This window comes from Carcharhinus amblyrhynchos, chromosome 25 (assembly GCF_965287045.1).
Source record: "Carcharhinus amblyrhynchos chromosome 25, sCarAmb.v2.hapA, whole genome shotgun sequence".
In the NCBI taxonomy this organism is placed as follows: domain Eukaryota; kingdom Metazoa; phylum Chordata; class Chondrichthyes; order Carcharhiniformes; family Carcharhinidae; genus Carcharhinus; species Carcharhinus amblyrhynchos.
In genome coordinates this window covers 24,221,696-24,293,784 of record NC_137348.1, presented here as the reverse complement: position 1 = coordinate 24,293,784, position 72,089 = coordinate 24,221,696, and positions in this window count along the sequence as shown.

Sequence of the window (72,089 nt, the reverse complement as noted above, 5' to 3'; positions counted from 1 at the left end):
CATCATTGCAGTGTTTAAGTAAGCCTATTTGCAACATTAATAAATAAACTTTATGTTTAAGTAGGTCAATGAAACTACCTCAAAAATACTCCATTTAGTCTATTAGTCAATACAAAGTCAATCATATACAAGCACACTGGCCCATAATGTCAATTACATAAATTGTTTCTTTGATGGTTTCTCAGAGGTAATTATAATACATGATTATTCTAACCCTCTGTCTTTCTGCAAAGCAGCTGCAGGGCAAGGTTTCTGAACCACAGCGTTTAAATTCATGTTTAATATTGTGTATCTTGTGTTATCTGCTCTTTTACTCTGTGTTGTACAGCCTTGGTTCAATCATGGGCACACAAGATGAATTCTAGAGGCGAGGCAAGAGTGACTGCCCTTGGCATCAAGGCAGCGTTTGACACTGGCAAAACTGGCACCAAAGAGACCTTGCAAAACCGGAGTCAATGGGAATCAGAGGGAAAACCATCTGCTGATTGGGGTCGTTCTTGGCTCAAAGGAAAATGGTTGGAAGTCAACCATTTTAGTTTCAGGACATCACTGTAGGAGTTCCTCGGGGCAGTGCCCTAAGGCATGAATTTCATCAATGACCTTCCTTCCATTATAAGGTCAGACATAGGGATAGTCGCTGATGATTGCACAATGTTCAGCACCTTCACAACTCCTCAGACCCTGAAGCAGTCAATGTCCAATTACAGCAAGACCAAGCTAATGTCTAGATTTGGGTTGACAAGCGGCGAATAACATTCACACCACACAAGTGAGAGGCAATGGTTACCTCCAACAAGAGAAAATCTATCCCTTGACATTCAATGGCATCAACACCCCTGAACTCCCACCGTCAACATCCTGGCTTTTACCATTGATCAGAAACTGAACAGGATCAGCCATATAAATACCGTGGCTACAAGAGCAAGTCAGAGGCTAGGATTTTTGTAGCAAGTAACTCCCCTCCTGACTCCCCAAAGCCTGTCCAACATCTCCAAGGTATGAGTCAGGAGTGTGATGGAATGTTCCCCACTTGCCTGTTTGAGTGCAGATCCAACAACACCCAGAAACCTCAACACCATACAGGACAAAGCAGCCCACTTGATTGGTACCCCTTCACCTCCTCCACCAGCAAAGAACAGTGGCAGCAGTGTGCACATTCTACAAGATGTACTGCAGGAATTCGCCAAGACTCCTTAAGGCAGCACCTTCCAAACTCACAACTACTACCATCTAGAAGATCAAGGGCAGCTGATACCTGGGAACACCAGCATCTGGAACTTCCCCTCCAATTCACTCACCATTCTGACTTGGAAGTATATCACCGTCCCTTCGCCACCGCAGGGTCTAAATCCTGGAACGCTGTCCCTAACAGCATTGTGGGTATACCTACACCTCAGAAGTTGTAGAGATTCAAAAAGGCAGCTCACTACCATTTTCTGAGGGGCAACAGGGGATGAGCAATAAAGGCTGGCCCAGCCAGTAATGCCCACATCCTGTAACTTAATTTTAAAAATTACATCCTATGATAAATTAAATGACAATTTTAGTCCTGAACAATATAATGAAACAAATCTTTCAGCAGATTTCAGGAGTTTCGGCGAGTAGGCCATATAAAACTTCTGACAGAAACATTCATTGCTTGTTCTGCCACGTGCTATCTAATGTAAGGGATGGCACAATGGTTGGCACTGTTCCTTTATACAGCCTGCTCGATTTTCCTTTAATGCCAGGTTCACTCAGGCAACAGCAAGAAGTTCGTAGTTGAGTTAAAAGGGGCTACACAGAGTTTCTCTTGAATTAGCTGTGTAAGTGAATGCATTGACAATGCCTCTCAACTCCTGACCACGAACATCATTGTGTAACTTTTATATCAAAGTGTATTAGAGAAAAAGAACCACTACTATCACAAAGCAAGTCCACCAATGCCTCTACTACCTCAGGAGGCCAAGGAAATTTGGCATGTCCACTATGACTGTCACCAGTTTTTACAGATGCCCATAGAAAGCATCCTTTCTGGATGTATCACAGCTTGGTATGGCTCCTGTTCTGATCAAGGCCACAAGAAACTGCAAAGGGTTGTGAACATAGCCCAGTCCATCATGTAAACCAGTCTCCTATCCATTGACTCTGTCTGCATTTCCTGCTGCCTCGGCAAAGCAGCCAGCACCCCGGACATTCTGTCTTCTATCTTCTTCTGTTGGGAAAAAGATACAAAAGTCTTGTACCAACCGACTTAAGAACAGCTTCCTCCCTGCTGCCATCAGACTTTTGAAAGGACTTTACCTCACTTTACCTCAGGGAAGGCAGTGACCTAGTGGTATTGTCACTGGACTAATAATCCAGAGACCCAGGGTAATGTTCTGGGGACCCAGATTCAAATCCCACCACAGCAGATGGTGAAATTTGAATCCAATAAAATCTGGAATTAAAAGTTGAATCATGACCATGAAACCATTGTTGATTTTTGTAAAAACCCATCTGATTCACTAATGCCCTTTAGGGAAGGAAATCCGCCATCCTTACCCAGTCTGGCCTACACGTGATTCCAAAGCCACAGAAATGTGGTTGACTCTCAAAATGCCCTCAAAAATGAGAGCAGTTAGGGATGGGCAGTAAATGTGGCCTAGCCAGCAGTGCTCACATCCCATGAAAGAATAAAAAAATTAAGTTGATCTTTCTCTATACCCTGTGACTGCAACACTACATTCTGCACCTTCTCCTTTCCTTCCCCCTATGCACTCTATGAATGAATGAATGTTTCTTGCGCATGTTAGAGACAATGCATTTCACTGTATCCCACTACATGTGACAATAATAAGTTAAATTAAATCAAGATATTGTAGACCTTGAGGAGGTCCCAGAGATTGGGGGAAGGCAGTACAGAGAATTAAAAAATTGAGGCATAACCTCTGGAAGAGTCACAGCAGGGAGACTTTCCAAATGATTACCCTTAATAAACAGGCACAGAACGGATTTAGATCATTGGATCTGTGATTGGACAGAGATTGGCTATCCCAGGCCTCTATCAATTTGGCACCCTGCTTCAATCTCTGGAATGTCTGCCACACTCCCAGTTACAGTGTTTAACTGATGCTGGTACTTAGATATGTACACAGCCTAGGTAATAATAAACATGCTGGTATGAGGTAGGTATAAAAAGGTAGCTCAGGCTATGTTGCATGTACACATGCATTTGAAGAGAACTGAGAACATATATTGCTGTCATTGTAGACTCTTTCCAGTTTTATTCATTGCATAGATTTGCTTTTTCATTTGAAGTGTTACTTTTCACCTACTGCATTTAATTTTCCAGGAGTATTTGAAACAAATGTCTTGACATGGCTTTCATTTTAGAAAATGAAGCAACATTGGTACAATGAGCTACCTGGTGGAAATTGAGATATATTTGGGATTGTTGTTTCACTGTCACTTTAACAGTCTAGTCATGTGTATTGTTCATGACATTAGTTGCTTTGCAGGCTTTTGCCTTCTCTTGACTAGGCCTTTGTAGAGTTAACTACTATTCAATAAACTTACATCGTTGTTTGCATCCAACTCCACATGCTATTACTTCATGTCCTCCTTTCCTCAGTGCAGCATTTAACCGGAAGCCACTGGTCAAGCTGGAAGATCCTATCCTTGGCTCAATGTGTAACAACTTCCTCATCTGAGTACTAAATGGCCTGCATCTTATTCTGAAATCAGGTTCCCTGGTTCTAGGCACCCACTCACTCCCTCCTGGTTCCCAAACCAGGGAAAACATCCTTCCTGCATCTAGCCTGTCGAGTCCTGCAAGAATTTTGTACACTTCAACGAGATCACCTCATTCTTCTAAACTCTAGAAAATACAGGTACAGTCTCCTCAATCTTTCCTCAGAGGACAATCTTACCATCTCAGTGTTCAGTCTGGTGAACACTTGGACAGAATTCCAAGTGTTCACTTGGGATTCAATGGCAATCAGGATAGCAAGAATGCGGCAGAGTCGTCCAAAAAGTCAGTTTCACATTCACGTTAAATCTTCTATTCTTGCCTGCCAGGGCAGGTTGCAATTCCCACTAGAGGTCAGTGTGTGAAACCAACTTGCATTCTGTTAGTGGGATGCAGGTGAAGGCCCAACCAGAATTCCAGCCAGCCCCATCCCCCTGGATCTTCCATGACACTAGTGGAAAATGACACTGGTCAAGAACATATCTGGATAAATAGTGTGTAAAAAGAGTTTCTTTATCACACATAGGCTTACATTCACACTGCAATGAAGCAGCACTCCAGCACCTGCTTGGGTACACTGAGGGGGAATTTAGTATGACTAATACACCTAACCAGCATGTCTTTGTACTGTGGAAGGAGGCCTGAGCACCCAGAGGAAACCCACAGACAAAACATAGAACATAACAGCACAGTACAGACCCTTTGGCTCTCAATGTTACACTGACTAGCAGAACCAACTTAATGACCCACTAACCTAAACTATTCCAATATTATCCATATGTCTTTCCAATGACCATTTGAACACCCTTAAAGTTGGCAAGTCCACTACTACTGCAGGCTGGGCATTCCACATCCTTACTACCCTCTGAGTAAAGACATGGGAGAATGTGTAAACTCCACACAGATAGTGGCCCCAGCCAAGTCACTGATGCTGTGAGGCAGCAATGCCAATCACTGTGCTGCCACAGTAAGTCAGGACTTACCCGAAAAAACCTAGGCCTCTAGGTGACTGAATCCTGGACCACTGCATGCAGCACTGGATGGATGGAGCATCAACCACAGATCTTTTCTGCACAGGAGCAGCTAAGAAATTATTGTTCTTGACCCCAAGGACTGTGGAGGCTTAATCATGGAGTGTGTTTGAAGCAGAGTTTGATGGATTTCTAAATAGCGATTACATTAAGGGATTATAAAGTGGGAAGATGGAGTTGAGGAAGATGATGAGCCATGATCTAGTTAAATGGTGGACTAAGCTCAAGGGGCTGAATGGCCTACTCCTGTTCCTATGGTCAGTAGGACATGAAGTATCACTGAGCTTTGAATCTTGCTATCTTTGGGCATTGACTTTGAACAGGATTTTCCAGTCCCACCTTTCCTGTCCTTGATTTGCCAATTCATACCAAACACCATGTTTCTGAGCCAGCTTTTGTTACTAAACAAATTTAAAGAAAAAGGAGTCTGTAATATATTTACAACTGAATGTTATGACACCCTTCCTAGGTCAGCTCCTCTTTCTTATGTCCACCTTTATAATGGAACTGCCTGCCTAAATATGTAACACTGTATTCACACCTCCTCACTAGTAACACCACCCAGCTCCTCCTGCTCCAACCAACTCTACTCCTCTGCACCTAAACCCCTGCACATTCTTTTCCTATTTAATAAGCTATCACATAAAAATGAGGTACTTAAGTGTTTTATTTTGAAATCAATTATCATTGTCAATGCATCCCCTGCCCACTAATTCCATTTCAGAGAATCATAGAATCCCTATAGTGTAGAAAGAGGCCATTCAGTCCATCAAGTTAACATCAACAACAATCCCACCTAGGCCCTATCCCCATAACCCCACATATTTACCTTGCTAATCCCCCAACACTAAGGGACAATTTAACATGGCCCATCAGCCTAACCTGCACATCTTTGGACTGAGGGTAGAAACCAGAGCACACAGGGGAGAACATGCAAACTCCACACAAACAGTGACCCAAGGCCAGAATTGAACCCAGGTCTCTTAGCATTATGAAGCAGCAGTGCTAACTGTTTCCTCAGAAGGAACTCTTTAAAATTGCAGATACTAAAATACAACAAAACTTACTTCAACTGATAAATCAAAGAAAAGGTTTAATAAAGAGACATCATCACTCCACACTTAGACCTCACCCCCAGTCCATTCCAAGCTCTCCACAATGCTTCACAGGCCCCTATTTATAGTTAATCAGCTGGTCAGCTGACTATTACATCACTCTGTAATTGGTTCTGTGATTTATTGTGTCAGCTGACCCTTACATCTTGTTCCCATTGGTCATATTACATCCAATACAAAGTTGTCACTGGTTACATAATAACTAACTACTTTGCGACCGCACACCCAAATACCTTTGTTCATTTCTCTGCTGTTTGTGAGAACTTGAAGGGGAGGAATTATTATTCCCACAAAACTCATCTCCAAACTCCATGGCCTAGGCCTCAGCACTTCCCTCTGCAACTGTATCCCAAACTTCCTAACTCATAGACCACAATCAGTAAGGATAGGCAACAACACTTCATCCATGATCATCCTCAACACCGGTGTCCCACAAGGCTGTGTTCTCAGCCCCCTACTAAACTCCTTGTACACCTATGACTGTGTGGCCAAATTCCCCTTCAATTTGATTTTCAAGTTTGCTCAACACCACCGTAGTGGGTCAGATTTCAAACAATGATGAGACATAGTGTAGGAATGAGAGAGAATCTGGTGAACTGGTGCAGCAACAATAATCTCTCCCTCAATATCAACAAAGCAAAGGAGATTGTCATCGACTTCAGGAAGCATAAAGGAGAACAAATCCCTGTCTACATCAATGGGGATGAAGTAGAAAGGGTCGAGAGCTTCACGTTTTTAGGTGTCCAGATCACCAATAACCTGTCCTGGTCCCTTCATGCCAACACTATAGTTAAGAAAGCCCATCAACGCCTCTACTTTCTCAGAAGACTAAGGAAATTTGATATGTCAGCTATGACACTCACCAACCTTTACAGATGCACCATAGAAAGTATTCTTTTTGGTTGTACCACAGCTTGGTATGGCTCTTGATCTGCCCAGGACTGCAAAAAACTACAAAAGGTCATGAGCATAGCCCAATCCATCATGCAAACAAGCCTCCCACCCATTGACTCTGTCTACACTTCCCGCTGCCTCGCAAAGCAGCCAGCATAATTAAGGATCCCACACACCCCCAACATTCTCTCTTCCACCTTCTTCCTTCGGGAAAAAATACAAAAATCTGAGGTCATGTACCAACCGACTCAAGAACAGCTTCTTCCCTGCTGCTGTCAGACTTTTGAATGGACTTACCTTGCATTAAGTTGATCTTTCTCTGCACCCTAGCTATGACTGTGGCACTACATTCTCCACTCTCTTGTTTCCTTCTCTGTGAACAGTATGCTTTGTCTGTATAGTGCTCAAGAAACAATTCTTTTCACTGTATGTTAATACATGTGACAATAATAAATCAAATCAAATCAAACCAAATTTTGGCTGCTCTGCTTCCTGCATTATAACATCATTGTCTTTAAAGTGCTTTGGGAACTTTCGCAGATGTGAAATGTCTGAAAAGTGAAGTCACAGGTGGACAGAGTAATGAAGAAGACATTCAACGTGCTTGGTTTCATCAGTCAGAACATTGAATACAGGAGTTGGGACACATTGTTGAAGTTGCACAAGACATTGGTAAGGCCACACTTGGAATACTGTGTGCAATTCTGGTCACCCCGTTATAGAAAAGATATTATTAAACTAGAAAGAATGCAGAAAAGATTTACTAGGATGCTGCTGGGGTTTGATGGATTGAGTTATAAGGAGGGGCTGAAAAGGCTGGGACTTTTTTCTCTGGAGCGCAGGAGGCTGAGGAATGATCTTATAGAGGTCTATAAAATAATGAGGGGCACAGATCAGCTAGATAGTCAATATCTTTTCCCAAAGGTAGGGGAATCTAAAACTAGAGGGCATAGGTTTAAAGTGAGAAGGGATACAAAAGGGTTCAGAGGGGCAATTTTTTCACACAGAGGGTGGTGAGTGTCTGGAACAAGCTGCCAGAGATAGTAGTAGAGGTGGGTACAATTTTATCTTTTAAAAAGCATTTAGATAGTTACATGGGTAACATGGGTATAGAGGGATATGGGCCAAATGCAGGTAATCAGGATTAGCTTAGGGGTTTTAAAAAAAAATAAGGGCAGCATGGACAAGCTGGGCCGAAGGGCCTGTTTCCATGCTGTAAATCTCTATGACTCTATGATTTCCTCCTCCTTAATGTTAAAGCTGGATAACATCACTCTCCTCTGTGTAAGATTAGAATAAGCAAAATACTGCAGATACTGGAATCTGAAACATAAACAAAGGATGCTGGGAAAACTCGGCAGGTTTGGACTGCCATCATCTGTATGGAGAGAGAAAGGAGAGTTAATATTTCGAGTCCTCCTGGCTCTTCCTCACGACTGAAGTGGGGGAGAACGTCCTGGATCTTAAAGTGTAGCTGTGAGAGATTGCAACAAGACGTAGCAACTTTAAGGACAAAATACAGGTGGCCTAGCTGGGCCCTCAGGACTCCATGTTGAGTTTGGCAGCTCGTGAACTTTCTTCTCCATTTTAAATCCCTTTTTAAGATATCTCATACACATCTCATTACAACCACAAACGCCCCGCCCCTCCTCCCCACCCGCAACAGGCCATTTGCTTTTTGTTCTGTCGTCCATCTATCCTCCTCTACGTATTTGGGGAATTCTTCAATCTTCTTGTCCTTTACAATGTTCTGTTAGGAAATTGCGGTAGAATGAAAAAGTAAGCAATCCAATTATTGGGAATGTGTTCTGGTGGTTGTATTTGTAAAATATCTATTTTATTACAGAAATTTTGGAAAAGACAGATTGGCTGGGGTGATGGAACATGCGTTTGCTATGCTGGTTAGCTCAGTAAATTGGTAACAATGAGAGACAGAGTATCAATGACAGGATTTGTGCATGAGTAATATCAACCTGTAATTTCATCAGTAGACCAAATCTGTACTGAACTATTTAACAAGGGCTGGAATACTCCGCCCGTTCACGCTAGTGGGATTCTCTGGTCCTGCGCATCCCAGCCCGTGGATTTCCCACCGGTATGGGATGATTATGATCTGGAGGAGGGAACCGAGTGTATGGTGTCAAAATTTGCTGATGACACCAAGATTGGTGGAACGGCAAATTGTGCGGAGGGTGTGGAGAGTCTGCAGAAGGATCTAGATAGGCTGGGCGAATGGGCCAGGAACTGGCAAATGGAATTTAATGTTGGCAAGTGCGAGGTGGTCCACTTTGGTAGGAATAATGGTAGGAAGGATTATTACTTACGTGGTGAAAAACTGCAGCAGGCGACGGTGCAGAGGGACCTCGGGGTCCTTGTGCATGAGTCGCAAAAACCCAGCTTGCAGGTGCAGCAGGTGGTCAGGAAGGCGAATGGGATGCTGGCCTTCATAGCGAGGGGGATTGAATATAAAAGTAGGGAGGTCTTGCTGCAGCTATATAGGGCATTGGTGAGGCCGCAGCTGGAGTACTGTGTGCAGTTTTGGGCGCCATACTTACGCAAGGATATTTTGGCCTTGGAGGGAGTACAGAGGAGGTTTACTAGGCTGATGCTGGAGTTGAGGGGGTTGAGCTATGAGGAGAGGCTGAATAAACTAGGCTTGTACTCGTTAGAGTTTAGAAGAATGAAGGGAGATCTCATTGAGACATATAAGATGATGAATGGGATGGATAGGATAGAGGTGGAGAGACTCTTCCCGCTCAGAAAGGACAGTAGGACTAGGGGGCACAGCCTCAAGATAAAGGGGGGGCGGTTTAGAACGGAGTTGAGGAAGAACTTCTTCACTCAAAGGGTGGTGAATCTCTGGAATTCTCTGCCCGTTGAAGTGGTGGAGGCTGCCTCGCTAAATATTTTTAAGACGCGGGTTGATGGGTTTTTGATAAGAGAGGGGATTAAGGGTTATGGGGAGAGGGCGGAATGTGGAACTGAGCCACGACAGATCAGCCATGATCTTATTGAATGGCGGGGCAGGCTCAAAGGGCTAGATGGCCTACTCCTGCTCCTATTTCTTATGTTCTTATGTTATGTCAATGGGAATTCTGATGGACAGCAATGGGACCAGAGAATCCCACTGCTAGCAAACAATGGGCTACTCCAGCCAGCAGGGAACATGCAGCTGGGGGTCCAGAGAATCTTCCCCAAGGACTTTTAAAAGACACTGACCAAAGATGGCTGCCACAAGTCACCAGATATGGGTTGACCACTTTTCTGGAACACTTCCCCTATGGATTGCACTGCAAACATGCCCTGGTATGTTGCTCCGGGAACCTCACACCTGAGCATGTCAAGAGCCAGATCAAAAAGGAACAATTGAAAGGAATGGGATATCACATATGCATCTTTATAAGACTATTTTTCTAGTAGAAATCAAAAGGACAATAGCTATTTGGAAGGAATCATCAAAATGGTTAACGAGGTCTTCAAAAGCTAATGACTGGGACATTATAAGCTCTAGAACAAAATCCAGATTCAGACATAAGATAAACAAACTCTTTTTGAAATAATTGTGGGGAAAGAAGGTCCTGTGACTCATAACCATTTTTGACATCTCTTTAAACAGCTAAACTCAGATACAAGACTAATCTGGAGAAACAGTCAATGGAACAGTAAAGGAGTTCCCTTCTCTCTTATCCTTCAAGTTGTAGTCTTATCTTTTACAGTTTAAGAATTCAGCACAGTGATAATGGTTTTCTGTCAAAAGGCTTTTTAAATGCAACCCATCAATTTCTAGTGAATATGGATTATGGATTAAAAAGGAAATTGTCTCTGGCAATTACAATTACTCAACCCCTGGAATTTAAAGCAAAGAGTTTATAAGTTGTGAACTCCCTTTTTCCCTTTTCAGCATCAAATATTTACTTTGGCTGAGAAAGTCACTACTTCCAGTAGAGTCTGTATATTTTGCATCTATCTGCGAGTGTGAACATGGGTTGTAAAAGTTTGAGACGCCCGGACATTTGGGCAGGCTCACTCCAGTTCTCAGGTGACATTGTTCACTCTATGAAACCAGCACTAATTTCTGTGCCTTGATAAATGAGGCAGTATTTTGGTTTTGTATTATTCTCTTGAGGTATTGCTTATGTTCAGATTGACATACTTGACTGTCTACGTAGTGAATGCTCAGATTTGGGCAATCTATGAAATGATTGTCCAATCTGGACAAGTTGTTGGTTGTAGATGCAGATATAGAGGTGGGTGTGTGGAGAGAAGGAAAGGTTTAGAATCGTAGAACCCTACAGTGTAGAAACAGGCCCTTCGGCCTATTGAGTCTGCACCAAACACAATCCCACCCAAGCCCTACCCCCGTATCCCTACATATTATACCCACTAATCCCTCTAACCTCCACTACTCTGGACACTAAGGGGCAATTTCTTAGCATGGCTAATCAACCTAATTCGCACATCTTTGGACTGTGGGAGGAAACCAGAGTACCTGGAGGAAACCCACGCAGACACAAGGAGAATGTGCAAACTCCACACAGACAGTGACCTGAGCCGAGAATCGAACCCAGGACCCCGGATCTGTGAAGCAGCAGTGCTAACCACTATGCTACCGTGCCACCCATTCCTCACAGCACTTGAATCAAGGAACAATTTTAGAAGCTTACAAATAAACTTTATGGATTTGCCTGATTCAGGGTGATGTGGCAGAATCATAGAATCCTAACAATGCAGAAGGAGGCCATTTGGCCCGTCGAGTCTACACCGACCACAATCCTGCCCATGCCCTATCCCTGTGACCCCACATATCTACCCTGCTAATCCCCTGATACTAGGGTCAATTTAGCGTGGCCAGTCAACATAACCTGCACATCTTTAGACTGTGGGAGGAAACCGGAGCACCTGGAGGAAACCCATATAGTCAAGGGGAGAATGTGCAAACTCCACACAGACAGCGACCCGAGGCCGGAATCGAATCCGGGTCCCTGGCACTGTGAGGCAGCAGTGCTAATCACTGTTCCATGGCGCCACCCATAGTGCAAGGATCTGAAGAGTAAACTACAATGTAATAAAACGGAGGAAACAGAAAGCATTTTTAAAGCATACCCTTCATTGCTGTTGGCAACACTATGCCTTCTGAAAGCTGAAGAAGTATTCTTAAAGTTAATGATCAAAAAGAAATAGCTTGCTGCTGAGCATTCAATGGAACTGGTGCTTCACTGGGCAACGAGCACTGAACAAAAGCTCATACAGAGGAGTGAGTGCAATGCTTGAAAACCGTAGGAAAGTTTTCAGGTGATCATGCGTTCTTGACAATGAGTGTCTGATGAATTCATTCCTAGCCCTGCCATGCTGGCCACCCCTTCAAGTTCATTTTGTTTTCATTCATCCATGGGACATGGGCATCACTGGCTGGCCAGCATTTATTGTCCATCCCTAGTTGCCCTTGGAGGGCGGTTGACAGTCAACCACAATGCTGTGGCTCTAGAGCCACATGTAGACCAGACCAGGTAAGGACAGCAGATTTCCCTCCATAAAGGACATTAGTGAACCAGATGGGTTTTTCTAATAATGGTTTCGTGGTCATCAGCAGATTCTTAATTCCAGATACTTTTTATTGACTTCAAATTCTACCATCTGCTGTGGTGGGATTCAAACCTGGGTCCCTAGAGCATTAGCTGAGCTTCTGGATTAATAGTCTAGTGATAATACCACGAGGCCATCTCCTGCCCTTGAAACACAGCAGAGCTTTTTAAATGCAACTCAACAACTTTTCATGTTAGATTTTGAGTTGAAGCTTAAAGGAATTAGATAGTTTTGATTCAGTGTCCAATGCTTTCATCTAACCATGGATTGTTTAATTTCATGCTGGTCGATTTCCTAATTTTGTAAAGTGTCCTGCAAGATGTTAACGCCTCTTTTACCCATTATCCTTGCAATTTTCATCAACATGTTCATTCATTTTTAATCCATTTATTTCAATCCATCTCACTTTGTTCTCTTTTTGGTTACAGGATTGTTTTGCCTCTTGTTTCTTTTTTCTGGCATTGAACAGCAGCCACTACTGTTCTTAGGGATTGCATGATAAAATTCCTTCATTCTGTTACCTGGATGCTGAAAGGAATATGTGTGAAGATTGCAGTGTTCGGTCATTGGATATTTATCAGAATTTATAGGTGGCATTAACTATATTAGCACAGTGATTAGCACTACTGCCTCACAGTGCCAGGAACCCGGGTTCAATTCCAACCTTGGGTGACTGTGTGGACTTTGCACATTTTTTCCGTGTCTGCATGGGTTTCCCCCAGGTGCTTCGGATTCCTCTCACAGTCATAAGAACATAAGAAATAGGAGCAGGAGTAGGCCATCTAGCCCTTTGAGCCTGCCCCACCATTCAATAAGATCATGGCTGATATGAAGTGGATCAGTTCCACTTGCCCACCTGTTCCCCATAACCCTTAATTCTCTTATCGATCAGAATTTCCCTTATCGATCAGAGGTTCCCTTATCGATCAGAGGATCAGTCCAAAGATGTGTGGATTAGGTTCAATGGCCATGCTAAATTGTCCCTTACTATCAGTAGGCTTAGCAGGGTAAATATAAGGAGAGGGCCTGATTGGGATTGTAGTTGGTGCAAGCTCAATCGTAGAATAGCCTCTTTCTGCCCTGTGGGGATTCTGTCTATCCCAGAAGCTAACCTCTTAAGTATTTTGATATCTTTACCTGAGTGGGTTTTTAACTCAGTAAAAACGAATTCCTTTTGTTGGAAAAAGGAACCTTCAAGAAAGCTTGTCAGACTCTTGACTTTGCAAAGAGTACATAAGTGGTTAAACACAACCATTGAGAAAATTCCTTTATCCTGCTAAATTCACAAACAACCCTGCTATAGCCGGATCTGGAATGGTAAATCAGGGCAGTCTATTTTTACCCCTCCTCACCTGGTTTTTAATTTATTAAATCAAACTTATTAATTTATCTTTTTCTTTAAATAAAACCTCTGATTTAGAAGAGCCTTGTCTTACCTTGCAGGCTTAAAATCTTGTTGTACAAGAGATAAAACAAGTTACCGGTGAGTTGAATTAATTCCAATTGGAATCCATCCACAAATTCCTACATTCATCCACTCTACCTTCTCACTACTTGACATCGCTATTAAACATTTAACAATGTATCAGTTCCTTAAGTCCAACCACTGATATCTCATAAAAGCAAAATATTGCAGATGTTGGAATATGAAACAGAAAATGCTGGAAAGCATCTGTGGAGAGGGAGAACAGAGCCAACGTTTCAAGTCTGGATGACCTTTCGTTCGTAGAATCCCTACAGTGCAGAAGGAGGCCGTTCGGCCCATCAAGTCAGCACTGACAACAATCCTGCCCAGGCTGAATCCCCGTAATCCCACATATTTACTCTGCCAATCCCCTTGACGCTGAGGGTCATTTTAGCATGGACCAATCAACCTAACCCGCACACCTTTGGAGGAAACTGGAGAACCCAGAGGGAACCCGCACAGACACAGGGAGGACGCACAAACTCCATACAGACTGTGACCCAAGGCCAGAATTGAACACAGTCCCTGGTGCTCTGAGGCAGCAGTGCTAACCACTGCACCATTCCTGTTCTGGGTACCCAGGTTTGTATTATCATATTACATTAATGAGATTATCACATTGCTGTTTATTATGCTAACATTGCTGCTCTTTTGCCCATTTAACATGAGCACACAGCAAGGAAATCTCATTGCTGTGCATTGCTTTGGCACATCCGATGGTCACTAAACCTTCCATATTAATTGCAATCTTTCCCCCCATTGATGGGCTTTTGAGCCCATCTGTCAACCATTCCACACACATTAAAATTTGAACCCTTGCAACTTGTGGTCATGATTCAACACAGAGACGGTTAAAAGTCCAAACAAAACAAAAGACTTTATCCTACTACCATGCATATAAGAGATACAGTTCGAGAGAGGGAGAGACTGTTCAAGGTTGCTTTACATATCCATACATTTTACAGTTGTGCTTGTTACTCAGGTATCCAGTTTGTCACATAACCACAAACAGTACGAGACAAATACACTATCAATACCTCATTGGAAGGTGAGACCTGTCTCCAGTTGAAACCAATGCTTCCTTTGTAAAGCCAGCCAAGTTCCTGCAGTTCCCACGTTTCAGTCACCACATATCCTGTAAACACAAATAGGTTCTCACTCGCAGCAATTACCTCTCGGTAATACGAAATAAGTTTCTACTTATATACATTTTTTATATACTAGAGTGTCAGGTCACTTTATCAGCCAAGATAAAAGGATGAAAAGGTTGCCACTGAGCGAGTTATTCCACCAGCTCCTGGAGCTTTATTAGATAGATTACTGGGCTATTATTAGACTAGGTTACTGCAGATGCTGGAATCTCTAACAAAAATAGAAAATGCTGGAAAATCTCAACAATTATAGAAACCCTACAGTGCAGAAAGAGGTCATCTGGCCCATTGCGTCTGCACCAATCACAATCCCACCCAGGCCCTACCCCATATCCTGACACATTTACCTGCTAATCCCTCTAACCTACACATCTCAGAACACTAAGGGGCAATTTTAGCATGGCCAATCAACATAACCTGCCCATCTTTGGACTGTGGGAGGAAACTGGAGCACCTGGAGGAAACCCACACAGACATGAGGAGAATGTGCAAACTCCACGCAGACGGTGACTCAAGCCGGGGATCAAATCCAGGTTGCTGGAGCTGTGAAGCCGCAGTGCTAACTACTGTGCTACCGTACCGCCACTAAGTCTGACAAGCAAATCTGACAGCATCTGTGGAGAGAGAATAGAGCCAACATTTTGAATCTGGATGACCCTTTGTCTAAAAGTTTGAAGTTTAAAGTTTAAAGTTTATTTATTAGTCACAAGTAAGGCTGACATTAATGCTGCAATGAAATTACTGTGAAAATCCTTCAGTCACCACCCTCTGACAGCTGTTTGGGTCAATGCACCTAACCAGCAGGTCTTTCAGAATGTAGGAGGAAACTGGAGCGCCCGGAGGAAAGCCACACAGACACGGGGAGGACGTGCAAACTCCACACAGACTGTGACCCAAGGCTGGTGAAGGATCATCTAGCTTTGACAAAGGGTCACCCAGACTCGAAATGTTGTCTCTATCCTCTCTCCACAGATGCTGTCAGACCTGTTGAGATTTTCCAGCATCTTCTGTTTTTGTTTATTAGGTCGATGTTGCTGATCTGCCCTCCAACCATAAGAGAGGGAACATTTCCCAGATGTCTCTGATGTTATCACCATGTAATCATGTGACACAGTACAGAGAGATACATCGGTTTACAATACATAACATCCCTCCCCCTTTACTCCAATAGTACATTGTTAATTGTAACTCTTATTTACTATGAACAATAAGTATTTTATCAAGTATTATTATATACAGTTTATCAGTACGTGAGTCTTTTAGGTAGACATTGGTTCTGCTTCGGTGGAGTCCATTGTTCAGGAATCTTTGCCTTCATGCTCTTGGGAGTCTGTTCACCACTTGGCTCAGGCATATCATCTGATCATTTTGCACAGCACTTTCACAGGGGATTTTAACAATAACTTCATTGCAGCCTACTTGTGACACCAATAAATAAAGTTTAACCTTAACTGATAAAGTCAGTTCTTCTTCAGTTTCTCCAGGTGCTGTTGGTTCAAATGGTCCTGAATCTGAATTCAACTCAACTGTGATTATAGATACAGGGATTTCCACTCCTCCGGTATCTAAAGTCGACCTTTCAGTTACTGACTCCGCAACTTCCATTTTTGAAGCAAGGATTTGATCTGTGTGCCTCCTCCAAACTGTTTTGTCTTTGAGAGCATTGTGGCAGGAACCCACTTCACACTTGAGGAATAGCTTCTAGCTGTTTCTCCTTGATCAAAACTCCATGGTTTCAACGTCTGTCCACAGCAAGCAACTGGGCTTGGTTCTCGTTGCTTTATAACATTAAAGTGTCAGGTGATAAGAGCAAGTCAAATTTTGTTCTCAACTTCCTCTTTAGAATGTTGACTGAGACCCTCGCTTCAACCGATAGATAGACACACCGCTATTTTTGAATCAAATCCCTTCTTTATTAAACAACATATAAAATCCCAATGTTTATAAGAGTTTAAAACACTTAGAATTTTACCTTACATTGCTACCACTACAAATATCTCAGCATTAGGGTGAAACAAACATTATTTATCCAATAACTTCCAGTGAAGCTATGGAGAAGTCATGACCTAATTGTTACTGGCCGGATACGAACTGGGATAGAACTCCATCTTCAATGTTTGAAGATTGTTTGAGTCTTCCTTCCACGATAGTTTTTCCAATAGATTATCACTGATTTGGCTAAGCCTGTGACAACATTTGTATCTTCCTTGGGATGGTGTGTCCGCTTGCATTTCTTTGTTCTTTCAGATTACTACAGATGCCCATGTTAATGGCTTCCCATCCATCACAGCCACTACCTCTTTCTTCCCATGTGATGGGTGATTGTTTACAACCATTTGTTCATTTCACATCTCTGGCTTTCCAAGCAGATCACTGTTCAAGCCCAGACCTCCTGCTGTTTTGTATCCAGTGGTAGGTTCCTTGATTCCTTATAATGTCTTCTGTAACTTAACCACATTTCCCATCAGCTTTTAAAACAAAAAACAAAGAACAGTACAGTGCAGGAATAGGACCTTCTGCTCATCAAAGTCTGTGCCGACACAGATGCCTCCCTAGTCTATTATCTTCTTGCTTCTATGTGGTCCATATCCCTCTATTCCCTGCCTTTTCATGTATCTATCTGCCTCTTGAACATTGTTATTGAATTTGCTTCCACCACCTCCTCTGGCAGCATGTTCCAGGCATTCACCACCCTGTGTGAAAAACTTGCCCCTTAAATCTCTTTTTTAAACTTTCCCCCTCTCACTTTCAACCTATGCCTCTGAGTAATTGGCCCTATGACGCTGGGAAAAAGACTCTGACTTGTATTGATGCCAATGCTGCCAATCAAAGGACTGAGTAACACGATGGAATTAGCACCATATCTTAAACCTCTTTCATCTATGTTTAAACGCAGGAGAAACTGATTGAAATAGAGGGTACTGTGTGGCAGCACGGTGGCACAGTGGGTTAGCACTTACGCTTCACAGCTCCAGGGACCCAGGTTCGATTCCAGCCTTGGGTGACTTGTTTGTGCAAAGTTTGCATGTTCCCCCCATGTCTGCGTGGGTTTGTCTGGGTGCTCCACCCACAGTCCAAAGATGTGCAGGTTAGGTGGATTGCCCATGCGAAATTGCCCTTTAGTGTCCCAAGATGTGCAGGTTTGGGGGATTAGTGGGATAAATAAGTAAGGTGACAGGGCTGGGGTCTGGGTCCGATATTCTATTGGACAGTTGGTGCAGGCTCAATGGGCTGAATCTCCTCCTTCTATATGGTGGGGATTCTATGAAGATCTCCACTTTGTTGATCAGTAATATGTAAAACAAAATTTCGTTCTAGCTTTTAGTAATGAGAGACTTGACCAAAACACAAAGTTGGTTCTAATTTGGAGTGAAGCAGTATTGCAGAATAGGGTGACTGATGCAATATTTATTATAGAATTGTAGAATTTCTACCATGCAGAAGGAGGCCATTCGGCCCATCAAGTCTGCACTGACAAGAGTCCCACCCAGGCCCTATCCCCGTAACCCTACATATTTACCCTGCTAATCTCCCTGACACAAGGATTAATTTAGCATGGCTAATCAATCAAATGCAGTAAAGATGTAAAAGAAGGGTTCTTTGATTCAGAAGGAGATTGCTCTTCTAAGGTTGAACCAGAGCATGAAGGTTTAGCTCTGGGCTGGATTATACGTGCAGCCAGCCGATGTTATCTTTGGCTGTTAGAACAGAGATGCCTTCAACTATGCTATTTGACTTTGATAAACACAGGAGGTAAAGGCAACTTTCAAAATATCTTTCATATCAAACTCAAAACATGAACTCTGTTTCTCTCTCCATTCATGTTGCCAGGCAAGCTGTGATTTTCCAGCACTTTCTGTTTTTATTTCAAAATATTGCTCAACACGATGTGAGAATAGGTAATAATTTATTGCTTTTCATTAAACTCCTCGTAAATAGTGAACATCCTTGCGCCCAACTGACATAAAACAAATTTATAATCATACACACAGGGGGCGGCACAGTGGTTAGCACTGCTGCCTCCCAGCAACAGGGATCCAGGTTCGATTCCCAGCTTGGGTCACTGTATGTGCAGAGTCTGTACGTTCTCCCCATGTCTGCGTTGGTTTCCTCCCACAGTCCGAAAGACGTGCTGGTTAGGTGCATTGGCCATGTGAAATTCTCCCTCAGTGTACCTGAACAGGTGCTGGAATGTGGTGACCAGGAGATTTTCATAGTAACTTCTTTGCACTGTTAATGTAAGCCTACTTGTGACACTAATAAATAAACTTTAAAACCTTTGCAATTCAGGGGCCAGAATCTTACCCCCATTCACATCGGCAAGATTTTCCCATCCCGCTGCAGTGAACGGAGATTTGGCTGGGCGCCAAATTCCCCGACCTCGCTGCAGCGGGCGCGTGGTGTGAACGGTTGGTAAGATTACACCCAGTGAGTCTGACAGGTTTACACTGATCTTTGACCTTGCTCTGACGATTCAACCGGTTTTATATGCCATCACGCTGCACCGCAATGACATTTTATCACAAGTTCAGATAACCCTTAAACTTTTCATTCCTCTGTTAATCTTCAGAACTCATACCGAGCCTGGAATATTACAGCCATTCATGCTCGGTGGGAGTTTCCAGTCCCGCTGCAGTGAAGGAAGATTTGGCTGAATGCCAAATTCCCCGACCTCGCCTCAGCGGAGAACATGGTGTGAATGGCCGGTAAGATCACACCCAGAGTGTTTAACACTGGCAGTTCACTTTGTAACTATTCTGAAATGTCAACGCTCAGTTTAGGCAGAAAACATTCCCAAATAGTGCTGGCAATGAACCACTGGGTTAACAAGGAACACGACCCATATTCATGTAGAGGATTGGATAAGGAGGAAAAGGAAGGCTTATGACAGAAAGAAGCAGCTGAAAACAATGGAAGTGCTGGATGGGAATCATATAATCCCTACAGTGCAGAAGGAGGCCATTCAGGCCATTGAGTCTGCACCAACCACAGTCCCATCCAGGCCCGATTCCCATTACCCAATGTATTTACCTTGCTAATCCCTCTAAGTCTAGGGTCAATTTAGCATGGCCAATCCACCTGACATGCACATTTTTGGACTGTGGGAGGAAACCGGAGCACCCGGAGGAAACCCAAGTAGACACGGGGAAAATGTGCATCACAGACAGTGCACCGAGGCCAGAATTGAACCCAGGTACCTGGCACTGTGTGGCAGCTGTGCTAACCACTATAGAAAGTGCAAGAGGGTATTTAAAAAAGAAATAAGGAGATCAAAGAGGGGGCACGAAAAAACATCGGCGGTCAAAATAAAGGGAAATCCCAAAGTGTTTTGTAAGCATATTAAAAGGGTAACCAGAGAAAGAGTTTTTTTCATCAGTGTTAAATATGAGGAAGAATGATGTCAGTGCAGAAATCAGGGAGGGAGCTGTGATATAATCGGATAAATTAGCATTGAGAGGGAGGAGGTGTTAGCAGTTTTAGTGGGCTTAGAACTGAATAAATCCCCTAGGCCCAGATGAAATGTACCCCAGGCTGCTGTGGGAGGTAAGGAAGGGGGTTACAGAGGCTTGGACACTAATTTTCAATTCCTCTCTGGTCACAGGAGAGGTGCCAGAGGACTAGAGGACAGTTAATGTGATGCCATTATTCAAGAAGGGAAGTAGAAATAAATCAGTTAATTACAGGTCATCAGTGGTAGGGAAATCGTTGGAAAAAATTCTGAGGGACAGAATTAACCTTTACTTGTAGAGACTAAAGATTAATCAAGGATAGACGCTTTGTTAGAGGAGGCCAAGTCTCACAAATTTAGTTGGATTTTTTGAAGACTGAGTTTGTAGATGAAGGCAGTGCAGTTGATGTAGTCTACATGGACTTCAGAAAGACATTTAACAAGATCTCACACTGGAGACTAATCAAGAAGGGAAGGGCCCATGGGATCCAGGAAAATTTTTTCATAGAATTTTATAGAAACCCTACAATGCAGAAAGAGGCCATTTGGTCCATCGAGTCTTCACTGACCACAATCCCACCCAAGCCCTATCCCCATATCCCTTCATATTTACCCACTAATCCCTCTAACCTACACATCTCAGGACACTAAGGGGCAATTTTAGCATGGCCAATCAACCTAACCCACACATTTTTGGAACCAATTAGGCAAATTAGGTCCAAAAGTGGCTTCGTGATAGAAGGCAGAGGGTGAAGTCTGAAGTATGACTGGAAGCCTGTGTCTGGTGGTGTACCATATGAATCCGCGCTGGATCACTTGCTGCTTTGTAGTGTACGTTATGACCCAAAATGAAATTTGGAGGTATGATCAGTAAGTTTGCAGATGACACAAAAATTGGTGTTGTGGTAAATAGTGAAGGGGAAGGTTTTGGATTACAGGGTGACATAGGCGGGCTGGTCAGATGGGCAGAACAGTGGCAAATGGAATTTAACCCTGAAAAGTGTGAGGCGATGCATTTTGTGAGGATTAACAAGGCAAGGGAATGAATGGTAGGAAGCTCGGAAATACAGAGGACCAGAGGGATCATGGTGTGAATATCCATAGATCCCTGAAGGCAGCAGGACAGGTGGTTCAAAAGACATATGGGATACATGCCGTTATTAGCTAGGGCACAGAATGGAAGAGCAGGGAGGTTATGATGGAACTGTTTAAAATGCTCGTTAGGTCGCAGCTAGAGTACGGTCTGGCTGCCACACTGCAGGAAGGAGGTGATTGCACTAGGGAAAGGTGCAGAGGCGATTCGCCAGTATTTTCCTGGGCTGGAACGTTCCAGCTATGAAGGGAGGCTGATTAGACTGGAGTTGTTCTCCTTAGAGCAGAGGGGAGACCCGATTAAAATTCTGAGGGACATGGAAAGAGTGGTTAGGAGGGAATTTTTCCCCTTGGTAGAGAGGTCAATAATCCAGGGGGCAAAGGTTGAAGGTAAGGGAGAGGCGTGGGGTGACATCAGTGGGAATTCCCATCGACAGTAGCAGGATCAGAGTATCCCGCCACTAGCAAACAATGCGCTACCTCTTGCCACTGGCAAACATGGTGCTGGGAGAATCTTGCCCTCTGACTCTATTACGCTGACAGCTGTGACAGGGCCCTATCCCAAATCATGCTGGAAAAATTCAGCAAGTTTGGAGAGAGAAACAGTGTGAATATTTCGGGTGGGATTTTCCAGCCGCCGTCTCCCCAATGCTGGAAATTCCCACCAACAGACTCTTTGCACTGTCCACCCCCGCCCACTATGATTCCTGTGGTGGGCAAGATGGCAAACATCTGCCTTTTGGGTCCATCACAGACTTGAAACATTAGCTCTATTGCTCTTTGCAGTTGTTGCCTTACCTGCTGAGTATTTCCAACATTTTCAACCTTAACTCCTGCATCTGTTTTTGCTTTGTTAGCTAACACTTTGGTGCCACCAGGAGGAGATTGAGCAAACTGCTGGTGTTACCTGTCACACACAGTTAGAAGTCTCACAACACCAAGTTAAAGTCCAACAGGTTTATTTGGTAGCAAAAGCCACTGGCTTTCAGAGCGCTGCTCCTTTGTTAGGCAAGTGACTCACCTGACAAAGGGGCAGCGCTCCAAAAGCTAGTGGCTTTTGCTTTCAAATAAACCTGTTGGACTTTAAGCTGGTGTTGTGAGATTTCTTACTGCGGTTACCCCAGTCTAATGCCGGCATCGCCACACACTGTAGCACACACAGGGGCTCGACCAGAGTGTTTGGCCAGTCAAAGCATTTCTCTGCTGTACAGTGAAATAACACAGGCTAATTAGCATTGGCCTCAGCAAAGCTTTGTCCAGAACTGACACTTGGGACACAAAACACCAACTAAATTAGACACATCGCTTTGTATTAAACCAATCGAGACTGCTTTCAAACACCTGATTATAAGATAAAATAGGATGATTTTTCTTCTTGCTTTAATCACTGGTGTAAAGTTTGCATGTTTCATGTCAAATAGATTACTACCACTGAAATATTTGGGTTATGTGAAGTTTAAAATAAATAATATTTTCAGTTATTTTGCAACCACGTTAAAATATCCCTAGACACGCTATTAAATGATTGGAATAGAGTAACAGGTTTAATGCGCACAACAACCTTTGTTTGAACAGAGGGGAGTACGGAAGGATGAGAGAAGAATTGGCGAATGTGGACTGGGGGAGCGCGTTGGAAGGTAGGTCTGCTGAGGAGCAGTGGAGGATCTTTAAGGAGATCTTTCTTGGTGCTCAGCAGAAATTTATTCCGTTGGTTAAAAAGGACCGTAGGAGGAGAGATAATAAGCCGTGGATAACGAAGGAGGTGAAGGAAAGTGTTAAATTAAAAGCGGAGGCGTTTACAGTAGCTAAGATAGTGGGCGAGAAGAGGATTGGGAGAGGTTTAAATGTCAACAAAGATTGACAAAGAAGTTGATAAAGAAGGGCAGGAGAAACTATGAAGCTGGGCTAGCGCTTAATATAAAAAAGGATAGCAAGAGTTTTTATAAATATATAAAAAGGAAGAGGCTGGCTAGGGTGAACGTTGGACCCTTAGAGGATGAGAAGGGGGACTTAGTGGTAGGGGATGGGGAAATGGCTGAGGTCTTGAATAACTTTTTTGTTTCGGTCTTCACGGAGGAGGACGTGAATAATTTGCCGGGTGTTAGCGATGGAAAGGTGGTAGGACTGGAGGGTCTCGATGACATTACTGTTACTAGAGAGGCAGTGCTCGACAGACTGGAGGGACTGATTGTGGACAAGTCCCCAGGACCGGATGGAATGCACCCGAGGGTTCTGAAAGAAATGGCGGAGGTGATAGTGGATGCCTTGATGGTTATTTTCCAAACGTCGCTGGATTCCGGGGAAGTGCCGGAAGATTGGAAAACGGCTAATGTTACACCGTTGTTTAAGAAGGGTGGCAGGCAAAAGACAGGGAATTATAGGCCGGTTAGTTTAACGTCTGTTGTAAGTAAAATGTTAGAATCCGTCATCAAGGAGGAAATAGCGAGGCATCTTGAGGGGAATTGCTTGATAGAGCAGACACAGCACGGTTTCGTTAAGGGGAAGTCGTGTCTGACAAATTTATTGGAGTTCTATGAGGATGTGTCTAGGGCGGTGGATAGAGGAGAGCCGGTGGATGTGGTCTTTCTTGATTTTCAGAAGGCGTTTGACAAGGTACCTCACAAGAGGTTATTGCAGAAGGTAAGGGGGCATGGAGTTGGGGGTAGGGTGTTAGCGTGGATAGAGGATTGGTTGTCAAATAGGAGGCAGAGAGTGGGGGTTAATGGGTGCTATTCGGATTGGCGGTTGGTGACTAGTGGAGTGCCCCAGGGGTCAGTGCTGGGGCCTCAGCTATTTACCATTTATATAGATGATCTGGAGGAGGGAACCAAGTGTATGGTGTCGAAATTTGCTGATGACACCAAGATTGGTGGAACGGCAAATTGCGCGGAGGGTGTGGAGAGTCTGCAGAAAGATCTAGATAGGCTGGGCGAATGGGCCAGGAACTGGCAAATAAGTGTGAGGTGGTCCACTTTGGTAGGAATAATGGTAGGAAGGACTATTACTTACGTGGCGAAAAACTGCAGCAGGCGACGGCGCAGAGGGACCTCGGGGTCCTTGTGCATGAGTCGCAAAAACCCAGCCTGCAGGTGCAGCAGGTGGTCAGGAAGGCAAATGGGATGCTGGCCTTCATAGCGAGGGGGATTGAATATAAAAGTAGGGAGGTCTTGCTGCAGCTGTATAGGGCATTGGTGAGGCCGCAGCTGGAGTACTGTGTGCAGTTTTGGGCGCCGCACTTACGCAAGGATATTTTGGCCTTGGAGGGAGTGCAGAGGAGGTTTACTAGGCTGATACCGGAGTTGAGGGGGTTGAGCTATGAGGAGAGGCTGAATAAACTAGGCTTGTACTCGTTAGAGTTTAGAAGAATGAGGGAAGATCTCATTGAGACGTATAAGATGATGAATGGGATGGATAGGATAGAGGTGGAGAGACTCTTCCCGCTCAGAAAGGATAGTAGGACTAGGGGGCACAGCCTCAAGATAAAGGGGGGGACAGTTTAGAACGGAGTTGAGGAGGAACTTCTTCACTCAAAGGGTGGTAAATCTCTGGAATTCTCTGCCCGTTGAAGTGGTGGAGGCTGCCTCGCTAAATATTTTTAAGACGCGGGTTGATGGGTTTTTGATAAGCGAAGGGATTAAGGGTTATGGGGAGAGGGCGGGAATGTGGAACTGAGCCACGACAGATCAGCCGTGATCTTATTGAATGGTGGGTCAGGCTCGAAGGGCTAGATGGCCTACTCCTGCTCCTATTTCTTATGTTCTTATGTTGTGTTAAATAAGACCTCTACATCTCTCACAGATGTTAGAATCAAATCCATCATACTTGACGGCACAAATCTGGATCTTTCCCCAGAGGAAGACGTGAAAGTTTCTCAAAGGGAGATTTATGGAAGAAACCATGGCCGGAATTCTCCGCGTCCTTCCTGCTGGTGGGATTTTCTGCTCCTGCCGACAGTGACGCCAGCGGCGGGACTGGGAGTCACGCAAACTGCCATAGACGTCGGAAGGACTGGAATATCCCACCAGTGGCCAATGAGCCACCTCTGCTGCTGGAAAACACATCACAGGGCGGGGTGGGGGAGGGAGCGGGGAGGGAGCAGTGAGGGTGGGGGTAGATTTTACGATTCTCTCCAAAGTCAATTGATGTCTGAACGGCTTGCCACATTTTATGGCCCCACCCCACCCGGGACTGGACTATAACGTTCCTCCCATTGGATGTATTACTTGTTGAATTGTGGGCAGGATTCCTGCATTCTTGGTTTAAACTGAACCCTCAACTCCAAGCAGACACCGCCCCCCCGGTGATACTTAACCTACTTATCAGGGTATTTAACCTGTCGATGAGTTGTATGCGGACAGGGGAGGAATCAGATTCAGAGCTGGCAAAATTCAGACCCGAAAATCTAATCTCACATTGGCAGTCACCGAGCTTCCTCAGAACGTGAGTTTACCCTCCCTAAAATACAAATAAAACACGACAGGCTTCTTAGTTTCTTAGTCCATCCGTAAAGTTACAAAACCAATGCTCAGAATGGGCCAAACAAACCCAAACTCATTCCCTGCTTACCCCAAAAACCAAATTCAAAATCTAATTCATGGCCCCCACACAAGAGACAAACAAGACCCAAGCTGACAAGATGAGGGATCACACCCCACCTCAGGCTTGATCTGATGCTTAATCTTAGCCAAAAGTCCGAGAAGCAATTTTATAAGCCATCTTTCATAGAATCCCTACTGTGCAGAAGGAGGCCATTCGGCCCATCGAGTCTGCACCAACCACAGTCCCACCCAAGCCCTATTCCCGTAACCCCACATATTTACTCCGCTTATCCCCTGATACTAGGGTCAATTTAGCATGGCCAATCAACCTAACCCACACAACTTCCAGACCCCCAGGGAGCCCCCAAAGAGTTTGACCAACATTTAAGTAACTTTGAAGTGCAGCTTCTTTTGTAAAGTAGGAACTGTGAGAGTCAGTTTTGACAGTAAGCTCCCACAACCAGCAATGTAATCACAGTGTTAATGTGATCAGATCAACAGGCACTCACCTTCACATCAATCAGGGTCTCAGGAGCGATCCTGTCTTTGACATTAACTGCTCCACAACACCAGGAGACATACTACACACAACTCGAGTACAGAGAGTTTATCTCACAGCCAGAAGGTCATCAGGATTTGCACCCTCCCAGCCCCTTTGAAATGGAATATGAAGTAGAATCAAAGAATCACCACCGTGCAGGAGGAGACCATTTGGTCCATCGAGTCTCCACCCTACTAATCCCTCTGACACTAAGGGACAGTTTAGCATGGCCAATCCACCTAACCCATGCATTTTTGGAGTGTGGGAGGGAACCAGAGCACGAGGAGCAAACCCACACAGACACGGGGAGGACGTGCAAACTCCACACAGTCAATGGAGGTCAGAATTGAGCCCGACTCCATGGCACTGTGAGGCAGCAGTGCTAACCAGTGTGCCACCACGCTGCAGTTATAAACCTCTATTCCCTGGCTGGGGGCTGAACCCAGACCACGATGGTGAGATTGACGAATCCTAATCACTGGACCACCAAGCAATAGGAACCCTTGCAGCATTCACTGATGAGTCTGCTTACACCAGACCTCCTCTCAAATCATCTTCTCTCACCGGCTCCTTGTTCCTTTGTTTGCATTCTCTGGCTCCCGTCAAATTTCTCACCCACCTTCTGTTAAACCTCACACTGGTTCCCCCTCATTTCAGGTGAGAGAACTCTGTGAGAATCTCTAGGAGCTGGACTGTTTGCACACACTATCAATTGGTGAAAAAGTAAAGTTTATTTATTAGTCAAAAGTAAGGCTTACATTAGCACTGCAATGGAGTTACTGTGAAATTTCTCTAGTTGTCACAGTCTGGCACCTGTTCAGGACAATGCACCTAACCAGCGTGTCTTTCAGAGAAGGGGAGGAAACTGGAGCACCCAGAGGGAATCCAGACACAAGGAGAATGTACCATTCCTACTCAGACAGTGACCCAAGCTGGGAATTGAACCCAGGTCCTATGGTGCTACGTGAGGCAGCAGTGCTAACCACTGTGCTATTTCAGGAGAATAGCATTCAAGCTTCCCCAAAGTTAGCTGCTGTGAGTTTGCGTTCATTACCGGCACTTGCTGAGCCCTTCATAATTATATATCTTTTAAAAATCTAGCAGTTCTTTTCATCTTGTTAACAAATGTGAAACGCAGCAAAATTAATGGTGTAGCTAGGGCAGTGAAAGTACAATTCCGATATAATCTTTCACAATGAAAATATTGAGGTTTCACAACATTTAAAACACACTATACTTGTAAAAGTAACACTGTGGATATGCATTTTTATGGAGATTGTCATCTTCAACTTGCGTATTTGTTACAAAGCTATTGGTGAAACAGCAAATTTGTAAATTTACATTTTAGACAGACCCACAGTAATCCAACATACTGTTCATACCAGGCATGCAGTTGGAATCCGAAATGCTTACTTCCCATAAAGTGAGTTTTAGTAAAGTCCAGGAGCTCCTCACACTTGTTGGAGATGAGGATGAAGGAGACACTGGAGAGGGGTTTTAGGAAGGTAGCTCTCAGTGGAAGAATACTGTGAGTGGCAAGGTGGCACAGTGCCAGGCACACAGGTTCAATTCCAGCCTCATGTTACTGCCTGTGTGGAGTCTGCATGTTCCTCTCTTATCTGCATGGGTTTCCTTCAGGTGCTTCAGTTTCCTCCCACAGTCCAAAGATGTGTGGGTTAGGTGGATTGGCCATGCTAAATTGGCCCTAGTGTGAAGGTGATCAGTAGGGTAAATACGTGGTGTTATGGGAATAGGGCCTGGGTGGGATTGTGGTTGGTACAGATTCAATGGGTCGAATGGCCCTCTTTTGCACTGTAGGGAATCTATGAAAGAAACTGAGGATTATTTTTCCATTTCAGGATAACGTTGGAAAAATGAACAGTTTTTTCCAAATGAGAGAACTTTTCTGTGATCCAGCCGAGTCTGGCAGGGATTTGATTTGATTTATTATTGTCACATGTATTAGTATACAATGAAAAGTATTATTTCTTGTGTGCCATGCAGGCAAAGCACACTGTACATAAAGAAGGAAAGGAGAGAATGCAGAATGTGGTGTTACAGTCCACCAGATCCATTCAAATCTGTATCCTTTGGACATGGAGTTGTGATGAGAGCTATACTAGGGGAATAGCCAGGACGAGAATGAGAACAGTGTCTTTGCTGGGGACTGGGATATTGAAGGTGGAGGTGAGGACATGTTCCAGCAGATCAGTGGCTACAGGAATAGTGCGTTAAAGACTTGATCAGTGGAATACTGAGCGTGCAATTGTAAGTGAACTGGGGGAAAGTCTTTTCCAGGGATGTATTCAAAAGGAAGTAAATTTGGGAAGAGAAAGGAGGTAAAGAACAAGGGATGAGGAAGTGTTCTGTGATGGCCTTATCTGTGATACAATGGGAATAGCGAGGTAAGGTAAGATGGTGAATTCAAGGAGATGGCGATGAATTGAAGTTGAGGAGTTTACATGGAGGGGAGATTAAGAGAGGAAGAGAGGGCAGTTCTCTCCATGGACTGAGAGGACAGAATTTTCCCAAATACCGGCGAAGGCTTTCTCCACTATGTTGTCCCAGATTTAGTGTGCAAAATGGCAAGTGGCAGGCCCTCTGACATCACTCTGATTGGATCCGACCCCGCCTTTGAAGGTCAGGGTGCCAATTGTAAAGGTCGCCTCAGTGCACAAAGGTTAACCAGAAACCCCAGGATCATACAGATACTGGAGAGAGACAGAGACAGAAACACATTGCCTTCTTCAGTAGCCTCTAGCAGCCACTCACAGACAGCAGAGTTTTTACTCCAGAGAGAGAGAGACAAGAATTTTCTGTCTCAAATCCAAACAGCCTCTGATTCAAAGTGAAACTAATACCATGGAATTTTCCTCTGGGAGCAAAAAACTTTCCAAAGCCAGCACCTGACCTGTCAATCATGCTCCACCTAACAATTCCAAAAGTGTCATAAAACTCCAGGACACTGCACTAGGCCAGATCAAAAACAAACAAGATGTCCATTATATTGCTTCAGCAACAATTAGAGGACACCGGTTCAGATATTACAGCAACAATTATGACACGATCTCTTTGGAAAATAACTGCAGAGAAACGTGATTAAAATACGTTCCTTAAAGGCACAGTATCATCACAACTGTTTAGTACTGAGATGAGGAGGAATTTCTTTACTCAGAGGATGGTGAATCTATGAAATTCTCGTCCGCAGAGGACTGTGGAAACTCAGTCATCCATGTTTATAATAAGCCCTTGGAAGTGGAATTCCTTTATTTACAAACCCAACAACACTGTACAGAGTGCTCTTAGTGTGCAGTCTACATCTGGAGTGCCAGAGGAACTGACACTCCTGTTTAGGTACAGAGCATGGAGTTCTCTGACTGGACCATCAATTTGGCCCTTACTCAGGGACTTCATTTACAAGCGGGTCCACCTCAAGTGCCTGATTAAAATCATTACAATGTTCAAAACAGAGGTCGATAGATTTCTAGATATTAATCATATCAAGGGATATGGGAATAGTGAGTGAAATGCCATTGAAATAGAAGGTCAGCCATGATCTAGTTGAATGGCAGAGCAACTCAAGGGGCTGAATGGCCTCCTCTATGGTTCAATTTACTTCACTTTGAATTAAAGCATGGGAGTGGGGTGAAGAAGGAGGAAATTTAACCTCATGTGGAGCAAAGAACGGCTGTCAGGATGTTCCTCATTGGCAGGTGAAATGGCTTCCTGGTTAGTAGTTTAATATTGCCCAGGTCTAGATGTGGACTAGCCCAGGCTGCTGCCATTATCAGAGGAGTAGTGGATGAATCAGAGATACAAAAGTCTGTTTGAGAAACAGCTCAATGGAGGGATGGTAGGTATTCCTGCATTTGGATCAAGTCCTTCCATCCTTTTACTTGTCCTGCGAACTGCAGAGGCCTCAACACCCCTGCAGAACTTCTGTGATCAGATACGGTCACAACAGCTGAGTTCTTGCAGTTGGATATTGACAACACAGTGGCGCAATGGTTAGCACAGCTGCCTCACAGAGCCAGGGACCTGGGTTCAATTCTGGTCTCGGGTCACTGTCTGTGTGAAGGTTGCACATTCTCCCCATGTCTGCGTGGGTTTCCTCCAGTTGCTCTGGTTTCCTCCCACATTTCAAAGATGTGCGGGTTAGGCTGATTGGCCATGCTAAATTGCTCCTTAGTGTTAGGGGGATTAGCAGGATAATTACCAGGATGGGATTGTTGTTGGTGCAGGCTTGATGGGCTGAATGGCCTCTTCTCTTCAGTAGGGATTCTATGAATTGACACAACTGTGAGGAATTAAAGGGTTAAGTATGATGGTTGTTGCAACAATGCTTCTTTTGTAACCACAATGGTTTCCATGCCCCTGTCTTAACCAAAAGGGATTTTGTGACCTCTTAAAAAAAAGTGCATACCTATGACACCTGCTGTACTTACTCTTGTTGGAAATGCTGTGTATCCCAGAGTGGATAATGGGTCAATAAGCGGCAGCAAATGGTGACAGACAAAGTAGTGAAAACAGCCGAGCTTATCACAACAGGCAATCAGAGACTGTATGGGCAGAGACCTGCAGAGACAGTGATCAGTACAATGGTTCACAGAGACAGGCAGCACAGGCAGGCCCTGTTATCATGTCTGTGGACCACAAGAATTTGAGAGTTATTAGAGCTCGTGCGAAAGCAGGGATTATGTCATCCTGTGTGGAAGAGGGTGGTGGGTGAGCAGAGCGGCGTAAACATTCTTTGCAGCTTTTCACAGACAATCGATCAAATTTTTTTCAGCAAAATGAATGTTATTTTAACAATACTTTCTTAAAAATGAGCCCAGCTATTAGATATCAATCCCATAAAAGCAAATTACTGCGGATGCTGGAATCTGAAACCGAAAGAGAGAACGCTGGAAAATCTCAGCAGGTCTGGCAGCATCTGTAAGGAGAGAAAAGAGCTGACATTTCGAGTCCAGATGAGCCTTTGTCAAAGCTTTGTCAGAGGGTCGTCTGGACTCGAAACATTAGCTATTTCCTCTCCTTACAGATGCTGCCAGACCTGCTGAGATTTTCCAGCATTTTCTTTTTTGGATATAAATCCCAAATTGACTCTATTTTAATCATCCCAGCATCATAGACTTCCCTATCACTGATGTTTTGTCTTTTGATTTATTATTATCACATGTATTGGGATACAGTGAAAAGTATTGTTTCTTCCACGCTATACAAACAAAACATATGGAAAGGTGCATTACAGCCACGGTCATTTATTTATACATTTTACAATGAACTTGCCAGAATCATGGATTATAATTCCCAAACGCCTGGAAAGAATCCCAGAATCAGATGTAGACATTCACCTCCTGACCTCAATGCATCAACAAGAGCGCTGCCAACACTCACCAGGTGGAGCCTTGATAAGAATTTTTTTTTTGCCAGTTTCCATAGTGAAATCCAATGAGAAAGACACCTCGCCAGAACTCAGACAATTCCCATTTCTGTTGCATGATGATTCTTGTGAGTTTGGCTTCATCTACTACTCCTCATGCCAGTCGAATGGTAGCACAGTGGTTAGCACTGCAGTCTCACTGCGCCAGGGACCCGGGTTCCATTCCTGGCTTGGGTTACTGGCTGTGCAGAGTCTGTAAGTTCTCCCTGTGTCTGTGTGGGTTTCCTCCGGGTGCTCTGGTTTCCTCTGGGTGCTGGTTAGGTGGATTGGCCACGCTAAATTCTCCCTCAGAACAGGCACCGGAGTCTGGCGACTCGGGGATTTTCACAGTAACTTCATTGCTGTGTTAATGACACTAATGAACAAACTTAAAGAAAAACGAAAGGGATATCCAGTGCCCCTGAACAACAAATTCACTAACAGCATCCAGTTCTCCACAATGCATGAGGGTCACCCGAGAGTCACCACTGACAAAGAAACTTAACTGGATCCACCACATTGACATTGAGGCTAGAACCTCAATAGCAATGTGGTGGACAAATTTGAATGCGGATTACTGGGTCAACGGCAGGGTTCTGAGGAATGTGGAGGAACAGAGAGATCTTGGGGTTTGTACCCACGGATCTCTGAAGGTTGCCACTCAAGTGGGTAGAGCCGTGAAGAAGGCCTATAGTGTGTCAGCGTTTATTAACAGGGGGTTTGAGTTTAAGAGCCGTGGGGTTTTGCTGCAACTGTACAGGACCTTGGTGAGACCACATTTGGAATATTGTGTGCAGTTCTGGTCATCTCACTATAAGAAGGATGTGGAAGCATTGGAGAGAGTGCAGAGGAGATTTACCAGGATGCTGCCTGGTTTGGAGGGTAGGTCTTATGAGGAAAGGTTGAGGGAGCTGGGGCTTTTCTCTTTAGAACAGAGGAGGATGAGAGGTGACTTAATAGAGGTTTATAAGATAATAAGAGAGATATGTAGAGTGGATGTTCAGAGATTATTTCCTTGGGTGGATGTAGCTGTTACTAGGGGACATAACTATAAGGTTCATGGTGGGAGATATAGGAGGGATGTCCGAGGTAGGTTCTTTACTCAGAGAGTGGTTGGGGTGTGGAATGCATTGCCTGCTGTGATAGTGGAGTTGGACACTTTAGGAACTTTCAAGCGGTTATTGGATAGGCACATGGAGCACTCCAGAATGATAGGGAATGGGATAGCTTGATCTTGGGTTTGGACATAGCTCGGCACAACATTGAGGGCCGAAGGGCCTGTACTGTGTTGTACTGTTCTATGTAACAGTAGGGCAGAGGGTAAATACTCTTAAACGAGTGTCTCACAATTGGCCCCTTAAAGCTTCCCAATATTTCCAACAATGCTTTTATTATCCAGTTATATGGTGTGAGCATCATGGGCACAGGCCAGGACTTGTTGTCCTTGAGAAGGTCACCTAGGTTAGTTTGATTGATCAGTATGCACTCCCTCCAGCACCCGCAGACTGTGGTTACAGAATGTATCACCAGCAGGATGCACTGCAGCATCTGACCAGGGCAACTTCAACAGCGACTCCCAGCCCTGTGGTCTCTAACTCCATGGGCTTCTCCCTGATGCTCTAGTTTCCTCTCACAGTTAGATAGATTGGCCATGGCTAAATTGACCCTAGCTTTGGGGGGATTAGCTAGGTAGATATATGGGGATAGAGTGGGATTGTTTTCTGTGCAGCTGCGATGGGCTGAATGGCCTCCTTTTACACTATAGGGATCCTTAGATCAGACTATTTTAAGCATTAGCAGGATATAGTCAACACTACAAGGGCTGGAGTGTCAAAAGCAATGCCCCAACTTCCCTCCAGATGCCTGATGTGGCCATTTTGCAACATCCCTTCATTGTCACTGGATCAAAATCCTGAAATATCCGACCTGGGATAGCACCAGCACTGCCTTGATTCTAAAAGACCTACTCACCATCTCGGGAAAGTAGCGATGAGATGCAAATATGGTCCTTGTAGCGTTGACTGTATCCTGCTAATGCTTAAAATAATCTGATCCCTATAGTGTAAAAGGAGGCCATTCAGCCCATCAAGGGCACACAGACAACAATCCCACCTGATCACCATATATCTACCTTGCTAATCCCCCTGAAGCTAGGGTCAATTTAGCCATGGCCAATGTACCTAACTGTGGAAGGAAACTAGAGCATCAGGGAGAAACCCATAGAGACATGGGGAGAACGTGCAAACTCTGCACAGAGAGTGACCCAAGCCAGAAATTGAACCCAGGTCCCTAGCACTGTGAGGTAGCAGTGCTAACCACTGTGCCACCTTGCTCCTATGCATCCTAGCCTCCCCTTTGGGAAAGAATTTCTCTGGACACTACGCACATCAACTTTGTCTATTTACATTTCTATGCGCGTTGCATTCAGCGCAGTTCATGCAGTTTTTTATCGTCTGAATTTCAGGAGCTAAAACTGGAAATACCGGAGTTAATTTTCCTGATGTCTGTATATAATGTGGTGAGTAAATTGATTCACCTGTGGGGTGGGGGGGAGACTGTACCAATTGTTTAGTATACAAGTAAAATAAGATGTGGTTAACATGGGAGATAGCTAACTTGATAAAGCTAAAAACAAAAGAGAAAAATAGTTTATTTCTGATAAGGTTGTAATATTCTAAATGGCCAGGAGAGGGAGACAGACACCATTTGGTGTTTTGCTAAAGGTTAATTTCTCACTACAGTTCAGTTACATTTCTGCGATTCTAGTAACACTGGCTTATGGATTTTTTCATTTGGAATCAAATCCCTGGGTGCAAAGAATGGGAAGATTATTGATGATTGCACTGGTATCTTGCACCTTTCCTGTTTCCCAGTTGCAGTTGAGGGTGCTTTACAATGAAGACTAAAACAAGGGCGACACAGTGTTTAGCACGGGTGCCTCACATTGCCAGGGACCCGGGTTCAATTCCAATCTTGGGTCACTGTCTCTGTGGAGCTTGCACTTTCTTTCCCCCATGTCTGTGTGGGTTTCCTCGGAGTGCTCTGGTTTCCTCCCACAGTCCAAAGATGTATGGGTTAGGTTGATTGGCCATGCTAAATTGCCCTTTAGTGTCAGGGGGATTAGCAGGGTAAATATGTGGGGTGATGGGATTGTGATTGGTGCAGACTCGAAGGGCCGAATGGCCTCCTTCTGCACTGTAGGGATTCTAAGTGGGAAGAGCAAAGGAAATGGAGGGATCATCACAGGTACAGCCAAAGGGGTTTCCCCAGTCTGGGGTTGGTGGTAAGGTAGAGGGAAATGTATTGAGAGATTCAGCTGGGAAGCAGTGTGGCAGAGCGGTGCAGGGAAGTGAGGGCTGAGAGGAAGTCCACGAGCTGTGGGTTTACCCACAATGCCATAAGGAAGGGAATTCTAGGATTTTGGCCCAGTGACTGCAAAGGAACGGTGATATATTTCCAAGTCAGGATGGTGAGTGGCTTGGAGGGGAACTTGCAGGTGCTGGTGTTCTCAGAGCTGCTGTCTTTTCAGTAGGATGTTAAACTGAGGCACAACCTGATTTCTCAATCGGATGTTAGAAATCCCTTAGGATCTGTATGAAGGAAGCACAGGGGAGTTATCCCCAACATTCTGGATAATACTTATCTCTGAATCAGTAACACTTAAACAAATGATCTGGCATTTATTGCTGTGCTTTGGGTGCTTTGCTGTTCATTGGCTATGGGTTGCTGTGAAGGGTGCTATAGAAATGCAAGTTTTTCTTCACATTCGCCCTTGGCCTGCTGCAATGTTCCGGTGAAGCCCGGTGCAAACTGGAGGGGCTTCCTATTACAGCCCTCAGGACCCAACATTGAGTTTGCCAGCTTCAGATTCTGATCTTTCTCCTCCATCTTACCCATCCCCCCAACCCCCGCTCCCCCCACACCAGGGCCGGAATTTTGCCGGCATGCTCGCCCCAATTCCGGGGGCAGGCGAGGCTCGGAGAACGGCATTCTCCGTTGCCTGGGGCGGGATCGTACGAACCTCGGGCTGGACACGCGAGTAAAATTCCGCCCCAGGTCTTTTGTTCTTAAAGTTGCTATATTTTCTTGCAATCTCTCAGAGCTACAGTTTAGAACCGAACACATTCTCCCTCCCTTCAGTTCCGATGAAGAGTCAAAAGGACCCGAAACATTAACCCTGCTTCTCTCTTCTTACAGGTGCTGTCAAGCATGCGGGCAGAAATTTCCCAGGAATCATAATAGGCGGGGGCGGATCCTGCAAATGTCCATTGACCTCAGATGGGATTTTCCAGCCTTGGGATGAGCGTGGCTGGAAAATCCTGTCCGTGGAGTTTTTCCAGCATCCCCTGTTCTGGTTATAGACAATCCCAGGCCCGATCCCACCACTCATCCATGTGCACACACCATGCAGCAGGATCGGGGTACAGTGAAAGGGGAAGGTAATACTTTATCCTCCCAGGTACCGCAATCTCTCCCTGGATCCAGTTAACTCAACACCAACTCTACATGCCTCATTAGTATGGTCCTTTTTTTTTTACACGGTACCATTCGGTCCAATTTTAACCAGTAGAATTCAGCTTTCCCACTGTGAGGTCTAGGAGATTTTAACCTCCAGGCCTCACTGTAGTCCAAGTCTGACACTCGGTGAGAATGGACGCAAGGTGGGTAAGGGGGATGGGGCATGAGGCAGTTTATAGAACTTCTGGCCCCCAGTGAAACCCTTAAGAAATCTCCCCACTTGTCCAGCCCTTTGCTGGGCCTGTTGTCCCCGCAACACCCTGTGTTACTAGTGAGGCTGGCACAAGGTGCCCAAAGCTAGATGGCATGAGAAATAAACCATCACATGTCTGAGGAGCATCACCACTTCTGAATTCCAATCAGCTGCCTGGGTGAAGACCTCACAAAATGGCCAAAGTGTGCCTGTTAAAATGGCAGCAGTATGATGTCACTGGGAAGCTGGGGGGATGGGAACTGCCGCCAACTTAATTCCATCCCATTATAGAATCCCTACAGTGCAGAGGAGGCATTTGGCCCATCGAGCCTGATAACAAACACACTCCGTAACATAGAAACATGGAAACATAGAAGATCGGAACAGAAGGAGGCCATTTGGCCCTTCGAGCCTGTCCCGCCATTCATTACGATCATGGCTGATCATCCAACTCATTAGCCTAATATCCTGCTTTCCCCCCACAACCTTTGACCCCATTTGCCCCTCATGCTATATCCAGCTGCCTCTTGAATACAGTCAATGTTTTGGCATCAACTATTTCCTGTGGTAATGAATTCCACGGACTCACCGCTTTTTGGGTGAAAAAATATCTCCTCATCTCCATCCTAAATATTCTACCGTGAATCCTCAGACTGTGACCCCTGGTTTTGGACTCCCCACCATTGGAAACATCCTCCCTGCATCTACCCTGTCTAGTCCTGTTAGAATTTTATAAGTCTTTATGAGATCCTCCCATATTTGTCTGAACTCCAGCAAAAACAATCCTAATTTAGTCACTCTCTCCTCATGCGTCAGTCCCACCATCCTTGGAATCAGCCTGGTAAACCCTTGCTACACTCTCTTGAGAGAAAGAATATCCTTCCTCAGAAATAGAGACCAAAACTGCACACAATACCCTAGGTGTGGTCTCACCAAGGCCCTGTATAATTGTAACAACACATCCCTGCTTCTGTACTGGAAATCTCTTGCAATGAAGGCCAACATACCACTTGTAACCTTACGTACTTAACGTGCAAATCTCCCTGACACAAAGGGGCAATGAATGTTTCTGCCCAGCTTTGACCTTTTGCATGTTAGGCGAACATGATAACCACTACATCACAGAAACTGCTTAAATCTTGAATTCCATCATCTTCCATGACAGGATCTGAACCTGGGTCCCCAGACTATAACTGTGTTTCTGGATTGATAGTCTAGTGATAATACCACTAGGCCATCACCTCCCCTGAGTGTGGCATCATGGGCTCTTAGCAAAACTTGGCCTTTTGGCTAAGATCAAGTGTAGTATCGACGTGTTGTGCTTGGTTGAAGTCATTAGGTTATATTTTAGCTTCATTTGAAGCAATTTTTAAAAGCAGCGAAGGGGCAATTAAGGGCCAATCCACCTAACCCACATATCTTTGTTAAGATGCAGGCCAGCTAAAATCAAGACCCATGACATTTACAATATAAAGGTAATCATCCAACAGACATCATTCAGGAGCAAACTCCAAAAAAAAATGCACACTGGAATAAAGAAAATCACTCCATACTTTATCACAAATCAAATCAATTCTTACTGTTAGCTCCTGTGAACAGTCTTTAATATTATAATGATAACCAGCAGGTAACTTGTTGGGACAGATTCATTTGTGATCTGAAAGATGGTCTTTGGAAAAGCATGTTGAATGAAATCCCACTCAGACTTCACTTCCTCATACGATGCTGTTACTATAAGGAGCCGTGGTCCTCGACTGACTGACTTCCAATGGCAGGAAGGGCTGAGACTTTACTAAGTTGCACCTTGCCTGGGGAAATTAAGGGCAGGCCAGCTGTTTGTGACCAGAGCCTTGATCTCCCCATCACTGTGCCAGACCCTGCTATAGTGAGGAAGGATGGGAGTACCTGAACCAAAGGATGGGAGTGTTCGCAGACCCCTCGAAAAGCGAGTGGAGGATGAGCTGTGGACGGTCACAACTCGAAGGTGTATGAGCAGAAACATGGAGACTCCAGCAGTGGAGCTTCTTGCTTTGCGGACAAGTACTTTGTCTACCCGTCATTAAGCCCTGCTTCTTTCTGAAGTATCTGGTCAGTGTAGTGAGCAATCCCAGCTCCATCCCAAACAATGCAGGAAAAGAGAACCCCTTTCAGCTCGAGTCTCCATCTGTTTGATAAAATCAGTATCTGCCCTTTAGATTAAAGCTTTCTTTCTAAGTAGTAGCATGTGTAAAGGCTTCTTTTGAAGTCTTCCATGTTTGTGAGAAAATAAAACAAAATATTCTGCAACCTTTCACAATAAGCCTGTTCTCAATTTCAGATATCAAAAGATGTCCTTTTTCACTTGACTCTGACTGCTTTAGTCACTGGGCTACATAGTGAGCTCTAAGTGGGTGAAATCTGTACGCAATTACAGTATGGACCTGATATCTGTGTCGTAGATACAAAGGCAGCAAACCTCAGTGTGAGGAGTGACTGTCAGTCACAGTAAGGGGGCAGTACCAGTCTCTGAACATTATCTAGCTGTTTCTGGTTGGTCTACACTGCTTTACACAGTGTTCCAATCGGCAGTAGAGTTATGAATCCATTAATGGCTCAGTTACGCAACAATTTGCATTGATGTCAAACCGTTTGGGCTGTGCATTGACTCAAGCTGTGTAGAGTAAGCTGGTTGGGAAAGCCACCTGATGTAAAGATGTGATACCACCAAAACATTTCCGGGTTAATGACCCCTTTGTTAACATGCAGATTCAACCAGCTTTCAGATGTTTCTGATGACAAACACACATATAACACATATCGTTTCTCCGTCTTTTGGCTAAGATCCAGCGTCAGTTCAAATCCAAGATGGGGTGCAATGTCTTATCTTGTCAGCTTGGATCTTGTTTCACAGAATCCCTACAGTGGAGAAGGAGGCCACTCGGCCCATTGAGTCTGCACTGTCTCTCAGACAGACCATCCTACTGGCCCACTCCTCCCACCCTATCCCCATAACCCCACACATTTACCCCACTAATCCCCCTAACCTTATGGCCAATTCATCTAGCTTGCACAACTTTGGACTGTCGGAGGAAACTGGAGCACTCAGAGGGAATCCACGCAAACACAGGGAGAGTGTGCAAACTCCAGACAGACAGTGACCCGAGGCTGGAATTGAACCCGGGTCCCTAGTGCTGTGAGGCAGCAGTGCGAACCACTGTGCCAACTTGGAGCCATATCTCTCTTGTGGGGACAATGAATTGGATTCAATTGGAATTTGAATTTTGGAGGAAGTAAGGAATGGATTTGGGTTTTCCTGGCCTACTCTGAGCATTGGCTTTGTAACTTTAAGAGTGGAGTAAAAAATGTAAAAAACATAGCCCTATTCTCTGTCCTACAGGTGATACTTTCCTAACCTGTGCCATAGGATCAGCCTGACCCTCCAGATAAACAGCCCACCCAACACAATCTATCCACTATTTTCAAACAATTGCTATTTATAGATATCAAACTCCATCAAGTTTGGCTGGATTGTAGGACAATTTAAACTTGTGAAACCTGAGCTCTCATATACCCAGTATTGATGTATTTCTAGAGTATTGTGTGCAGTTCTGGTCTCCTTTTCTGAGGAAGGATGTTCTTGCTCTCGAGGGAGTGCAGCGAATATTTACCAGGCTGATTCTGGGGATGGCCAGACTGGTTTATGAGGACAGGTTGACCAGGTTAGGGTTGTTTTCGCTGGAGTTCAGATGAATGAGGGGGGATCTCACAGAGACTTACAAAATGCTAACAGGACTAGACAGGGTGAATGCAGGGAGGATATTCCCGATGGTGGGGGGAGTCCAGAACCAGGGGTCACAGTCTGAGGATTCAGGGTAGAGCATTTAGGACGGAGGAGAGGAGACATTTCTTCACCCAGAGTGGCTGATACCAAAACATTGAATGTATTCAAGAGGCGGCTAGATATAGAAGTTGGGGCAAATGGGATCAAAGGTCATGGGGGGAAAGCAGGATTAGGCTATTGAGTTGGATGATCAGCCATGATTGTAATGAATGGCAGAGCAGGCTCAAAGGGCTGAATGGCCTCCTCCTGGTCCTTTCTTCTATGTTTCTATGTTTCTATTTGGGGGGGGAAATCTTTCTTTTCCACAGAGGTAACGCCCACCCCTGACAGATAAAACTCACTGCTGACTGGGGTTATCAGCCTTAGAAAAATGTAATGGAGAAAACTAAACTTTTAGCACAATGTAAGTGACAATCAGATCATTTTCCATGAACATTATTAATAACATTGTGAAATATTGTTTATTTGTGCAAATCATAATTAGGATGCAGCTCCCAATCATTTGGATTGGTCAATGTTGATCAGGTGTTAAGATAGCTTTAAGAAAGGGCAACTTTGACAAACAGTCTTGGACTTGAAACATCAGCTCTTTTCTCTCCTTACAGGGATTGCCAGAACTGCTGAGATTTTCCAGCATTTTCTCTTTTGGTTTAAGAAAGGGGAGATCTGCTGAGCACATGACCACTGGCAATAAAGTGGGTCCCAGTGCGTTGGGCGTGGCTGGTTGTTGCTTCTCACCAGTTGTGATGAAAGGGGTTCACAAGCTGGAACTGTTGTGGAGAAATCTTTGTAAAACTACTCGCTACCGAGGACATCTTAGCCTTGGGAATTTAAATGGAAAGCAAGCACAAAGCACTCATTGAGTTGAGGATGTTCACCAAGGTTTTCCAAACCTTTTCCGATGGGAAATGTGACTTTAACTCAGTCCCTGTTCACAAGAGACAGGTGTCTCACTGTATTCTCAACCAATGGGAAAGACCAAACAGCCGTGCCCACTGTAATCAAGCCCATTTTGTGGCTTGTGGTCATGTGGTGATCAGATGACCCTACTTCATGCTCTCTCTCTCCACACCCCCCCCCCGCATCAATGCTGACCAATCCAGACCCCAATGTGAAATCAGCTGGTTTCAGCTCTGTATTTGCCTGAGGCTTGTTTAACAGTGTGAGCAAGATTCCAGCTTGTGACTTGGGCCCTGTTTTCCCAGAGAGGGTGGCTTTGGTCTTCACCACGACACCTTGGTGTGTTGGAGACAGGTATAGGGGCTGGTAGGGGAGAGCTGTACCATCTGTACTCAATCCTGTGGCCAACAGTGGGCTGCACGGTGGCACTGTGGTTAGCACTGCTGCCTCACAGTGCCAGGGACCTGAGTTTGATTCCCGGCTTGGGTCACTGTCTGTGTGGAGTCTGCACATGCATGGAGTCTCCTCGTGTCTGTGTGGGTTTCCTCCAGATGCTCCAGTTTCCTCCTACAGTCCAAAGATGTGTGGGTTAGAATGGATTGGAAACACTGAATTGACCTTTAATGTCGGGAGACTAGCTAGGGTAAATGCATGGGGACATGGGGATGGGATCTGGGTGGGATTGTGGTCAGTGCTGACTCGATGGGCCAAATGACCTCCTTCTGCACTATAGGATTCTATGATAGGGATATTTATTTTTTTACTTGCTTTCATCCTAACAGCTACCTATTGAGAACCACTTGAGTTTTTTTTTGTGTTTAGATCTTGTTACATTGTATGGGGGTTTTGCAGGATAGACATTCCCTTCAATAGTTTGGGGGTGGGATGGTAAGAGAAACCAGGTGGGCTGAATGTATTTGTCATAATGATGGCAAGGACAAATGACCTGGTGATGGATTTGATGGACTTTGGGAAGTGCTGTATTGACAGTGTGATAACAAATTGTTTGGGTAGATTGAGGCTGTAGTATATAAAAGTGAAAAAAGAAATGAAAGTCCTATTTGGAAATATGGTGGATGGTTGCGAATGAGAACGGTATGAAGCGACATATAGAGCAGTTCCATTACTCTGGACAAATAGACTTTGGATATTTTCCAGTGAGTTACCCATTCATTCACCACAGTGATTTGAAAGGTTATGGGGCTCAAAGGTTATGGGGAAAAGAGCAGGATTAGGCTATTGAGTTAGATTATCAGCCATGATTGTAGAATGAATGGAGGAGCATGCATGAAGGGCCAAATGGCCTCCTGCTGTTCCTATCTGCTATGTTTCTATGAAATCTTTAATGGTTTGACCAATTCACGCGGGCAGTCATTTGTACGAACATTTAGAAGATTCTGCTATTTGATTGCAGGGGACTCTTTGGAAAAGTTGGGGCAAGGTTACAGTTTTCTGTCTAAAATGGAACGTAAGGGTGAAAAATTCAGATGACCCTGGAGTTACGCAGCCAACCAGTCAGTCTGCATCTGTAAGGGGAAAAACCAAAGGAAATAATTGAATGGGCAGCACAGTGGTTAGCACTGTGGCCTCACAGCGCCAAGGACCCGGGTTCAATTCCAGCCTCGGGTCACTGTCTGTGTGGAGTTTGCAAATTCTCCCCCATGTCTACGTGGGTTTCTTCCGGGTGCTCCAGTTTCCTCCCACAGTCCAAAGATGTGCTGGTTAGGTGAATTGGTTGTGCTAAATTGCCCCTTTGTCTCAAGGGGATTAGCAGGCTAAATATGTGGGGCGTGCGGGGGAATAGGGCCTGGGTGGGATTATGGTCGGTGCAGACTTGATGGGCTGAATGGTAGCCTCCTGTACTGTAGGGATTCTATGAATGTATACTAAAGTGGAGGTTGGCTTTTGGGGAAGGTATGCTTACTAGATTGAATGCAGGAAGTTTCTGTATGACTCCTGGAGCCTGTATACACAGTGCTGAACTTGGCATCGCGACTTTCGCGAGTGCACTCGGCAGTTTGAGAGATGGTTAGTTGAAGGATGATAAGAGGACCTGGTGGGTTCGGGTCTTTCGGTCTCAAAACTGAATTATCAAAGCAGCACATTTCAGATCAGGTAAACACAACACACTGATTAAAAATCTTTGAAAGTATTACAATTTGGACCCACACAGCCCAGGAAAGGATTGAGGTCTGCAGAAATCAGCATCTCTAGATTTCCGGTGGAGATTGTGCAATTTTAATCCAGATTTGAATCTTTAACTGCTGAATGAAAGGGAAAAGGAAAAGGTTGCTTTCTCAAAGTAGTGTGGATTCTCTTCCCAAAATGCAATCTATTCTCTGCAGTTAATGGACCAAATCTCGAGTAGCATATTAAATATGCCTCAACAATGCTTAACACTAAGAAAATGGTGTTTTATTCGGGAAAGGCACACCCTGTTCCCATAATGATTTTAAGCAAGCCAAATTATATCTCGTCAAAGTTTTGACAAAGGGTCATCTGGACTTGAAACCTCAGCTCTTTTCTCTCCTTACGGATGCTGCCAGACCTGCTGAGATTTTCCAGCATTTTCTCTTTTGGTTTAAGATTCCAGCATCTGCAGTAATTTGCTTTAATTTAAATTAGATTTTGCCTCCATGCCCACAGATTTGTGTCACTGTTCATCAGATTTAGTGTCAGTTTACACCAAAAGACCTGAAGACATAGAAGCAGAATTAGGCCATTCAGCCCATTGGGACCTGCTCCGCCATTCAAAGGCTGGTATGTTTCTCAACCCCATCCTCCCTCCATTTCCCCATAACCTTTGATCCCTTTACCAATCAAGAACCTATCTATTTTTGCCTTAAATACACTTATTGACCTCGTCTCCACAGCCTTCTATGGCAATGAATTCCATTGATTCACGACCCTCTGGCTGAAGAAATACCACTCTGTCACTTATTTTAAAAATGTTTATTCTTTGCGGTGTAATGGGCGAAGGTTTTCAAGGCTATGGGGTAAGAGTGGAGGAGAGGGACTAATTGGACAGCTTTCCAAGAGCCAGCACAGAGACGCTACGCTGTTATTCTATGGTGGGATTTTCTGGCCCCACCTACTTCCAGGATATTCCGGTCCTGACAGAAATCAATGGATTTTCGTTGACCCGCTGCATTCCCCATGGTGAGACCAGGAAATCCTGACCTATGATCCTTTTTAAAACCAGACAAACCACCAGCTTCCTCTCCAAATCTACAACCATTTAGCAATCATGTTTCACACATCACATTCCAAATGTTCACATTTCTAGTATATAAGGCAACCTTGGTTCACAAGTGTGGAAGCCAAATATGGTAGTCGGCTCTGTCAGCCAGGCAGACAAGGCCTCATTGAAGGTCAACAGTTGTGTATTCAGGAAAGAGACTAATCTAACCTTACGTCAGTTTCATAAACACTACATTCCTGTCTTTGGCCACAGGATGAAACAAAGACAAGTTACCATGACGAATACTAAAAAACAAGACATGGTGACACATTATGCTAATGAAAGAAATTGTTTTCTATTGGATAAGAAAGGGCAAAAAGCTATGCTATGATTGATGGATTATGTATGCAAATGAAGTTCTTCACTTCTCATTTGCAGTAATTAATTATAACTGCTAATTATCTGTACGAATCAACAGAACACCATAGTGAAATTCAATGTGTCTGTTCTTCTTACTCGCGAGTAATAAAAGTTTAGGAGATTGAATACTCATTGTGCATTGTCTGGTTAATCCTCAACATGGGTTCAAAACAAAAACAGTTTTCTTTCCCTTGACAGTAACAAAGCAATGAAAGTATCTGTGAGTCAATAATTTACTCTTAATACAGAAAAATCTCGGGTTTGGAAGGCGCGGCTAAATGAGGCTTGCTGACTTGTGGCAGCACATCTTGTAGATGGTACACACTGCTGCCAAACTAAAGAAGGCAATCTTAGGAAGGGTGTTCCTAGACTCATTCAAAAACCTGGCATTTAAATAGGGCTATGAATGAGACAAGGAAGCATAGATCATAGAATTTACAACAGTACAGCACAGGAACAGGCCATTCAGCCCACAATGTTGTGCCGAACATGACGCAAAATTAAATTAATCCCTTCTGACTGCCTTTGGTCATGTCTCTTTATTCCTTGCATATTCATGTGTTTAGCTAAAAACACCTTAAACCCCACCCCACCCCCCTATTGTATCTGCCTCCACCACCACTCTTGGCAGCACGTTCCAGACACCTACCGCTCTGTGTAAAAACAAACTTGCCCCTCACATCTCCTTTGAACTTTGCCCCTCCCTCACCTTAAGTGCATTCCCCCTATTATCAGACATTTCAACTCTGGGGGAAATAGATTCTGACCATCAGTCTTATCTATAGTTTTATAGACTTCTATCAGCTCAGGAGCAGAAAGGAACCTAGTTTCAACTACTTGAAAAAATTCTGTTGACTCAAAATGGATAGGAAATACTGACGGTATTTATTAATGTACTTTTTGTTAGAATTCAACCTTGTCGTATACATCAGGCGAGGCAGGATACAAAGCTTTGTAGCAGTGAATGTGCTCCCTCACACTCAGCCAGTTACCAGATGATAGATTCTATAGAAGGGCTGCTTCACCTGGTGAAACCTGCCCTATTTTCAAATCTTGTTCCAGTCTGAATACAATGTTTTGCATTTACTGTAACAAAGCTTCAGTATTGTGACCCCAATTGATTTGACATCAACTATTCGCCCTTCCCTATTGTGAGTTAACGGTCAATTAACGTTCTGCTTTACAAAGTAGCGAATATGACTGCAGCGTTGAAGTGAGAGAGAAAAATATCAAGGGCTACATTTGTAGAGGGAGATTTGTTTTTTTTGTGCTAACCATGAAGAACCTTTGAAAACACAGATTGCCCCGATGTTTAATCCTGTATTTTCGTAGAATCCTTACAGTGCAGAAGAGACCATTCAGCCCATCGCATCTACACTGCTCCCCCCCGACAGAGTATCCCACCCAGGCCCTATCCCCATAACCCCCACACATTTACCACGGTTAATCCACCTAACCTACCCATTTTTGGACACTGCCCAGCTTTTTAATCCTGCTTAAAATATTTTCGTAGAATCATACAATCCTCACTTCATTGCATGTTCGTAAGGCAAAGATAGATTTTTGATGTGTAAAGGAATTAAGGGTTATGGTGAGCGGATGGGTAAGTGGAACTGAATCCATGAGAAGATCAGACATGATTTTAATGAATGGCAGAACAGGCTTGAGGGGCCAAATGGCCTACTCCTGCTCCTGGTTCTTATGTTCTTGCAGTGCAGAAGAGGCTATTTGGCCCATCGCATTTGCACCCGTCTCTCTGGCAGATTAGTTTACCCAGGCCCTCTTCCCCATTCTAACGCCACACATTTATCATGGCTAATCCAAGTAACCTACATATCTTGGAGCAATTTAGCATGGTCAATCCACCTGACCTGAATATCTTTGAACTGTGGTGGGAAACCAAAGCACCTGAGGAAACCCACGCAGACATGGGGAAAATGTGCAAATGCCACACAGACAGTCACCTAAGGCCAGAATTGAACCTGAGTCCCTGGCACTGTGAGGCAGCAGTGCTAACCGCTGTGTCATCATTCCGCCCTAATTTGATTTTGGCAATCTGAAATGACCATCATTCAAATGCATCTTCATCATGGTTGGTTTTGCCATCTACTAGTGAAGGGACATAGGAATAAGAGCAGGCCATTCGGCCTTCCAGCTCTGCTAAAATATTCAACTTGATTGTGGTTAATCTGTACCTCCCAATTCCATTTACCCATCTTGGCTCCAAGTCTCTGGGCAGTGTTGCCACCAATGTAAATGTCTCCATTTCTGTCTGGAAATGTTCAGTTGCCACAGAGTTGGAGAAGAAATTTAGAATGGGACGGAAGGTTTAGAGTGGGAGGAGAGGGATTAGAATGGGAGGGGATGGCTTAGAATGGGAGGAGAGGGCTTAGAAAGGGAGGAGAGGGATTAGAATGGGAGTGGAAGGTTTAGAATGGAAGGAGAGGGCTTCGAATGGGAGGGGAGGGTTCTGAATGGGGGGGAGGGTTCAGAATGAGGAGAGATTTAGAATAGGAGAAAGTTTAGAATGGGATGGGAGGGTTTAGAATGGGATGGGAGGGTTTAGAATGGGATGGGAAGGTTTAGAATGGGATGGGAGGGTTTAGAATGGGATGGGAGGGTTTAGAATGGGATGGGAGGGTTTAGAATGGGATGGGAGGATTTAGAATGGGATGGGAGGGTTTAGAATGGGATGGGAGGGTTTAGAATGGGATGGGAGGGTTTAGAATGGGATGGGAGGGTTTAGAATGAGATGGGAGGGTTTAGAATGGGAGGAGAGGGTTTAGAATGGGATGGGAAGGTTTAGAATGGGATGGGAGGGTTTAGAATGGGAAGAGAGGGTTTAGAATGGGATGGGAAGGTTTAGAATGGGATGGGAGGGTTTAGAATGGGAGTAGAGTGTTTAGAATGAGGTGGGAAGGTTTAGAATGGGATGGGAGGGTTTAGAATGGGATGGGAGGGTTTAGAATGGGAGGAGAGGGTTTAGAATGGGATGGGAAGGTTTAGAATGGGATGGGAGGGTTTAGAATGGGATGGGAGGATTTAGAATGGGATGGGAGGGTTTAGAATGGGAAGGAAGGGTTTAGAATGGGATGGGAGGGTTTAGAATGGGATGGGAGGGTTTAGAATGGGAATAGAGCGTTTAGAATGAGGTGGGAGGGTTTAGAATGGGAGGGGAGTTTTAGAATGGGAGTAGAAGGTTTAGAATGAGAGGGGAGATTGCCATTGTTGCCATTGCTCTTTTCTCTGGGAAAGTGCTTCAAATGGGTCAACATTAAGTTTTTGTTTAATGCTCCTCTTGTTCTTGATTCCCCTCATCAGAGGAATTACTCCTTCTATATCCAGCCTGTCAAATCTGATTAAAATGATAAATACAGAAAAATGATTTCAGCTATATGAGTATCCTGCACTTTGCTGAGTTGAACTGGGCAATGGGCAACTTCACACATCCTAATTACTGAAAAGGCTCACAAAATCCAGCTATTCTCTGCTATAGAGCACACAGAGAAAGTGCATTTTGTGTTCCTCAACTGGGCACCTCAATGCTGAAAAGGACCATATCAATACAGGCCATAAGTGACACAGTGAGTGGTTGCATTTAGGAAAACTGCATTCAACAATTACTGCATCAACTTGATAAAACATCAAGTGAGGTGTTAGATGTAAAAACAGCAGGATTATGTAATTTGTGATGACATGAGACACATTATCAGTTGCAGGGCATGGACCAAATCACCCTTTCTCAATTTCCACGACTCTGATGTGAAGATGTCTTAGCGTTAGAGGGTACAGTCGGTGTGCAACAACCCTGAGACCAAATAAATAACAATCTTTCAGCAAATCTTAATCTTTTCAGGAGAGGGTTTAGAAATCGTCAGAGGTTGGGATGAAAACACATAACTCACAATATGTACATTCTCACATTGTATTACTGAGGCTTGATTTTTGATTCTATGATTTACAGTTTGTTATCAGTATCTGTGTATATGGTAATTGTTCAAAAGGTGTATCAGTAATCACAGAGTTGTTACAGCATAGAAGGAGGCCACTTGGCCTATTTTGTCTGCACCAGTCCGCCAAACGAGCATTATGACTGAGTGTCATTCCCCTGCCTTTTCCCCAAACCCTTGTACATTGTTTCTGTTAGAATAATCATCCAATGCCCTCCTGAATGCCTCAATTGAACCTGCCTCCACCACGCTTCTAGGCAGTGCATTCCAGACCCAAACTGCTCATGTGAGAAAGTTTTTTTGTCATCACGTTTGCTTCTTTTATAAATCTCCTTAAATCTGTGCCCTCTCATTCTCGATCCTTTGTCGAGCAGGAAAAGTTTCCCCCTATCTACTCTGTCCAGCCTCCTCATGATTTCAAACATCTCTCAAATTTCTTCTTAGCCGCCATCTCTCCAAGGAGAACAATCCTAGCCACTCCAACCTATTCTCAAAATTAAAGTTTCTCATCCCTGGGACCGTTCTTGTCAACCTCTTCAGCACTCTCTCCAATACATTTACAGCCTTCCTATAGTATGGAGCCCAGAACACTCTCCATCTATCCTGTCACCTCAAATGAACTATGCACATAGACATCCAGGTCCCCCTACTACTGCACCCACTTGAAAATTGTATCCCTTATTTTATATTGTCTCTCCATATTCTTCCTACCAAAATGCATCACCTCACATTTCTCTGCATTGAACTTTATCTGCCACCTATGTTCTTTTGAAGTTTTCCACTGTTTTCCTCACTTCTAAGTTTCATGTCATCTGCAAACTTTGAAAGTGTCCCCTGTACACAAAGATCTAGATCATTAGTGTTTATCAGGAAAAGCAATGGCCCCAGTAATAACTGTGGGGAATTCAACAACAAACCCTCCACCAACCCAAAAAATATTCACTGACTCATTATCCTGTTTCCTATCACTCAGCCATTATCCATGTCCCTTTCATTCCACGAACTACAACTTTTCTCACAGGTCTGTTGTATGACACTGTATCAAATACCTTTCGAAAGTCCTTGTACAGCACATCAGCTATATTGATAGTATACCACCCAGAACTGTACACCAGCTGAGGTCTAACTGGTGTTTTGTATATAGTCAGCATAACCTCCTTGCTCTTTTACCCTATGCTCTTACAAATAAAGCCCAGGGAATTTATATTTCATAAACATCGATCCTTTCTGTTACCTCTTCAAAAAACTAGTTAAATGTGATTCGCTCTTTAGAGATCATTCCTAACCATTTTCCTGTCTGACTACCAATTATATCCCAAATAATTATTTCCAGAAACTGCCCTACCACTGAAGATAAATGATCATAGAATCCCAGCAGTACAGAAAGAGGGCATTCAGCCCATCGAGTCTACACCGACACCCTGAAAGAACGTTCCACCCAGATCCCACCCCCCCCCCCTCCCTATCCCTGTAACCCTAAACATTTACCACCGCTTGTCCACTTAACCTACAAATCTTGGGATACTAAAGGATAATTTAACGTGGCCAATCCATCTAACCTGCACATGTTTGGACTGTAGGAGGAAACTGGAGCCCCTGGAGGAAACCCACGCAGAAACAGGGAGAATGTGCAGACTGCACACAGAGAGACCAATTTTACCATCACGTTGCACCCATTTCTGGGTGTGGAGTCAGGCATAAGGCAAGTACCATGATCCACATGCATGCATTTAAATGGACTTAATGGGCTGCACGCCCAAACTTACCGGCACTTCCCCCTTTACCACCACATTCGCCCATCCAAATTCGGCACAAAACAGATATGGTCTACAAAAATCCAATTAGGGTGTTCCAGTTAGTGAGGAGGTAAGTACTGAATGTCCAATGGCTCTCTGCTTGAGATAGGTGGGAGGGAGGGAGTCCTCTTCCACTCTGCCTGAGGCTGATGGAGGGAAAAGGGGGAGGGGGCCTTGATTGGTCTGAGTGGTAGAGAGGATGGAAGGATAAGGGGGCAGTAATGTTGTGGGGGTGGGGCAATGTCTGTGGGGGCCAGAGGGAGGTATTATCCAACCCGGGAGGGATGTGGCAGGGGAACCGCATTCTATCTTTTTTCTGCGCATGTGCAGTTGGATGTGCCGATCGGAGCTGCAGGATGTTGGGTGCGTTAAGCCCCACTCACAGGCTTCTGCAGCGCGATTCAGAATTGCTGATTTTTTTTCAGGCAGAGTGCGTATGGGGGTGCCTGAGAACGGGTCTAAAAGTCGGATCTGAAACGCTCCCAGTTTCAAGTCCACCCAGCACTTAGAATCAAAATGACAAAACAGAAACCAGCAAGTCAGCCAAGGCTAGAATTGAACTCGGACCCCCAGTGCTGTGAGGCAGCAGAGCTAACCACTGTGCTACTGTGCCACAAATTAACTGGCTTGTAATTGCTGGAGCTTATCATTGTTTTTTGAACAGTGGCATAATGTCTGCAACTCTCCAATCCCCTGGCACTCCCCCGAGTCTACTGAGGACTGAAAGAATATGGCCAATACCCCTGCAATTTCCACTCTCACTTCCTTGCAATTACTTAGAAGTAACCCAGAAATGAATTACACTTAAAGAGCTATTGTAAAATCTGAACAGAACAGATGTGTAATACCAAAAAGAAAAATGTTGCTTGCATCATCAATCTTTCTTCTTTAAATCACCCATCAGGATGTGGCTGTCACTGCCAAAGCTACCATTTATTGTCCATCCCTTATTGCCCTTGAAAGGTGGTAGTGGGGTCTCTCCTATCCTGCAGCAAATCTCTAAGACAAATCTTCAATGTTGAAAGTACAAGATCACAAAGGAATAATCAAGTAGCCATCTACTTTACAAAAGAAAAGGAGTTCAAACGAATAACGATAGTGTATCTCAGTGCTTTCAACTTCGTGTCAAGACTTTTGCAAACAACCCGTGTTCCCAGAACTTTAATGGAAAACACATACCTATTTTATCAATGACACTGGCTGCTTCAGAACATAATTTAAGCTGCTCAAATAGACTAGATCCGTTCAGAATCAGGTCTCTCTGGGAACTGTTCAATCCTCTGACAAACACAATTGGCTGTGCTTATGGCTAATGAAACACTGGAATCTATTTTTCAGGGTGTGAATGCATATGCTTGACTCCTTCACTCTCTCCAATGATCATTATGTTCATGTTTAGAAGATCATATTCTCACTGTTTCAGATATTTGGGCTCTGTTACGGATCGTTAGATCGTTGTTTTGGATCGATAGATCCTTGTTTTGCCACAATATTTAATCTTCACATTTCAGATTCTGAGACTGGAAATCCGTTTCCAGATGAAAGATTTGAGGTTTGGAGTATCAGTGGCTCGAGAGCAACTTCAGTGATGAAGCCCAGGTTAAGGCAGCAGTCATAACCTTAAAGCTGGTTCAAGTAGCTTAGTGTGGGGTCAGCAGGCAAAGTGTTAAAATCATCACTAAGCATCGTTCCATGGAAAGGACAACTCAAACAGGCCATCTACATCACCAGCAGTTCATATCTCTTTATCCTCTCAGGTGAACAACCTCAACTGCTTGTTCTGTCCCCATATCCCTTTGTTCCCCTTCAACCATTGATCCAACTTAATTTTAGTCAAATTCCTTGGAGCTGCTCACAGGAAGTGTGACAGTATTTCCTGGTAGTTCTGCACTCACTCTGAGGAGTTTCTAAGCTATGCGTTCTACTTCCCCTATTAATCCTGGCCATGCATTCTACATGTTTGTGCTAAAATACGTAAGTGTTCATGCTTTTGGCTACAATACTTCTGAACTGGATTGAAAATTGGATTTTTGGAGCAAGCAAAGAATGGATTTGGGTTTGCCCGGTCCATTCTGAACATTGGGTTTGAAACTTTAAGGAAGGATAACATTTATTTTTAAAGGATCGATGCCAGACGCTGAGGCACAATAGGGAAAGGCCAATGTATAACGGGTCAGTAACCAGGTAAAATCCCTTGGACTCTTGCTTAATCCTAACATTATGTAACTTTACTGAAGCACCTTAGAGTACAATATGTCCAATGGATACATTTTGAAAAGAATTGTAATCCCTGTATCGAAAATATTTGTAATGTTCTCAATACTGAACTGAAGCAACTTGATCTCTGGAGAAACTGTGCCTATCATTGTACTTTCCTGTTATATCAATTTGAAATGTTTTGTAATGTGTCTCTCAGATTTTCTCTGAATAAAATGTATTTTTGCAAAAATAATTACTGGACTGGTAATTAATGTTGTATTCTTGCTGCAGGATTCTGGTCCCTCTCTCTACATTGTTCCACAGAATCCTAGTTCCTTCTGTTGTTGTAATGACGTCAACAAGGCCCATGAGGCTGGCCTCTTGGAGTATGAGATCCCTGACTGAAGTAATGATTGTCTGCCCAATCACCTCCGTATAAATTGAGGAGTGTCAGGATGACTGACACTCCGGATTCTGACTTTGTATCTCAAGCACTCTTAGGAGTGGAATTGAGTTTGTAAATGAAGGGAATCTGCTCAAGAAACACAGGCCTCTAAGGAGATCTTCTGCAGACCAGAGAGTTCCATAGATAAAGGTGGAAACGCCTCCTGTACCCCATCATAGAACATCACTCCTTGCTTTGTTTGAAAGGGTGAATCTTTCCAAGTGTCCATATCTGTTGAACTAGGAGCTATGAGGAGAGGTTGGAGAAACTGGTTTGCTCTCGCTGGAACGATAGAGGTTGAGGGGTGGCCTGATAGAAGTCTACAAGATTATGAGAGGAATGGACAGAGTGGATAGTCAGAAGCTTTTTCCCAGGGAAGAATCAATTACTAGGGGCACAGGTTTAAGGTGCAAGGGGCATGTTTTAAAGGAGATGTACGAGGCAGATCATTTACACAGAGGATGGTGGATGCTGGGACTCATTGCCGGGGGAGGTAGTGCAAGTAGGTACGATTGACAAATATATGAATAGGATGGGAATAGAGGGAAATGGTCCTGGAAGGGTAGGGGGTTTTAGTTTAGTCAGGCAGCATGGTCAGTGCAGGCTTGGAGGGCCGAAGGGCCTGTTCCTGTGCTGTAATTTTCTTTGTTCTTTGTTCTTAGGAGATCCTCTTTCTTTCTATTCAGCCAAGAGAGGGTGGAAAAAGGAAGGAATCACCTGACCTAGATAATAGGATTCCTTTTTTCTTAATGTGTTCTTTTCCCCCCCCTCACTCTCTGCAGAAAGCTTGCTAATTCAAAATCGATCGCCCGCGGGTATCTTTTTTTTTGCTCAGGTTCTCAAGCGCAGTTAATCATTTCACTGCAGGCCTCCTATTACATTGCTGATGGTCTCACTGAACAGCAGCTCCTGTTACCAGGGGTAATGGAGGCTGTTTGTGAGATACTGATGCTGCCGGCATTCTGGTTTACTGTAAAATGGAATCTACTTATAAAGGACTCACACAATGCTCTCTACACCTTGCGGAGAACTCGCGCATTAGTTGCTGGCTTTCATCAATGTGCTTAGGAAGGTTGCTCTGGTAACTTGTAGCTATAAATCTTCCTTTTTTAAACTGAGTGGTTTTGCCGTGCAGGCAGTCGAGATTTCTTTTGTGTCCTCTGGAGGAGGAATGAACGACTGAAAGGAGGGAAGGAAGTGGTGTGTTTCTGCGAGAGATTTGTAGCAATGTAAGAAATAAAATGGCAATTTCAACGAATGATTATTAATTCTTAACAAAAGAAAGTGAGGGGGATCTCATAGAAACTTATAAAATTCTAACAGGATAGATTCAGAAAGAATGTTCCCGATGGTGGGGGAGTCCAGAACTAGGGGTCGTAGCTTGAGGATAAGGGGTAAACCTTTCAGGACAGAGGTGAGGAGAAATTTCTTCATGCAGAGAGTAGTGAATTTGTGGAATTCAGTACCACTGAGAGTAGTTGAAAACCTTGTCTGATTTCAAGAAGAAATTAGATATAGTTCTTAGGGATTAAGGGATGTAGGGTAAGGCAAGATCAGGATATTGAATCTGATGATCAGCCATGATTTGAATGAATGGCAGGGTAGGCTGGAAGGGCTGAATGGCCTACTCTTGCTCCTATTTTCTATGTTTCACAAATGAAACTGCAGTCACAAGGCTCTCAACTTTTATTTCGGATTTCCAGCATCGGCAGTATTTTATTTTTATTTAAGCTTTCAATCACATTGGGACTACACATATTCTTTGAAAAGTGTTCATTATCAATATAAAATAAAATCCGATTGGGCTACAACAACATGGGCTTCAACTTTGTAACTGTTGCTACAGCTTCAACAGTGGTTGAAATGCCGAGGGATGGAGAACACTTTTTTAAAACCATGTTGGTCTGATAATCTGGTACAATTTTTGTACCGAAGCAGGTCCAGATTTTGGAACAGCAAATCTCTTGAATCCCAGTTACCTCTTGTCACTTTTTCAACAAACCTGTTCTCTAAATTGTGAGCTACATCATGTAATTCTATGATCATTTTTGTAGTGCAAATTGTCCTTTGTCCATAGTTATGAAACCATTTTTTTAAATTTAGTGTCACAAATAGGCTTACATTAACACTGCATTGAAGTTTACTGTTAAAATACCCTGGTCGCCACACTCTGGCGCCTGTCCAGGTACACTGAGGAAGAACTTAACATGACCAATGCATCTAACCAGCACGACTTTCAGACTGGGAGAAAACCAGAACACCCAGAGGAAACCCATGCAAACACAGGGAGAATGTGCGGGCTCCGAACAGACAGTGACCCAGGCCAGGAATCGAACCTGGGTCCCTGGCACTTGAGACAGCAGTGCTGACCACTGTCCGACCATGCCATCCTAGCACAGATAGTGAAGTTAGTAAAGATTCATATTTTAACCATAACTGGGTAAATAGTCTTGAATAGTGAATTTTTGGTAGAAATCGTAGCTTTTCTTTGAGACGTATTTTATGTGGTGTCTGTGAAAAAAGTGAAGTTTTTGGGAAGGATAGCTAGCAATGCAAGAGAGAGGAGCTGGCAATGCTAGACAGCAAGCAACTGTAAGGGATTGATGGAAGATTGATGGAATATTGGGAGGCAGTAGGGGCTTGGTTGGAACAGAGCTGCCATTACTGCTGCCATTCAATCCAATCAGAATTGGATTTTTTAGACTGTTACTAAAGCTATCATTAATTAACATAGAAACATAAAAAATGGAAGCAGGAGTAGGCCATTCAGCCCTACAAGCCAGTTCTGCTATTCATTTTGATCATGGCTGGTTATCAAATTCTTTTTAGCCCTAAGAGCTATATTGAACTCCTTCTTAAAGTCATACTACGTTTTGGCTTCAGTTGTTTTCTATGGCAGTGAATTCCATAGATTCGCCACTCTCCAGGTGAAGAGATTTCTCCTCATCTCATTCCTAAACTGTTTACCTCTTATCCTCAGATATAACCCCTTTGTTCTGGACTCCCCCGCTATCAGAATCCAAATCTACCACGTCTAACCCTGTTAGAATTTTATAAGTTTCTGTGAGATCTGATTAGTCATGGAACATTTTAAGGTTTATTTATTAGTGTCACAAGTAGGTTTACATTAACACTGTGATGAAGTTACTGTGAAAATCCCCTAGTTGCCACATTCCGGCACCTGTTCAGGTACACTGAGGAAGAATTTAACATGGCCAATGCACCTAACCAGCACGACTTTCTGACTATAGGAGGAAACCAGAGCACTCGGAGGAAACCAGAGCACCCAGAGGAAACCCACACAGATACAAGACCCCACACAGACAGTGGCCCAAGCAGGAATTGAACCCAGGTCCCTGGCATTGTGAGGCAGCAGCAGTGCTAACCATTGTGCTACTGTGTCAGCTGATAAGCTGTCAGGGAGAACGAGGTGGACAGAGAGATTAGACCTGGGGCAGCTTCAACCCCATCACTTAATCCAATCTCGGCACAGGGTAGGGGGAGAGCATTCAGTGACATACTCACTTTGTTATCTCACTAGGTATAAACCAGGTTTCATTGCCTAACTGATCATATGAATAATTGTAGCAATTACAAAAATGCGCAAGGGAACAAAGACCACCGTTCACTGAATCAAGTCCAAATCCTACAGTCTCCACACCCAACAATTTTCCACATCAGGATGGTGTCATGTCGCCCTGCTACTGCCCGCTGCAGCTGTGTTAAGTTCTGTGTGGTGTTTGCATCCAGTAGCAGCAATGTTTTGAGGGAGGGAAGCAGTCACTCCGGCAGTACAGGTGTGTCTATTGCACAGTCTGATTGCTGTTTGTGTTTTCCTTTTGTATTCTGCAATCAGCAGCTGCTTTTCCTTGGCCTTACAAGTTATTAGGTACCACTGAGGCGTTTCGCGCACACAGTACATTAAATAACAAGCACACACAATCAAAAAAAAGGCAAAACTCCTCAGAAATTGTAATTGTTTTGCACTGTGTGACAACATGTTCCAGCTAATGGTTTTCTTTTCAGATCTTTTCTTCCAAAAGTGAAAAGAAAATCGCACCATCAAATTTATTGTCTAAGATCCACGGGGGAAAGCTCTGCTACCTTTCTTGTTTTCTTTTTGCTTAACTCGTTTCTGGCCGTTTTGGTCAGAGAGTTGGGAGCACTCCTGTTTTGGCTGTGCTCCCCTCAATCCTTCCCGCGCATGTTTCTGAGGCTAATTCATTCTTCTCATTTTGTCAGTGACAAAGCCTCAAAAGATTTTTTTTCACCTGGGTTGTCAGAGAGAAGACAAAGCAAGCAGGTTTGCCATTGTGTCAATGATGCAGATGTTATTAGCACTGGGAGAAGGAGGCTGGGTGATATATTTTTGCTGACAGATGACCAAACCTTTATCGACCATCTACTTTCACCAGCCTGTTTCCATACATAGCATTGACAATTGCCCCTTGGGCAAATTGCATGGGTTTGTTATTATCAGTCATTCACTTGCTTTAAGTATATTTGTTAATGTCACAAATAGGCTTACATTAACACTGCAATGAAGTTACTGCGAAAATCTCCTAATTGGGAAGCTTTAAGGGGCCAATTGTGAGCCACTCATTTGAGAGCATTCATCTTCTACCCTGATGTCTTAACTTCAGTGACGATGTGGTGGATCCATTTCTTTGTCAATGGTGACCCTTGGGTGACCCTCATGTATCGTGGAGAATTGGATGCCGTTAGTGAATTTGGTGTTCGGGGGCAATGGATTCCCCTTTTGTTATTTTTAAGCTTAAAGTTTATTTATTAGTGTCAAAAGGAGGCTTACATTAACAATGCATCGAAATTACTGTGAAGATTCCCGAGTCACCACACTCGGGCACCTGTTCGGGTACACTGAAGGAGAATTTAGCATGGCCAATGCACCTAAACGAAACAGCTTTTGGACTGTGAAAGGAAACCAGAAGCAACCCACACAGAGTCAGGGAGAATGTACAAACTCCACATCGATAGCGACCCAAGCCGGGAATCGAACCCAGGGCGCTACAAGGCTGCACTGCTAACCCCTGTGCCACCACACCATTCGGATTAAGAGAAGGAGGCTGAGTGATTTTATTTTTGCCCAGAAATAACAAAAACCTTTATCAACAAGTTGCTATCACCAAAATGTTCCCAGCCACAATTACAGAGCACTTACAATTGCAGCGCCTACAATTGCCCTTTGGGCAAATTCTATGGAATTGTTTTAACCATTTATTACGATTAGCAGCCCTCACTTGCTGGCACAAGCAGTGAAGTGTATCAGTTCCAGCACGCACTGGTTTTAAGCGTAGCCACTTTTGTTTCATTAGCAAAGACATTGGACAACTTCCACCACAAAAAAGTCCCACAAATAACAAGGCCAATTATCAGATGATCAGGTTTGGGAGGTGCTGCTTGAAGGATGAATATATAGACCAGGGCTATGGGGGGAACTCCCCTGGTCCTTGCATGGTGCAGTGGGATATTTTACAAAGCCCTGAGGTGGTTAAAAGATGCATCTGAAAGATGGCAGCTCAGACAATGTCACACATCACCAGTACTGTACTGGAGTGTCAACTTAGATTGTGTGTGCGAGTCCCAGAGCAGAACTTTCCTGCATCGCCTGCCACAGGAGTTGTAGCAGGTGGGGGCGAACCATGCAAAGGTCCATTGACCTCGGGGTTGAGGGGAGTTTTCCGGTTTTGGGGCGAGTGCGACCAGAAAATCCCGCTTCTGGATTCATTTAATAGCATGAATAAGTAATACCTCTGTGAGTGTTAGAATCTTGATGCCGTTAAAACACAAATGACTTCTGTTGTGGTGTAGGAATGAGATACTAGACTGTCTTGCCAGCTTTTTACTTTAATCAGGATATAATTTAACACATTAGGCTGCCAGAACAGTAGTCACATTTACAACGAGGCACAAAAACTCAACATTAACATTTTATTTACCTATATATACACAAAAAACTTGGTTTAAGTATTTGTTTAACATCACATTGTACAGTGGTTTGCAATGCACTGCTCCCTAATGTAACATATTAATGGAACAGCAGTATTTTGCACTAATTAAAAATACCTAAGACAGGGCTTGAAGCAGAGAGTGATCAGCAATCCTGCCAACTGATACTGAATGATAGACATGCAGCAAATCCAATCCATTGGGCTTGGGATAGTTTCATACGGTACACTTTAGTTCATGAAAAAGGCATCCATATTAATGTTAATTGCCCCTAAGATTCCCAAGAGTTTCAGCTTGCAGCTCAGGTGGCATGTTGGCACAGTGGTTAGCACTGCTGCCTCACAGCGCCAAGGACCTGGGTTTGATTCCTGGGTTGGGTAACTGTCTGTGTGGAGTTTGTACATTCTCCCCGTGTCAGTGTGGGTTAGCTCTTGTTTCTTCCTATAGTCTGAAAGATGTGCTGGTTAGGTGTGTTGACCCGAACAGACGCTGGAGTGTAGCGACGAGGGGAATTTCACAGTAACTTCATTGCAGATCTAATGTAAGCCTACTTGTGATTAACAAATAAACTTTACTTTAACTGCACTGAATTCCGATCTTTCACTGTTTTCCTGGTTTCAGCCCAATTGGCTTTTTTACCCAGACAAAGCATTTGCATTTTGTTTAAATTTACTGCACAGTTTCATTGTTGTCACATTTCTGTCCACTCACATTGAGTTGAAACAATGAGCGGAATTTTCCGGCTGTTCTCACTGATCTGTTGGTGGTGAGGGTGCATAGAACAGGAAACCCCATTGACAACGGTGGGATCAGGAGATCCCGCCATCGGCCAATCGCAGGCTGTTGCAAAAGACGCCACAGGGGGCTTGCAAAAATCCTGCCCAATCAATTTGCAGCACAGTGGCACAGTGGTTAGCACTGCTGTCTCACAGTGCCAGGGACTCGGATTTGATTCCGGCCTCGGGTCACTGCCTTTGTGTAGTCTGCACATTCTCCCCATGTCTGCATGGGTTTCCTCCGGGTGCTCCGGTTTCCTCTCACAATCCGAAGATGTGTGGTTCGATAGATTGGCCATGTTAAATTGCCCCTTAGTGTGAAGGGGATTAGCAAGGTAAATGCATGGGTTTATGAGGATAGGGCCTGGGTGGGATTGTTATCAGTGCTGACCCAATGGGCTGGATGGCCTCCTTCTGCACTGCAGTGATTCTATGATTCCAGTTTAGCCACAAGGGTTAGCACAGGCCTGACACTGTATTTCATTACATCTGATATTGAAGCTAAAGAAAGTCTTAGACTTTCTGACTGATCCTTTCACCCTGTGCAATGCCTACAACGTCATCAAAAAAGCAGCATCGGGAAAGCTGCTACACGGAATCGAAAGGTGACCTATCCATTTACTCGGAAATGATTCTGTAACATTTGACAATGAACCTGTGATTGTTTTGTCCTCTCCAGCAGTGCATAAGCCTGTGCGAGTATGCAGGCTTTCCTTTGTTATGCTTAGTGAGTTGTTGCCGTGGCGAGCGTCAGCCCTCTCTGGAATTTACCCACTCCTAGTCTCCCTTCCTTCCCCTCCGCTGTTCCTCCATTGTCCCGGGAGAGAGGAAAGATCCTTCTTTTAACACCTCACCCACCTCCACCCTCTTCACCCCAGCATCAAACAGTTGTTGGCATTAGATCCCCACTGACAAACCGATTTCTACTTCAGAAGTGAGGAGAGAAGCGGGGTCAGAATAAGCCAAGGATTCAATGGCATTACAATGTTGAGAAAAATATATATTTCTGCAATTCTTCCACAGTTATTTGAGGTTCTGTCTGGCTTCACTGTTTGACGAGTTGTCTGATTACCATCAACACAGAAATGAAATTATTGAACTTTGAAGAAAGGCGGAACAAAAATCTGAGATTATGTACCAACCGAAGCAAAAACAGCTTCTTCCCTGCTGCCATCAGACTTTTGAATGGGCCTACCTCACATTAAGTTGATCATTCTCTGCACCCTAGCTATGACTGCAACACTACATTCTGCACTCTCTCGTTTCCTTCTCTATGAATGGTATGCTTTGTCTGTATAGCGCACAAGAAACAATACTGTATGTTAATACATGTGACAATAATAAATCAAATCAAATCAGGGGTGAAATTATTGACAGAATGCTGGTATGGATTGTGAATTGGTTGGTCATCTGCGAGAGCTGGCTTTCTGCAGATTCTTCCCGTGTGCCAAGACTGGTGGTCTTTTCTTCGACAAATCTGTTTCTGTTCGTCAAATGCTGCACGACTGTGAAAAAACAATCAGCAAATAAAGGGCTTGTCGACATGTTTGTGTCGGTGGATGAAATCAGCAGAAGTATTCCCTGCTGCTTCCCAATTAGGTTATGAATGCTGATCAGTAGCCTGGATTAGGTATCGCTGAAATCTTGTTGTAAAGGTGTGTCTGGATTGTTGGACTGCCAGCACTTAACACTGTAGGGGCCACACGTTGCTTCACTATTGCAGTGCTTGCCACAACATACTGTACTCATCGGCCTTTTGGCTGAGATCAAGTTTTTGATCTTGCATTTGATGGAAGTCGATGAGGTTACACTGGGGCTTCATTTGAAGCAATTTTTTAAAACATCATCTAGGCCTTTTGGCTAAGATGCAAATGAGATCAAGCATTGGAGGGTGTGCAATGCTGCTCCTATCAGATTGTATCATGTAGATAGAGCCCAAGAAAGGAAGAGGGCAGCCTATTTTGTCAGCTTGGATCGGTAAAGTCTTGCTGGTCGAGATTTTGCTTGGATATAACCAAAAAAATACTGTACACCCATTCCAGCACCATTTTTAATACCAAAAGAGAAAATGCTGGAAAATCTCAGCAGGTCTGGCAGCATCTGTAAAGAGAGAAAAGAGCTGACATTTCGAGTCCAGATGACCCTCTGTTAAAGTTCTGACAAGTGGTCATCTGGGTTTGAAATGTCAGTTCTTTTCTCTCCTTACAGATGCTGCCAGACCTGCTGAGATTTTCCAGCATTTTCTCTTTTGCTTTCAGTTTCCAGCATTCGCAGTAATTTGCTTTTATCCATCATTTTTAATACGCCGGTTCCTCTTTGCTAGCTGTGTATGTTTTAGGGACACACTCCTCACCTCCAGCAACTTTCACCCAGCTCCTTTTTTCCATTCACTGTCCCCCTCCTCTATGGAGGATGCCTCATTGTTTCCAAAGTCCACCAAACAGTTTGAACTATTTTACTTTCATAAAAATTTACAGCTGAGAAGGAGGCCATTTGGCCCATCATTCTGTGCAGCTCATTGCAATCCCCATCATGCGCAATTTAAAATGAGCACATTATTCACTCATGGCTCATCGCTGGCTGGCCAACATTCATTGCACCTCCCTACTTGCCGAGGGCAGTTGAGAGTCAGCCCCATTGCTATGGCTCTGGAGTCACATGTAAGCCAGACCAGGTAAAGACGGCAGATTTCCTTCCCTAAAGGACATGAATGAACCAGATGGGATTTTTCCGACAATTGACAATGGTTTCAGGATCATCAGAAGATTCTTAATTCTAAAGTCAAAATTTATTTGTTTGTCACAAATAAGGTTACACTAGTACTGAATGAAGTTATTATGAAAATCCCCTAGTCGTCACACTCCAGCGCCTGTTCGGGTACACTGAGAGAAAACTGAGCATGGCAAATCAACATAATCGGCATGTCTTTCGCACTGTGGAAGGAAACCGGAGCATCCAGAGGAAACCCACGCAGAGATGGGGAGAACATGCAGACTCCACACAGACAGTGACCCAAGCCAGGAATTGAATCCAGTTCCCTGGTGCTGTGAAACAGCAGTGCTAACCACTTTGCCACCATGCCACCCCTAGATATTTTTTGATTAAATTCGAATTTCACCATCTGCCGTGGTGGGATTCGAACCTGGGTTCCCAAAGCATTAGTGGACTTCCTGAACTAATAGTCTAGCGATGGTAGCGATCACCTCCCCACTGATTGGTTCAAACATCTTGGCCACACAACTGATCTAGTCATCAGCCTTCCTTTAATCTATATACAAGCCAATCGTCACCTGAACCATTTACCCATGACTTACTATGTAGAATCTCTGATTATTCATCCATTGCATTTTCTTAAATGTGCCCCTCAGTATAACATTAACTTACAACAAATCTTTTTGTAGTTTCTCCCAAAAAAATCAACTCTTTGCCATAGTTCTACGTTTACAGGGACACAGGGAACGTGTGGGTGATTCATCTTCCTGCTACCGTCAAACGATCCAGTTACTGTGTGTGATAAGCAAACCCATGACAATGCTGACTGATAATCACCAACCACAGGACGATAGAAACACAACATTACTGAACTTGATCTGATAAACATCATATTTTTCTGGATGTAGCAAAATGGCAAAGATAAACGGGTCGCGAATGCAATCACTCATTTTGAAAAGAGTCTCAGAGTGTTTTGTGCTTGAATCTGCGAGGAGTACATGGCTTATCACCAAAATATTTCTGGAAGCCTTTTGACGCCATTGGTATTTGCCACTTATTCTCTGGTAGACATAACAACACAGGCGTCTCCCTCCTTTGGAGTTCAGCAGCCGATGTAAAGCTGTTCTCCCACATCATTTACCAATAGAGTAAAGTCATCCCCATAATGGAGGGGCACCGTGTGGGTCTCCCTACTGGATAATAGATAACAATGCAAAACATGTGGCTTTTTTGTGATCTGCACCTTACTGAGAGAAATAACTGTGTCTTCACTGATGTTTATCTCGCTGTGCGGGCTAGCTGGTTCCTTAATGACCCTGTTTAATCTGCAGTATTTGATCTGCTGCCAGATATGCTGCTACATGTTCGAGTTACACTGCAGTGATTTTTTTTCAAAGCAGAAGTATTATTGCATGGATGTAACCAAGTCAAACACACTTTTAAAAATGTGTAATATAATTGCAAGAAACTTAACCAGGTACAGTACTAGATGTTGTTTGAAAGTTTATTTATTAGTCACAAGTAGACTTCCATTAACACTGCAATGAAGCTACTGTGAAAATCCCCTAGTCACCACACTCCAGTGCTTGTTCGGGTACACTGAGGGAGAATTTAACATGGCCAATCCACTTAACATCTTTCGGACTGTGGGAGGAAACCAAAGCACCCAGACGAAACTCAGGCAGACACTGGGAGAATGTGCAGATTCCACACAATGACCCAAGCTGGGAATCGAACTTGTGTCGCTGGCACTGTGAGGCAGCAGTGCTAACCATGGTGCCATCTGTGATGCTGCCACACCACTGTGATTGGAACTGGTATTGCTGCTGCTACCCTTCAAGTCTAAAGATAATTAAGTAGCTGTGCCAAGAAGAGAATGACGTTTGTCCATTGGTGCAATGGGTTAATTGCCAAAAATCTCCATCCTGGCTTGTGGCTGGGATTCTCCGGTGCCGCTGGAAGTGAATGGAGTTTTGGCTGGAATGCCAAATTCTCTGCTGTCACTTAGAATGGGAGGAGATCGGAGAATCCCACCCAATAAACATTGATAAGATTTTCAGCATTTCCTGCTTTTTATTTTGGATTTTCAGCATACACGATATTTGCTTTGAGGCTAATATTTAATGTCCTTCTATGGAGCTATAATCCTCAGAAAGCACTGTCAGACAACTTATTGAGAATTAAAATAGACTCTGATAATTGGACAAACCAAAAGTTAAGAATCATAGTTAATAATTCCTCATTTTCAATTAATATCTAAATCTCATGGATTCAACAGTCACAAGCTAAAGAGCACTCTATTACAGTGACATGAGTCGACATGTTCCTTTACAACACATGTATGACTTACTTGACCAGTGTTGCTCTTTCTCCCTCAATATCTCTCAATTGCTCTCACTCACTCGCTCACTCTGCTGTCCTCTCTCCCCCTATCTTGCTCACTCACTCTTTCTCTCTATACTCTTAGTGCTGCAGCCATCTGCTTTCTGGCCCTTGCCCTCAGATCTTATAGTCAGCAAAACATTTATGAGCTATAATACTTTTTAAAACAGAGCTGCAACATTGTCATTTGTCCATTGCTGTGCAGGCAGTCTTTAATTGAGACTCTGCAGGATAGTTTAAAACCATAGCACCCTCTACACTACAGAAAGAGACCATTCGGCCCATCAAGCCTGCACCGGCAACAATCCCACCCATGGCCTATCCCTGTAACCCCACATATTTATCCTGCTAATCTCCCTGACACTAAATGGCAATTGAACATGGCTGGTGGAATTTAAATTAAATTCAATTCAATTAATAATCTGGAATTGAAAAGATAACCTGAGTAATGCCATAAAAACAATAGATAAGGGTCATGGGTGGAGGGGGGGATATTAGAATGGCAGCGCGGGCTCGTTGGGCCGAAGGGCCTGTTTCCCAGGCTGTTTTTGTTCTTTGTTCTTTGTTCTCTTTGTAATGGTGGCTATGAAAGATTATCGATTTTGGAAAAACCAATCTGTTTCACTAACGTCCTTTAGGGAAGGAAATCTGCCATGAGGAGAGGTTAGATAAACTCGGTTTGTTCTCATTGGAACGACAGAGGTTGAGGGGTGACTTGATAGAAGTCTACAAGATTATGAGTGGCATGAACAGAGTGGATAGTTAGATGTTCTTTCCTAGGGTAGAAAAGTCAAGTGCTAGGGGACATAGGTTTAAGGTGGATGGGGAAAAGTTTAGAGGAGGTGTGTGAGGCAAGTTTTTTACACAGAGGGTGGTGAATGTCTGAACACAGTGCCCAGGGAGGTGGTGGGAGCAGGTACAATAGCAGCATTTAAGGGCAACTAGACAAATACATGAATAGGATGGGAATGGAAGGATATGGACTCTGTAAGTGCATACGGTTTTAGTTTAGGCAGGTATCATGATTGGCACAGGCTTGGAGGGCCGAAGAGCCTGTACTTCTCTTTGTTCTTTGTTTTATCCTTACCTGGCCTGACCTACGTGTGACTCCAAACCCACAGCAAAGTGGGTGACTCTTCAGTGGCCTCTGAAATGGTGTGGCAGGCCCCTCAGTTCAAGGGCAATTAAGGATGAGCAACAAATACTGGACTTGTCACCAATACCCACATAAAAAGTCAACCAAAGGCAATGTAAGAAAAAAACACCAAGAACTCACTTGTATCTAGTGAATTATGTACAAACTTTTGAGTTGCATTTAATCACCATCCCCAGTGCGAAAACGGAAATCAGATAGATAATTGTATTCACTCAAAACCTTACATTGTCAGTGATTATTGGATTGGTCCTAACATGCAGGTCCTAATTCTAATAAGCTAAAACCATACATAATAAGAAGCATCTTCCAATTGCATGTTCTAAAAGAGATTAGAATGATTGATACATGAAAGTATTCAGGAATCTTTTTTAGGTTAATCCAGCATACAATAGAAGACACAGTCAAAATTCAAATTGCCAGGGAAACATCAGAACTAAGGCTCACTAGCTAATCGAGTTTAAAAAATGCAGCATCATTTAGATTTAAAGGGGGAAATACGATAAGAGGTGATCAGTTGTAACTCGTGGTGATGACTTTGACTGGGTTGCACTGAACTAACTTTTGTTGTTTACTGTGTAACTAGATTGCAAGTGTCTTGTGCCCTCAAGATATTGCTGGTTGAGAACATAGAGTTAGAACGATAGAAAGGTTACAGCAAAAAAAGAGGCCATTCGGCCCATCTTGTCCATGTCTGTCCAAGGACACCTAGGTGCCCTTTCTAATCCCCCCTTCCTGCACCCAGCCCATAGGCCCGTTTCATTACTTTTTGAAATTAGAAAACGTGTTAAGACATGTGAGTTCTTCTGATCCATCTTGGTCAATTTAAGATAGCATGGTGGCACAGTGGTTAGCACTGCTACCTCACAGCCCCAGGGATCCGGGTTTGACTCCTGGCCTGGGTCGCTGTCTGTGCAGAATCTGCACGTTCCCCCTGTATGTGCATGGGTTTCCTCTGGGTGCCTCCCATAGTCTGAAAGACGTGCAAGTTGGGTGGATTGGCGGTGCTAAATTCTCCCTCAGTGTACCTGAACAGGCACCAGAGTGTGGCGACTAGGGGATTTTCACAGCAACATCATTGCAGTGTTAATGTAAGCCTACTTGCGACACTAATAAATAAACTTAGTTTTCCTGTTAAAGACATTTGCCCACAATGCAACTTTTGGATCGAGAGGACATTCTTATTTGCTGCCGCCCTTCATCAGGTTACCTGCTATCTGTTCACAAACGAATGGGCTGCATGGAACAGATCCTTTTGTTCTGAATCAGGATCATAGCACAGAACGAGGGGGAATCTCTTTAAAGATCTAATGAACAAGATCCGGTTTTAACTAATCATTCTCTTGAGCCTTACATTTGTATGTCCTGCACCCAATGACACATTTTCCCTCTAAATCCATGATAAAATGCTTACATTTTCCTCTCAAGAATTTTCATCTTAAATTTTATTTTTTTGTCATTTCCATTTATTTAAATATGAAAGGCTCCCAGCATTTCAATTCAAAGCAATGTGAGCATATGGATTAGGAGCATGAAAAGCCTGTTTATTTTATGTACGATAAATTCAGGAATAATTTAAATTTGGCATCCAATTATCTTCTCTCTTCTAAACAGCGGATAACATTTCCTTTCAACATTCCAGGACCACAGGCTCACGGTAGTTGCTTGTGATTGTAATGAGTTGTTTTCTAAAGCCTGACATTTGGTAGATCCAACGTACGTGTTGTCTATGTGACAGTCGTCACATGTTGAAGAAATGAATGTGTAGTTTTTTATTTTGAATTGTTAAGAGACCCACTACAGCTCACAACATGGTGAGTAAAAGCTAGGTGGCAGGTATGTGTACTGAAAGCATCTGGACTGCTGAAGTACATTTATGGATCTTGGAATACAAATGCAGGCATTGTGGAGTTAGTTAGTGAGCGGCACGGTGGCACAGTGGTTAGCACTGCTGCCTCACAGCGCCAGGGACCCGGGCTCAATTCCAGCCTTGGGTAACTGTGCAGAGTCTGCACGTTCTCCCTGTGTCTGCGTGGGTTTCCTCCTGATGCTCTGGTTTACTGTCTCCCGATCAAATATTTAGACGAAGTATAGGGATAATAAAGATTTCCAAGTGGAAAATGTATCAGGGATTTGGAGTGTGAGAACAATCATTCTTGGCAGCATTTTCAGTTTTGTGTCAGGTTCCCAATATTTGGGTTAAATGCAAAATTTTGATTTGATTTATTATTGTCACATGTATTAGTATGCAGTGAAACGTATTGTTTCTTGAGCATTATAGCGACAAAGCATACTGTTCATAGATGCATAGAGGAGAAGGGAAGGAGAGGGTGCAGAATGTAGAGTTATGTCACAGCTAGGGTATAGAGAAAGCTCAGCTTAATATATGGTAGGTGCATTCAAAAGTCTGATGGCAACAGGGAAGAAGCTATTCTTGAATCGGTTGGTGCGTGATCTCAGACCTTTGTGTCTTTTTCCCAACAGAAAAAGGGGGAAGAGAGAATGCCCGGGACGCGTGGGGTCCATGATTACGCTGGCTGCTTTTCCAAGGCAGTGGGAAGTGTGGACAGCGTCAATGGATGGAAGGCTGATTTTGGTGATGGACTGAGCTTTATTCATGACCCTTTGTAGTTTCTTGCGGTCTTGGTCAGTGCAGGAGACATACCAAGCTGTGCTACATCAGGAAAGGATGCTTTCTAAGGGGCGTTTGTAAAAATTGGTAGCAGACATGCCAAACTTCCTCAGCCTTCTGAGAAATTGGACAATTAGTGGCTAGTTAAGGATGTCAGACGGGCTCCTCAGCAGAAGGACTCCAGCGATACCACAATGACAGTCGCACAGGCAGGAGGTGGAAACTGCTGATGCCAACGGGGGGAGAGAGAGAGAGAAGGCACCTCACAATGGAAGCACACTCTGAAGGGAAGGCAGACAAGTTGAATTTAAGAATGATCATAGCTACTGGTTGTGATCATGGAGGGGCAACCTCTTCCAGCCATGACAGTTCAGTGGGAAGTGGCCTTAACGAGATGAGCCATAACCCAGTACTTGCACTTCCCCTGCTTGGTTCACTGGCTGTGTGGCAGCTGCTGTGTGAGATACTGGAAAATTCCAGTTGGCGTGGGATATGCAACTGGTTACCGAGCGTGTGTGGTGGGCAGACATTCTGCCTTGACACGCTGAAAATAGATCGGGGATGGGTTCCAATAAACCAGTATACTGGCCAATACCCACCAACTCCATCAACCTCCGAACAATCCTGCCCACTGCATGAGGTGTACCTGCACATGGTACATGTGCTCAGGAGGATGCCAATTTATATCAGGCATGTACTTAGATTATCCATCTGCCTTTAAACTAACAATCAACAGGCCAATATTTGTTTTCTACTCCCTCAATCAATATCCTACATACACACTTTATATATGCTGCACATATTCTTCGCACATACTTCATGCATAGAACACACTTCGTACATACTTCACGCATCCTACATGCATACTTCATGCATATGACATGCATATGTCATACATGCTACACATATACTTTGTGCATACTTCATACATACAACACATATACTTCATACATGCTTCTCACATACATATTTAATACACATACTACAAAGACTTTATACATACTAAAATAGTTATGTGAGGTCTAAATATCTGCAATTCTTGAAGTTGGCAACGCGTATTTCAGCATGTGTAAATATAAAACCAATTATTTTACAATAACTTCTGAATGTAATTGAAATCTGGCAGTCTGCTTCAATGTTTGATGTGCTGTTCATTGCTGCCACATTCCTCAAAATGTTTCACATCAAGCGGCTCGCCACGGCGTTATTTGGCTTCATGGTGATCTCAAATAATGGAATGCTGGAATGTGTTGTTTAGTCAGTGGAGGGCAGGCTGGAGGATGTGATGCTCAGGGCACTGGGGCTATAGGCTACTGCTTGAGGGCTGTGTCCAGTTTTAGAGATGCCAGAGACATTTGAATGGTGCAGAGGAGAGCCTCATGACCAATCCCTGAGGTAGAGATGGAGTTACGTGGAATGATTGAAAAGATTGCCTCCTCCCCCCACCTCACCAAAAGCAATATATTCAATTGTTATGGGCGAGATAAGATGTGGAACTCTTATTTCAAGTTGATCTACAGGTTTAGAGCAAGAGGGCAAAGATTCAAACTGGCAAAAGGCAAATTAATGATTGATGTTGCCAGGAGGTTATTTTTACATTGAACCTAAAGCATCGAATCAGGCCATTTGGCCCCAAAGATGAAAGCTGGTTATTATAATCCACATGAGTCTCTCGCACTCTAATTACCATCTCCACCACTGTCCTCCCCAAAACCCTCCTCCTTTAACATGTGCAGGGGGTGAACAAAATAGTGCAATGGACTTCAGGGATTTGACTATGAAGGCAGGAACCCAGAATTGAAGGCCTTGACTGGGCTGGTGCGACGAGGAGACTGTAACTTATTCTGCTAACGTAAACCAACCAGGTTCCTGGGCCAGTATTAACCATTGACATGTGGGAACTCATAGAATCATAGAATCCTAACAGTGCAGGATGAGCCATTCAGCCCATCAGGTCTGCACTGACTCTCCAACAAAGCATCCCACATAGGTTCTATTCCTGTAACCCTACATATTTACCCCACTAAACCCCCTAATCTACACACCTTGTGACACTAAGGGATAATTTCCCATGGCCAATCCACCTAGCCCATGCATCTTTGGACTCTGGGGGGAAACCGGAGCACCTGGCAGAAAGCCACACAGGGGGGAACATGCAAACTTCACACAGACAGTGACCCGAGGCTGGAATTGAACCTGGGTCCATGGTGCTAACCACTGTGCCACCGTGCAGCACCAATCTCATAAGTTGGAAAGATAGTGCGGGGGGGGGAATAAAAACAAATTGATTTTCTCATAATATTTCTAAATCACCGTCCTGTAAAATAACATCCTAGAAGGAATGAAACGCTGCTTAATGAGTCATTCTTTGGTGGTGCTCCATAGTCAAGTTCATGTGTCCTCCCAGTCTGAGGGAATACATCACCACAATCATACATTTTAGGTTTCAGAGCACTTCCTGTTTGTTACTGTGGTCACCGTGGTAACCAGCCCCAAGCAGCACAGCATCACCCTGGTAATTGGCAGCAGATGCTTCCTTGACCCTTGTTCCAAAGAACCTGGAAGCATTTATTCTCTCAAGAAAGATGTTTAGTTGAGTGAAGCAGCGTGTGGCTAGAGAATTTGGACTGTAAAGTATGATGGATATGACTGGTGAAAGCTTTGAAAGCTTTTTCCTGTGTTCTTCCTTCCTTCGTATTAGATTACTGGTTAACAGACTTCCTGACCGACCTCTATATTCCTTTCTCATTTGAACTCTGCAAACGAAGCGCAGCAAATTTGGTGTCAGCCTGGGTGGTTCTGGGCCCTTCCAAGAGGGGGGGAAAAGAAAGCCATGCTGCCGGCTGTTGATGAGTGTGGATTACGGTATCACTAACAATCCTTTCCCCAGGCCAAAGAAATACACTGTAAACAATCATAACTAATGGAAGATTGAATTAGGACGTTAAATGTGGAGCGAATGCTGCTTTTCAACACAAATCTGAAAAGGGTTTGTTGACAATCCAGCCAGCTTTAAACCCGGATTTCAATCCAGCAGATCCTGGGATCAGATCAG